The sequence below is a fragment of the Cupressus sempervirens genome, chromosome 2, assembly GCF_028749045.1.
Source record: "Cupressus sempervirens isolate cs-2001-9-10 chromosome 2, ASM2874904v1, whole genome shotgun sequence".
Classification (NCBI taxonomy): Eukaryota; Viridiplantae; Streptophyta; class Pinopsida; order Cupressales; family Cupressaceae; genus Cupressus; species Cupressus sempervirens.
Genome location: NC_143119.1, coordinates 256,863,012 through 256,935,100, shown reverse-complemented (window position 1 = coordinate 256,935,100; position 72,089 = coordinate 256,863,012). Strand labels below are relative to the sequence as shown.

The window sequence follows — 72,089 nt, the reverse complement described above, 5'->3', positions numbered from 1 at the left end:
TCAGATACATATACATCTCAGCTTCACACATGAAGGCTGAAGAACAATAACAATCAACAATTACAAGCATTTCATAGAGCATACGATCACATTACCATGGTTGGGTTTATAAAAATTGAGATCGAAAAAGATCAACATGCCAACATATCTCATAACCCCTGAGCCTCTGGTAACAACCTAAGATTGGTCAACACTAGTCAACCAAAAAACTCAAAAGAAAAAGCATATAGAATACACGATGCAAACACATGTTTTGGTTTACTAAATTCACATAGTTGAATAATGTGTAGAGGTATCACTTTTCTGTTTGCAAGTATACTTCAAGTGTTAAGTTTCATCATTTGACCTACAAGTCAACCCATTTTCCCCGATAGCATTATCCTTTCCAATATTTTAAAACAATTTTCTAAAATAATCAAAAGATATTTATTTACTTATTTGAATCATTGAACTAATTTCCATTGACTTTTAGATAAAATTATTCAAACGTTAGAATGATACCTATCAACTGTCAAATAAGTAGTTTTACAATTTCCTTAATACACTTTAATGACAATCATTTATTTAAAATAGTCTTCATTGATTAACACAAAATAGCCACTAGCCTTATTTAAAACAATCCTATTAAAAATTTAATAATTCCATTAGACACTTATATCCATGCCTCTTATCTTTTAATTCGCTCTCAATTAAAATCCATTTACCTAAGTTAACTAATAGTTAATTACTCTTCTTCTAATATTAGCTACCCTTAATTAAATTCATGATCCAATATTTACAATTATTAACATTAGCATCAATATATTCATAAAATGACCAATGTTAATATCAACTATTGAATATATATATATAACATATTCAATCGTATTTATTGTTAAATAGCATATAACATATATGTTATAACCTTTAGCAACCCAACCAACCACAGATCATACCTGTGAAAGGCAGAGCCGTGGTCTTGAACTAATGTACAAGCACAACATATAGTTGTTAAAACATACTAAAAAGTATATAAAATAAATATAATTTCAATTCATATTTAAAATTTACATCCCTTAACATGCTACGCTGTGATCTACTGCTATCACTAGACTTTAAAAGCCCTGTTATTCGATCACGTATAAAACAAGTGCTTATTTGCATTAGCTAATGCAGCTTACGATTACCTATATATCATCATTGATAAAATAACAAGAAAGCTCGGCATTGAATTAGATTGAATCTGCCAAATAAAATTAGTGTATAGTTTAGTCCGAGAAAAAGGTAAAATAAAAACCCATATGCATGGTAATTACCAAGCAGGAGTCCATCCATGTCAAAGAGGTCATGGGTAATGCGCTTGAATTATGGAGGTGCCACATCGCTCAGGGTTGATGCCATGATTGTGAATATGCTTTCCCTATTGCAACTGAATAAAGAGCTGCTCCCAAACTCTTACCAATCGGGATTCAGCATCTCATGTATTCTCTGAATTATAATCTTAGAGTTCAAATTTTAAAAGATGGCATCAGATGGATATCACAGTCACATGACATCTGATGGACTCACACTTCTTAGTAGGATCTAATTATCATATAATGCAACAAGCGTTGTCCTTTCATTATGATTTGATCTGATTTCTCATCGTTTTAAATTCGATAAGCTCTTATAAGTTAATATATTATTAGAATAGTTTATCTGTATTCTAGTTTTATGTTTCTTTCAAAAAAAATAGATCTGCAAGAGTTTCTATTTGTAAATGTATTTGAGTTTCTCCAGTCTATGGAGTCGTGCTCCAGATCCAATTTGTTAAATTCCAATGAAAGCAAGAAATAGACAGCTATAAGGGAGAGAGCGACAAATATCAGACAAAACTCAATCGTCTACAGGATAAATTACAACCGAATAACATGTAGCATCGTTCCATACATAGTCAGCTATGAAATACAATAGCTGGTAATCAGTATCGACGCATACAAATATAAGGTCTAAACACCTTTTAAAATCTAGAACATGGATTTCCTTCTCAACATGCATTAAGTCCTATCAATTTTGAACTTGATACTAGATCAAATGTCCAAATCATTTTACATAGGGCATGTGACGAATGTTTTAAAGTGACAAACAGTTCGATGTGTTATATATTACAGCCATTGGCTTAATAAGGTGAGCGGTCTTATAAAACGACATGTGGCAGTTGTAAATGGGGGAGCACTGGGCTCCAAGTCATGGCTATGCACAGATGTGTGTTCAAGCCTGAAACCTTCCCAGAAACACTATGAAAGCAAAGTAGTACCAATTTAAGACATTGGCCACAAACAGATAGCTAGTTTTCTACCTCTGTATTATGTTAATGATTGTGACGACATAACCTCAATCTTGCCATAACTAACAAAGTGACGATGTCTTAATCATTGTCTGAATAATTGGATGTGGGTTGGCTATGATGATGTGCAGAGTTGACATTATAACTTTGTAATTGTAAAAGACAATATTGCCCTAATGACATCAGTTACCTTGGGCTTCTTGGGTAGCTTTTGAATTACAATTAACAACAATGGGTTGGGGACTGCGTCTTCCCCTATAACTGTCAGGCATTTTTGAAAAACCATGAAATGGGGAGGACAGAATGCAGCAACCATGGAAACTAGACTGAAGTTCAAGCCATAATCTAGGGACATAAAACATATATCAAGAAACGATGAAGAACTGCGTTCAGCAATTGCTGACATTCACAAAGGGGTAGAATTGAATGTTTAAGCAATTTCATATCAACCATAAATCAGCCAATTAGTATACATTCAGGAGCTGCATGATGATAAGCCTATCAAATTTTAATCATTGATCATTTATTGCAATACTGTAAATGTAAGTAGCCACCCCTATTTTGAAACAGATTGTTCCAATCTCTGTGATAATGTGGCTAAAAGTATGATGCCATATTCAAATAGTCTTTTTAGAAGATGCGAATAGAACAGGAAGAAAGAGAGAATAATGGAATGGTTAAGAGTACTTAGCTAGACTCTGATGTTGATCCACTACACCTTTGGAGTCCATAGGTAAGTTCCCTCCTCCCTCAATCACAATTCCTCCAACAATCGAACCTCCTCCCAGTGACTAGAAGTGCTTGTAGAGGCAGATGAGGATGTAGAAGCATAAGAGCTTCTCAAATGCATATAAGCTTGTAGACGCCCATCAGGATGATCATACACACTAAGAGAGAGCCTCTATTTAAAGGCCTCTACGATGCATCTAGAGTGTCTCTAGAAACAACTAGAAGATAAGCATGACAACCAAGCATGACTTTTCTTCAACCTTCTAGATGAGTCTTAAGGTTGTAGACACCATGTGCTCAAATAAAATACTAACTTCTAAGTGTAGACAACTTGTACATTCTTAGAGTGCAAACTCCAATGTTGTCTACATGACAACTCCCGAGAATTTGCCAAGTCCTATGTGAGCAAATATTAATATAATGCACAATCACTAATATAATATTTACTTTACTCTTTCCAATTTAATTTATTTATTTATTAAATCTCATGCACTAACTTTAATAATTCCACTTTTCAATCTTAATTTATTTATATTTTTAATCACATGAGATTTAGAATCTTTTAATAATTTTAATATATTTTCCACTTTTAAATTTCATTTTCCAAAACTTAATTGCTAAAATATTTATTAGCTTTAATAATAATATTATTTAGTCATTTAAAAATGGACTCCAAATATATTATTATTAAAATAAATATTGTCACATTCCAAACTTAAACTTTTAACTTTTTATTTTTAAATTTAATTATTTTATTTAATTAATTTTTCCAATTAATTAAATAAAATAAATATTAAAATACCATATTAATTTTCTATTAAATTAAACCATTAATTAAATCTTTTAATTAGGCTTAATTAATAGAAAAGACATCAACGACTTACAAGGTAAAAATATGAAAATCCATCATAGCCAAAATACATACAAAATCAAACCAAGGGTTAATATCACGAATTACGTTATCCAACGTATTCGGAGGGTACTCAGCTCATATACTTGTCCTAATTTTCCTATTAGAACAAATGGCTTAAAGGGTTGGGATTTGGACTTGAGAATTTATCTTTCCTCTCTTATCATTGAGATGATGTGATAGGGTACGCTCATCCTAGCAATTTAGGGAAGTGGATACCCGGTACCTGCAACTTGCATAAAAACCATGTATGTACAAGCACAATATATACTAAACTAAACAGGCAATGGCAAGAAGTGGTGCATCGTGTAGATCCCGACTAGCAGGTGACTGCGACTCCCTTCCTTAACCACATCAGACACGCCATACAAAAGAAAACACGCAAAGAAAACACACACACCATACACATGCAAGTATGAGGTAAGTATCCATAATAAAACACATATGATAATAAATCATCTTACTAATCATCATTAATAATTTAAAGCAATGTAATAATCATCATCAATAATTGCGAACATTAAAAATAATTATCATACACACATGAAATGTAGAGTCTAAGTAATCTCATCACATAATAAACTGAATCCATAGCACAATATCTGATAATCTCAAAAGAATGCTGCTAACCAACAACATAAAACTAGCTCTAAAAGAGTTCAGCAACGATAACAAAATGCAAACTAGGGGCAGACACTACAACATGTCCATGGTACCATTATCTACATTTCCTTTGCCTCAAACCATTTTAACAATATTTCCTACAAGAATTGTAACCTATACAAGTTATAGCTAAGAAATCAGATATGCCACCCTACAACCAATCCAAATAGGGTTCTCCACAATTCCAATTCTCCACAAGAAAGGAGACCTTTGATCTGATACCACTTGATGTAAGGAAAGAAGGGTATAGTGAACTAAGGAAGCACTCACCAATCACCCTGCTACAGTGTACACACAAAAGCTAACACAAATATGGAAGAAACAATAATTTGTATTGATCCTAATGCAGATAATCTCCTCACAATGTGCTAGACATAAGGCCTACCTAGTTGCAACCATATACAACAGAATTACAATTAGCAATATTAGAAGCTCAGGCTTGCAGAGCCAAAATGCTTCTATCTCTCTTCTTATAAATATAATTCTCCCTATCCTCATCCTAGATCTCAAATTTATAGCCATCAAGACCACAATTTAGAATGACAAACATATTTATTACAAAATATGGGTCCTGTCCCAAAGGGGAAATCAAAGACTAATCAATTAAGAAAATTAACATCTATGTGCGCCAAGATATGTCCACACATGATCTAAGAAGATATCTTGAAGGCCATGGGAAGCCTTGAAATCACAAAAACCTTGCAAAAGCTAGTTACCACACACTACTTGAAATGCCACAAAATGAACACGCCTCGAGCAAGGAGAAAGATAACTCTTCGGCAAGATGGAGTCAAGTTCTACAAACATAGGAGATGGCTCAACGATAGGTCAACTATGCAAAAAGGAAGAATGTGAAGAAAAAGGATTGTTCCCATAACAAAAGACTAGTACACAAAAACATAAAATAGTTTTGGTTGATGCAATATTGCCAAAGAATTGCTCTAGTATCAATATGTGTAAAAATATACAACATTAATGACAAAAAAAAGTCATGCTTTACACATGTGAAATAGGGGAAGGGTTTGAAGAGCCATTTTTTTAAAGATAGTGTTTATAACTATTATGTTGGCTTCTAGATTTTTTTTACAAATATGACAAGATTCATTGCAAAAAAGTCTGAAGTTGGTGTTTGAGTAAAAGTATCCATTACATATTCTTTATTGCCTCTTTGAGCATCACAAAATTTACGCAGATGACCCAATATGCACGAATGTCTCAATAATCATATAATTTTGGTACCAATAAAGTTGTAGAACTAGACTAATTACTAATTCTTTTATCTCCAATGTTATTTTCTAATTGATATATCAATTATACAATTATATCTAAAACTAGCACTTGCACCTTTGAAGGGCGCAAGGGTTATGCTAATAGTGAAATTTATATGTCAATGATTATATGGAGGCATGTAAAGGGATCTATATCCTTCTCTATTTCTATATCCAAGTTTCTCTCTTTGACTCATAGTTTCTCTATATGCATCCCTATCCCTGCCTTTACATCTTTCTTACATACACACATAGACACCCATTTCTCGCTCCCTATTTCTATCTTTCCGATTTCTTTACCTTAGGCCTCTTTACATATATACTATATTTCTTTTTCATCTATCTATCTATCACCTTAAAATATTCACGATTATGTCTCTTCATCTCCCCATCCTCTTTCCTCTTCCTCACTTTGATATCTAATTCTGATCCATTTGTCTAAACTCTTTCTTTTTCCCTCCCCATTTTTATCTCTATCAATCTTTTCACATCTATATCTCCCTTACATATTTATCTTATTCATTTTACTCACTATCTCCCTCTCGCCCTACTTTTCCTTAATCCTCTAGCTATCATTATATGAAACCAACAACCTGGCATTTTTAAAATCAATAATTTAAAATTGGCTCCACTTCATCATCTCTAACATTTTTTCTCCATCTTACTATATCATTTTAACTATTTATCTCATCCTATCCATCTTTCCTTTTTGATCTCATTATAATCATATCTCTTCATCACCCCATCCTCTCTCCTCTTCCCCACTTTGATGTCTGATCCTAAGCCATTTATCTACAATCTCTCTTTTGCACTCTCCATTTTTATCAATATTTTACATATGTATCTTATCACTAACTATCTTCCTCTCTCCCTACTTATCCTTATTCCTCTAACTACCATTATATATATGAAGCTAACAACCTAGCATTTAAAAAATTAATAATTCAAAATTGGCTCTAATTTTCCATCTCTACCTTTTTCTCTCCATCTTACTATACCTTTTAAACTCTTTGCCTCCTCCTATCCATCTTTCATTTTTGATCTCCATATATCTTTATCTTTACCTCTATTTATCTAATATATTCCTCTATCTTCCTTGCCCCCTTCCCCCCTCTCTACTGCCTCTTTCTCTCCCCATGTTCATTTTCCTAGACATGTATGCCTCTCTCTCTCTCTCTCTCTCTCTCTCTCTCTCTCTCTCTCTCTCTCATTTTTTGTAATGATTTGAAGAGCATGAGAATAGGGGTTGAATATAAAATTAAATATAAAATTAAATAGTATGTCCATTTTATTACTTTCATGATAATATTTGGCATTAGACACTCACCCACAACATTTTGATTGCCACTAATGAAGCGCAAACTATTATAGTAGTTATCATTTTTGAGAGACCAAGTATGTGAGTATTTACAATATCAAAATTGTAGATCTAGGATACTTTTCCCTTCATGTGTTACACATGAATATTGGTGCAAGTCACCATGGATGGTTTATAATCTCATGATGGTCTAGTCATGTTCCATCTTCTCCCTTTCTTTTATGGTATTCTTCAAAATCTATTTCTTCAATTTAAAAAAATGAAAGGCTTAAATTCTAAATGATGCTTCATAATGTAGTCCACCACCATGCCACGATACTTTGAGTGTTGGTCTTGGATACCTTCAAGCTGATCTTCTAGGTCTCTAAAGATATAGTTTTTATTTGGTAGTATTTGCATTACTCTCATCTACAATCTATTCTTCTGAGCATCGAATTATGTGTGGTTGTGTTCCTCATTTTCTTCTTCATCCAACATCACACTTAATTGGGATTATTTAACTTCTTCCTTGATGAAAATTTTGAGTTAGGGAAGAGACACCATGATTTTTTTAATTTGTTATCATATCATCAAAAAGGTTAGTGAATTTTGATCTCACCTTCTACTGTCTCATGGAATACCTAAAGTTCTCATTTGTATATTTATTTCATAGTTCTAATGAAAGACTTCTCTAAAATATAATTCAAATATGTAATGGGTTATATAATTCATAGTGATATTAAGACAACAATGTACTTAAGCACAATGAAATTTGGATTTTCAAAGAGCTCTGCTTGAATCATTGTCTATTTATAGAGATTCCCTATGGTAGAAAGAATAGAACTATTTCCATGAGTATAATTAATTTTCATTAAGATTGGGTTTAGTTGAAGTTAAAAAAATATATTCTATGGTTTCACTTATTCAAACCTACATATAAATTATAAGCATTTCATTTCACAAGAGAATAATATTATGTTCAACTATTCTACAATGATCTCAACCTCTACATAAAGTATACATATGAATAAGATGAATTGCAAAATCATTTCAAAGGTAATCATACATAGTATGAATAAGATAAATTGAAGTCACTGAGCAGACTAGACAATAAAATTACCTCGAGTGATGGGAGAACTTGAGTTGAGTACTCTTAAATCAAATTTTATTGAAAACATATTATTAAATTAATGAAATATTACAAAATCTAAACGTTAAATATGAACTTTTGTTGTTTAAAATCCAATTCCCATAAGATGGTTCTTGAACATTATTCTATTGATTAGAACACTAGATAACCAATAACTTGCATATGTGATTTTAGATTTACCAATAACCTGCATATGCCATTTATATTTACAATTACCCATGATTACATCTCAATCTAATAGACTCTAAAAATTTAATGTCATCTACTATCCCAATATACCTCTAGTTAAATTAAAAAAAATCACTCAATTTAAATTATCTTTAATCATAGACTAATAAACATGAAAATATCCTTCAAATAAAAGCCTCTCTTATCATTTTGAAATCAACAATTAAAAAAAATCCATTAATTTTCTTAAAGTAAAATTTTAGTTGTAACCTTAGAAAATAATTCCTTGTAAAGTATTCTAGAAATAATAACTAAATTCTATAAATATCTATAAATAAGAATCTTGCCTTTGCAATTGGAGCCAACAAACATTAGAACCTAAAAAACAAGAACAAATGGAAATGTCACATAATATGTTATCCTAAAAGCTCCATCTTTATTGGTCACAAATCATTTGTAGAATTTCTATATAAAAATTTCAGTTGAAATGATTTTACATTATTTTAACCTACAGTTGACTCATCAAAGCTTGAACTAAACTTTATTATAAAATATCTTCATATTCTTGCCCAAATGACCAACTTTATTATATCTTACACAAGAGTGATACATCCAATTCCTATTTTAAGAGTGAGAGCAACATAAACAATGGAAACACGGTATAGGAAAAAATTTCAAACAAAATTGTAAGTTTGATAAGACATTAACAAAATTATCAGTTTAAACACATATATATACATCTACAGTTAGCTACGAGCCTGTATGAGATGTGCATGCAAAATATCAAAGTATAAACAAGGCATGTGTACTGTTTGATCTCGAGTAGATTTGAACCTAAAATTAGGCTTTTGTCTATTTGTTTTAAATTATTAATATACATTAAAAATAAGTAAATCAATTGAAAATATATCACATGTGTTATATTTGATATCATTATATGATTCCAGCATTAACCTATATTTGCATAGTTTGTTGACAAAATTAAAAAGTTTCTAGATTCAATCTCTTGAGAATATTAGTAACAATAATGTTAGAAACTAACATTACTTAACCTTAACTCAAATTTAAGCGGATTTTTATCCTCTCATTTTCTAAACACAGAAGAGAGAATTATGTTTTTGATCAATACAGAAGACTGAATTATTATCAATTGGCTTCAAGCCAATAAAAACAGCCACTAGTAAACTTTATAAGAAAAGATCAATAGCATAACTGTTTAACATAATTACTTTCTGAAAATTTATGAAGACAGAGGGGAGTTTTTTCCTTTGACTTCGGAAGATAATGGTTATCAGGAACGGTGGTTTAGGATAGTATTTTATCAAACACATGATACAAGTGCAGTTACATGTGACTGTGGAAAATTGCTAGGCTTGAAGTTGAACCTAGGATGTGCAGAGATCATTTCCATATTCATCTTCTAACAATCAGTAAATGGGAATAATAACGCAGTGACAAGATAGACACCCTCTAATCTTTTCATATTTCTATCAATAACTGTATTCTTTCTCAAGACCAGGCCTTATTTTGAGATCAGAAGCTTGAAAGGAATATCAGTGGGTGCCTTGCAATTGACATTTGTATTATAATTTCCCATGAAGAGTGTTGCTTTAGTTTCAATCGATGCAATTGTCCATTGTTAAATTGTGCTTCAATTGTGTTTCAATTGAGCTTCAACAGTGCTGACTACTGAGCTCCATTCTCCCATTTGCACTCGGACGAATTTCAGATCTGTGAGCAGAGGTGGGAGAAATTTAATTCCATTTTAAACTGCTTTTTCTTCACTAGTTGAGTTTAAAGCTATTGCAGGCCACCTACAGGAATTTAAATTAATTAACTTAGATGAACAAGATAAACTAAAATTATTACAATTTACCATTTGACATTAATGATACTGAATCAATCTACCACATATTTGAGCATGAATTGTAAAATACGGTTTTCAAAAAAAAATTAACCATCCATTTCATCAATTAAGTATTATATATCCTAATTCAATCGGCTAACTTGAGAACTATAAAGAAGAAATTTTATATATATATACATGCCATTTTCTTCCAATCCAAATGATTGTATATGTGGATCTGTATATCCAGGGCATCTTTCTACAAAGCCTCCATAGGTTTCATCCCTTTGTTTACTCTCCTCCCAACCGTTCACCATAGTGGACCCTCTTTCAGCACACATCTCCTCCCTCGATTAATAAAGAGCTCCTTACAGTGGTGAAATAGACATGTTTTTCAAACTACCATTCGACGTGTTAAGAACTCTACGAAATGAATTATTTACGCTATAATCATTGTTGAGTTGGTTCCATGTAAGAGCTGATTCACACAGTGTTTCCGGACTCCATTCCTTTCTTTCCCGGCGTCTGACTGTCGTAAAGTCTGAATAAACCCATCAAAGTTTCTCAAGGAGTGAAGCCTATCCTCTTAAAAATAAAATAAAGGAAAATAAAAATATTAAAATATCCATTTCTTAATTGACATTTTCTCATATCTCTTTGACATACTCATTGCCTAGTCCTCTAGAGAGGGGATCATATGAAAAAGAGGAGGATGATGACTTTGAGGCTCTCTTTAAATCTAAAATTGCAGAAGAATCATGATTGCTCCATTTTTGGTCTAGGGTCAGGGTGAGAAGTTGTCAAAGAAATTATAATGATGATCCATAGAGACTGATTCCATTGGTTCAATTGATGAGTTGCCACACTTTGTAGAAGAAGATGAAGTGCAACCAAGAGTAAAGGAGATTGAGCATGGTTAAGAACCCTGAAGATCTCATCCCGAATTCACGACAAGAGTATCCTGATTATGTAATTAGATGTGCAGTATGTGAAAAAAATCCATGCATATATAATGAGGAATGTAATTGAACTCGATATTACAGTGGGAATTACCATCGTAGATATATGTATGCCAAATGTGTAAGGATTGAGACCACACAAAATGTTATCATAGCAGGGTGAAAAAAGACGTTGTAACATACACTGCAATGATTTGTGGATAAACCCACAATGGACCTGCCAGCAATTTCATCGCTCTGTTTCACTAAAAGGTATGAAACCTAATTCAGTTACTGTGGTGAGCATGATCTCTACTTGTGGTATTTAGGAGCTTTGAAACAGGGGAAATCAATTCATGCTTAGGTGTTGAGAAATGAATTTGAATCGGAAGATTCTGCGACAGGATATATATATATATATATATATATAATCAACTAAAGGTTGCATGCTAAGTGTTTGATAAAATGTGTTACAGGAATGTGGTATTGAGAAATGGATTTGAATCGGAAGATTCTGTAACAGGGATATATATATGTGTCAAATAAAGGCTACATGCCAAGTGTTTGATAAAATGTGGTCTCATAGATTGAGATGATTGCTTTCAATAAATTTACGTACACAGTAGAAAATATTTGTATTGTGTTAAATTATAATTTTAAGACATACAGGCCTTCCAATTCCATGTATGCAAAATCAAAAAGAAGAATCACCGGAGATTTCAGGTTAATATCACAGGTATTGAGAAATTCCTTCTATGAAAAAATAAATTTCCATTTTAGACTGAAAAAAAATCCTTTTACCGATGAATCTTTTCTTCTCACTCACTACTGAAAGTTATTAGTTATAAATTATCAGGCCTAAACAGCCATTTCAGTGCAAGTATCATACCATTGAAGGTAAAATCTGTATAAAAAATAGAGGTAATCAATGACTAAAAGCAGTCAGCCCATTTTTAAAAAAGAGGTAATCAATGACTAACTTTAATTGTTTAATTGATTAATAATTTACATGAGTTTAACCAAAACTGAGAGACTTTAATTAGAAGCTTCTCATTTTTGTTTCAGTATAAATCCCTGGCAAAGCTTCTAACCAAAACAGTTTACACCCAACCTATCAAATACCATATTTGTTACTCTTAAAATCTTAGTTCAAGATATAAAACACCCCAGCTTACCTTGAGGGCAATGAAACCCAGGTAATTGCCTACAGAAGACAATTGCTTACAATAAAAACTATCCACAGTAACATCGAGCTTGACAAATGTTGAAACAAAGATAGATGCCAAGTCCCATCAGTTGCTGCTCTGATTTAACTCCCACAGCTCTGAAAACATTCTGCCACCATATGTGATCTGTAACGTGCCATACAAATACTCTGAAGTACACAGGATGATAGTGGAAAGAAGAAATAGTGAGAGACAGAGTGGTGTCAAGAGACAGAATGAGTGGAAGGGGATGTGAAGAGAGACTTGACGGAATGAGCAAGAGACGAAGCAATGGCTACTTTCACTTTCCCTCTCTTGGGAATATGCCTTCCATTACAAGGAGTGAAATTGGATTGTGGGGAAGGCATTTGATCTCCGTAAGAAGACAGAAATGGATTGTGAGGAAAGAGAGGAGGAAGGTGCACATATATAGCAGGATTCTGCAAGGAATTTTTTCCCCTCAGTGCTTTGAATGTAAGTCAAGATTGTTTGTGTAGTTTTCTTTCTGGTTTAGTGGGTTCATAATGGCCAAAACATAGTGTGAAAGGAGAAGTTGGAGGAGTCAAGGGCCACGACTGAAGTCCCGCATAGTACCGTGATGGTCCAGTTGGGAGGACTACAGATTAAACAGCTCACCTTGACTTTGTCAATACTGTGTTTTATAGGTACTTATTTAACTTCGAATCATTGGGAATCATTATTATTGAATTGACATGATAACAACTCTTTGGATTGGTCGGTGCTTGACAATGGTACGTCAAACATGTGACTGTAGTTCTGTGGGAAAGAATTTAAGTTCTTTGAATCCTGTTCACATTTTAGGAAAAAATGGGTAAAGGCAGAGGATATTGTTAGGCTTGGGCTATCTTCAAGATAGAATGTATCAATAGTCAAATTATTTTTTTATATTTTTGAAAATACAATGATCTTTTTCTCAAATTTGTTGTTGTTTTCAATTACAAAACATGTAGATCATGAAGATCAAATTTTCAAAATTTCACGAAAATTCTTTGCTTTTTTTGTTTTTTGGTTTGAATTTTGGTCAAAGGTACATTTTGTCTCAAGGATAGCCGAGTTCATATTATTATATATCATAATTTATGTAATATCTTTTCTAGCATATTGGAGTTTCTGTTCATGAATATCTTCACATTACAATTCCTCTTGCAAGTTTAGGGGCGCATTGTGAACCAAGATCAATCATATTCATTTTTAGGATTGTTGTATGGTTTATTAATCTATTTATATAAATACACATTATACATATATACATGTATAATCGAAAGATAATTTTCATTTTATGCATAGGATTATGAGCCAAGATAAATATGAATCTTATGATTTTTACATATAAGCCTTTTTCAAGCTTACCTTATTTTTATTTATTTATTTATTTTTTATTTTTTTAATTTATTTTTTTTGGTTGTGTTTATAAATAGTTATGTAAGTAATGAAGTATGTGGATTTAATGTGTTTCATATCATCAATAAAATAATTCTCTTTGGATTTGACATGTTTAAGAGTTAGTTATATTGATAGCCACCCAAGAACAAAAAATTAAAAGGCAATCACAACTAGATTAGAAGATCATTAGAATGCATTAAGCATAATTAATGTGTTCAAAATGAAAAGAATAAATATATACAAGATACACCTCAAAGTGATGTGTATGTACAACCAATGTGTGATAAAAGAGATCTAGTCATGTGAGCACATCTCCGCCAAATAAGGTTTGGTACAAGTATAAGTAGAGTGAAACCTACCCAAGTAGAAACCATTGTAGCAAGTGTATTTTAATCTAGGTCCTAAGCACACGTATGTAAAAATGTAAATAAACTATGTATAACAATGTTATTCACCAAGACCACCCTTATCCCCCCAAAACAAGGGTAGCTTGGGTGGGTATGGATACATGAAATGGATCCCAAGCAATGTGTCATTGTAAAAGGTACCCATGTAGAAAATGATCCCCTCAAAGAGCTAGTGAAATAGAAAACTTCATAGAAAAAATTCTCCTCTCTAGAGAGGATTTCCTAGACCCGTCCCACTACAAAAAAAAATGCATAGAGAGGAAAAAGTAGAGAGAACTAAGTAGCATCCTCAATATGGATTAGTTGGTGCCAAGATTAAACTCATAGGGGAAGAAACCTATTTATGTAAAATATTAGGAGAAAATGTTAATTATTTTCTCTAAATTTGAAGTAGTCTCAAAGATCAATAGGAAATATATAGATGAGATCTCAAATGTAATGCATGTTGATCCTAATATGTTTGATCCAGTGATGATGGGTTGGTTTTATCTGGATAGCACTCAAATTGTCCCAAAAATGAAAGATGGTCAGGTGAGAGCACAAAGTTGAGTCTCAAATCCATGGGAGTCTACCTCTAGAAACATGCAGCTATTTTTCAAAAATGGGGCACTCAATTAGGTTTGATAGCCTAGTCCATTTTCAAGAATTGGGTGCTCGTTTCGTCAGATTCCCGAAGCAAAATGGGCACCCAATTTATTTTCATTTTTTTTACCCATTTTTGCTCATTTTGTTCTGAGCAAAAATGACATCATGTAGTAGAGGACGAGGGTGTGATTTTGATAGCCCTACCAATCCCACAACTTGGTTTTTCACATACCAAGTGCATTTAATAATTTCTTATTATTTTATTTTAGGTGTTTTTTATTTTGGTTAAAATTTTAGATTTTTTTTTAAATTTTTTTTGTTGCTAATTACTTTGATTATAAGGGTAAGTGTACAAAGATGTAGTACCAAAAATATGCCATTTTCTTTTCTTTTCCCAATCTCAGGGATAACACAATCACGATATAGGGTGATCACACTATGGCTCAATAACACAATCACAATATAGGGTGATCACACTATGGTTGGATAGCTCGAGCCATAGGCTCACAATATTCAAAATATAGCACAATTCCCCTGTAGTGTGTTTGTGCTAATACATACATACTATACAAATTTCATAATAAATACATTTACATGTAAAAAGCTCTTGTAAATTTGCAAGTAAAATGCAATAGGCTCTACAAGCCAATTTCAGCACTAAGATCATACATACAATGTAATATTTAAGTATAAGTTGAATACTCTTCCTTTGTTATACTTAAGTTGTATTTTATGTATATACTTCCAAGATGTTTGAGAGTGGTTTCAAATTCATAGGAAGTAAGATAAAGAATTTAAATTTTGAGGATTTTAAAAAAAAATTAGACTTAGCGAAATTTCAGGAATCAATACATTATTGCAAAAAATGATCCCCAATGGACTATTGATTATAATCTTAAGCCCTTCACTTTTGAAATATTATTTAAGGATCATTACTCCTTGTATTTCTTGTATTCTATTGTTAGTTTGGTAACTGACATGTATGTTTGACCATGTTAATAGAGAGAGAGGGTTTGGATTGACACAACACATTAACCATTGTCATAATTATTTAGAATAACTGAGAGGGGGGGTGAATCAGTTATCCAATGTCCAATGATGTCCAATAAATTTTTTTCTACAAATCCTTAATGGCACATAACTAAAATTATCATGCATGCAATTAAACATTAAGCAATCATGAAAAGTAAACATGCATCACACCATAACACTAAGGATTTGATAACCCAGAAACCCTCCTGGAATAAGAAGGTAAAACTAGAGTGGGGATGATACCCACAAAATAACTACGCAATTGATTTCAACCACTTCTGATGGTCTACCCTGTTAAAGGCCTGAACTGTTAAAGGCTACAACACATTGTTAAATGTGACCTTGTTAGAGGATTTAAGAACATTCAACTTGGAATGTCATCCTATTAAAGGATTTACAATGTGCTATCAGGCTCACCCAAGTCCATGGGATTTTCAGTCACCTTCTCAAAAGAATCTTTCATCCCTCTCTATGGATCTACTATCCTCCTCCTAAGGATCTCTTATCCTTCTCCTAAGGATCTCTTTATCCTTCTCCTGAGGATCTCTTTATCCTTCTCCTAGGGATCTTCTATTCTTTTCCCGAGGCTTATCCACCTAGCTGTTAAGCTAACCTAGCAAGGTAAGGTTTTCAATATCTAATACAATGGTAAGAAAGTATTAGAAGGGTTTTGACCTAATACAAATTGCAACCCTAACTGTGCAGATTTCAGATCACTCTTCAATTCCTTTCTTTGCTTCGCTTCTCTTCCTTGCAGTGCTGACAACTTGTTCACCCTTCAAGATCTGTCTCCTTGAGTTCTTCCACTCGTTATGCCAATGCAATCTCTGGTCACTTGATCAACTCAGAGTCTTTATGCTCTGTTCTTACTCCTCTTGGCTTCTTCGCATGATCACACTTATGACCAATTCCCTCTCTTGCACACACACTTGATCTCTGACCTGTAACTCCTTATAAAGAAGTTTTGTTCTTGATTTCCCGCTCAAATCTTGATTTTCTCTTGAGAAAATGGTATTGTTTTTCCCTCCAAATTGTTTCTTCTAGAAACTTCATGATAAATCCATTAGCATTCGCCTTGGATTGGTTTGCATGGATTACATAGAATTCTATGACATCTACTCATCATTCATAACTTCCAACTACTTCACAAAATTTGATGTAAAAACCTTATCATTGTTGATCTGGCGAATCTTGTCTTAACAAATAATGTAGCAACTCGGCATTATTGGTTTACTGATGCTCGACACTTTCTATGTTACTCAGCTTCTTAATGTTATTTACTGGCGCTCAACACCTGAAGCATTTTGGCTTTGCTCGGCACTTGAAAACTTTCTCAACATCCATTATCTTTTTTTGCTACTCAGCACCTGAAAGATTCTATGTTACTCAACATTTGAGTAATCACTCAGCTTATACTAAAGTTGAACTTGCTCGGCTTCAACTAAGAATCTATTCAGCTCTAACTAGCTTGCTTGGCTCTTTCTAATGAACTTAGTTAATCCTTACATCTTTGAAATGTCTTAGTGCGTCCATCCTCTATGTCTTAGAGTATGTCATCAATACACTCTTTCATCAATGGCTTAGCTGATCCTTATACTTCATTACAACATCATAACTTCAACCTTTCTCTAGGTACTCTAGTTACATCTTATTGATTGCCACCTCCTTGTCAATCAACCAGTTGATAGTATTGGATCATTAAAGCAATTGTCATTCCTGCAAGTAGCAAGTTTGACATCAATGACAAAACAATGATTGAAACATTATTTACCAATTCCATTTCTCTTCATTCATGATTTTTTCAATCATTTCCAACAATCTCCCTCTTTGGCATTGATGGCAAACCAAACTAATCAAATGATTAAGTTGATCAACTTAGTTACCACCAAAATTTGAATCCTTTGTTCTGCTTCTCCTTCTGGACTGCTGCATCCTTACTTTGTATTCCTTATCCTTCATAGCTGCTTGTTGAATCTTATTTCTTCTGAATCTCCCTCTTTCTTATACATCTTTCATATATATCTCCCTCTTACTCTATATTGATCAGTTTCTCATATATCTCCCTCTTTGACATAAATGCCAAAGATGTAGCATCTTCAACATGCTAAATATAAGCTTTGCATTTTCATGTTTTCTCCTTCTGTCACCATGCTTGTGACTGATTTGGAATTTCTATTCTCGTTGTCATCCTCTACATCATTCTTCTGATATTTCAATGATCTACTCCTATTGATGCAGGGCATCTTCTATGTTGCTTTAGACTGCTTGAGTTAGGGGCATTACCCCCAACTTGCCTCTTAAGATATTCATATGCATCCTTGGGAAATGGTTTGGTGAAGATATATGCAGTTTGTTCTTTTGTGTGAATGTACTCCATCTTCACATGTTTGTCTTCCACCAATTCTCTAACATAGTGATACTTGATTGCAATATGCTTGGTTTTTGCATGCATTACTGGATTCTTGGATATGTTTTTAGCACTTGTATTATCACAATATAGTGTCATGGATTTAGTTACCTCTTCTTTCATTCCTTTCAATAGATGTTTGAGCCACACAATGTTTGTGCAATTGACTACTGCTGCCACATATTCTGCTTCTGTAGTGGACTGAGATGTGCATGTTTGTTTCTTGCTAGTCCAAGTAACTAGCGTTTTACCTAAGAATGATGCTCCTCCACTTGTGCTTTTCCTGTCATCGATGTTTGATCCCTAATCTGTGTCTGTGTATGCATTGAGCTCAAACTTCTCACTCTTCTGTAATATAAGCCAAAATCATCAGTTCCTTTGAGATACCTCATTATTCTCTTTACTGCCATGAGATGATTTTTCTCTAGGATTGGCAGAGAATCTAGCCACTATACCAACTGCTAGTGCTATGTCTAGTCTGCTATGTACAACATATTGAAGTTTTCCAATCATGGATCTGTACATTATTTGATTGACTTTAGCTGATTCATCATTTTTAGATAGCTTATGTCCTATTGCCATTGGTGTGTTGAATGGTTTGGAGTCTTCCAATCCAAACTTCTTGAGTATCTCTTTGATTTATTTTGATTGTGTCACAAATATACCATGTTTTAGTTGATGCACTTGCAATCCTACAAAGAACTTGATTTCTCCAAACATAGACATTTCAAACTCATGTTTCATTTTGTTAGCAAAAGTTTTGTACAATACTTCCTTTCCTCCAAAAACTCACTAGTACATCTGAGACCATTTTTCGACCATTATTGGTCAAAATTTTGACCCACTTTTCGACCAAAATTTGACCAAATTTGACCAACCCATTGGTCAAAATTTTTACTTGGTCAAAATTTTGACCAATACTTTGGTCGAAAAATGTCCATAGCCATTGTGCAAGTTTTGTTAGGAATTGGTCAAAATTTTGACCAAACAAGGTAGAAATTTCGACCAAAGAAGGTAGAAAATCTTGACCAAGAAAGGTAGAAATTTTGACCAATGAAGGTCGCAAATTTTGACCATTGAAGGTGAAAATTTTGACCAATGAAGGTCAAAAATTTTAACCATTGAAGGTGGAAATTTTGACCAATGAAGGTCAAAAATTTTGACCATTGAAGGTAGAAATTTCAACCAATGAAGGTCAAAAATTTTGACCATTGAAGGTAGAAATTTTGACCAATGAAGGTAAAAAATTTTGACCATTGAAGGTGGAAATTTCGACCAATGAAGGTCAAAAAATTTGACCATTGAAGGTAGAAATTTTGACCAATGAAGGTAGAAATTTCTACCAATGCGTGTGTGTAAATTTTTTTTTAGGCATTCTATAAAATAGTTCACATGCCTTGCATATGATATGAGATTTTGCATGCAACCAACACTCTCTCATCCGGCTGATGATGGATTACGGAGAGTGATCTGAAACGATGACGCTAAAACACACACAATCAAATCCAAAATGAACTTGCATTACAAATGGATTGTGGAAATCTGATATTGTTGATTTTGCATGCATGTCTACCAGGACAATCACAACTTAAACATATATATATATATATATATATATATATATATATATATATATATATATATATATATATATATATATATATATATATATATATATATATATATATATATATATATATATATATATATATATATATATATATATATATATATATATATATAATGCAAGTTCATTTTGGATTTGATTGTGTGTGTTTTAGCGTCATCGTTTTAGATCACTCTCCGTAATCCATCATCAGCCGAATGAGAGAGTGCTAGTTGCATGCAAAATCTCATATCATATGCAAGGCATGTGAACTATTTTATAGAATGCCTGAAAAAATATCGACAGTAACTAATATGCTTCTTCATTAATATGCCCGATACAATAAGAAAACTTGGCAACTATGCATAGCAAGTTATACGCTAAAAGGAAATCGTTTAGGAGATATAGAATTTGAACAACCATATGTTAAGATTCTACAATTTGTATCACTTGCCTGAGTCTAAGAGTTCAGAATAAGTTCATCATCCTCCCTACAGTATGTTCCAATGGCTTGCACATCCACAAAAGTTCCAGCATCTCAAATTTGTAGAATATGAATTGTTTGGTAGCGAATGGACATGATTGACAATAAATCATCATATAAAAAGACTCCCATGTGAAGCATGAATAGCAAAGGAAATGAATATGAGTGATAGGGAAGAGAATTCAATAATAGAGGCTCTTAACTTTAGTCACTCTCCAGGTCAGCTCGCCAAGTCACTCCCACCCAGTCACCTCAGTGAGTTGACTCTTTCAGTCAGCTCACCAAGTCTACTATTCAAGTACGCATGCCAGGTCAGCTTGCCAAGCTAGCCCACCAAGTCATGTCAACAAGTTGACTACTCGAGTGTGCTCACAAAGTTGACTCTTTAAGTTCGCTCATCAAGTCACCCCACCAAAGTGCCTCATCAAGGTCAGTCTTTAAGTCCACTCACCAAGTCGTCGCACGAAGTCAACTCACCATCTTGCCTCACCAAGTGGACTCGCTAAGTCAGCTCGCCAACTTGCCCCACCAAGTCAACTGTTCAAGTATACTCACCAAGTTGACTCTTTGAGTTCGATCATCAAGTCACCCCACCAAAGTGCCTCATCAAGGTCAATCTTTAGGTCCACTAATTGAGCTTTCTCACCAAGTTAGCTCACCATGTTGCGTCTCTAAGTGGCCTCACTAATTTGGCTCGCCAAATTTCCCCACCATGTTGCCACTTTAAGCCCACTCACCATGTTAGATAATCAGGCTAGCTCCCCAAGTCAGCTCGCCAAGCTGACAATTGAAGTACGCTTACCAAGTCGACTCTCTAAGTTCACTCACCAAGTCCGCCCCCTAGGCCAACTCTCCAAGTCAGCTCACCAAGTCACCCCCACTTGCCCCACCAACTCACCACTTTTAGTCGACTCACCATGTTAGCTTGCTAGGCCAACTCCCCTAGTTAGCTTGCCAAGCTGACAATTCAAGTACGCTCACCAAGTCGACTCTTTATGTTCGCTCACCAAGTCTGCCCCCTAGGTCAACTCACCAAGTCACAAACTTAGCTTATCTTGTGTAAACATGGTTGTTAAGTTTTGTTTTGCCAAGTCTTGTACTTGTGCTTATCTAGCATTGTAGGAGATGTTCATACTCTTGACTAACTTATTTGGGCCTAGAATGACCAAAAAAACCAATTCCAAACTCCTTTTTCCAATTGCTTTCCAAACTAGTTGTATATTTCTTTGCAGCCCTTTTTGTAATTAGCCCTCCTATGTAGGTTTTTGATCATTATCTTGCAAAATTTCTTAACAAACTACAAGACAAACAATAATTTAGGATACCCATTTGGACTTTGTAAAGGGTTTTGGTGGTTTGGACCTTTGATATATCCTGTACAACACATTTCCCAAAAATAAGGGTTTTGTGGCTTTACAAAGATCTTTGATGTATCCTGCAATGCTTTTGACCACTAATGTCAATAAGTCATAATATAAGTAACAATTATGAAGCTATCTGTTACTGATACTAACTCAAATAAAAACCAATGCACCAGAGAAGACCTATGAAGTATACTTAAGAGTGCCCTCAGCTATTTTTAATACATTTGAGGACACAAAGGAATAGAAAAGAAGCATAAAATAGATATAACAATAATCAATATAGTCTTAATCAAAAAAAATAATTAATGTTGCCTCAAAATAACCAATATTTAAGAGAATTATATGAGAGCTTCTAAAAGCAGAATGATTTTTCACCACCCACACCGCCCAATTAGCAAAAGGAAATTCAATGTAATAATGTGATCAAATGTATATAGAATGGAAATCTCTCTAGACTAAAGAAAAGCTTACGGGTTACAACAAAAAGAACCTAATGCCCACACTTATTCTCAATATAATAGAATGAGTTGCAATCAACTTTGTCACTCCGATAATAAAACTTCCTGGAACAGACTAAATTACTCAGAAGTTTCACAGACATCAGATTCGGTAGCTGTATAACTATTATTTAAAAGGAAAAGCTTATAATGCTCCAACAAAAAAATTTACAATATCTTCATATTGATTGGTATCCATGTACATTTAAATGAAGCACAAAAAATGAAATTGGTACATATAAGAACTTTTGAAGCTGAAATGTATACATTGAGCACCAATATAATTCTAACAAACAATTCCAATGGCACACCCCCAACATCACTTGAGGAAAGGCAACAAATAATTAAGTACGCACACATCATAGACTTAGGAATTAAATTGCAATACAATAGTCCCGTAGAAGAATAACCATGCACTGAGTCATTTTAGTGAACCTAGAAATTCCTTGTGGCAGTTGCAACACAGTAGATACAACATTCGATTGATTTGAGAATCCATTTGCTGAAGGGTTCACTGGCTGGCCTTGACTCTGATTTGTCTGATACTGTGGTACACGTTGTGACCTTTTCTGCTCCTGATTCTTGGGCTTGTCACTTGAAGGTGAACTTCCTAGCAGTCTTTGAGAAGCACTAGGTGAAGGCTGAGCCTTTTTTGCTTGATGATAATAATTGTTTTGCCTGTGATGAGGATATCTATTTGGGTAGGAACCATTTGTCATTGTCGCCCACTGCTGAAGTTTCTGGAAAACTTCTTCTACAGGAGGAGGTGGATGAGGCATCTTTTGGTGCCTATATTGACAATCAGCTCCATTCGGACAAATACCATGTTTATACCTATTAAATAGTAAAATTAAACATTCATTTAGTACTATTACCATTTAGGTTCCAAATATATGACATAAAAATCTTAATCACTAGCATGAATGTAAGAAATATTCTTGATCAATGATTGGAATCATAGCACAATCAAAGAACAAAATGGTAATTCAATATATTGTACAGAATTATTTCTTAATTAGTCCTTTCTTGTAATTATATCTGACAAAATAGGATAAGCCATATTCTTCAACAAGACACTAGCAAAAAACTGATATAAAATTTAACAAAATACTCAAAATAAATTATCAGCACATCTAATGATCTACTGGTAAAAGCTACGAGTGCTAATCAGAAAATGTGCTACCACACAGATAGTTTATTGAGTACAAAAAAAAAGTTTAGATTAGAAGCTAAGATTGTTTGAACAAAGCTATATCAATTTAGGTCCATAGTTTACAAACACATAAAGTTCTTGCTGGAGGTGTGATTTTTCCTGCCAGAGACTCATGGATCAAATTAGTGGAAGAAATTCACAATTTTCTCAATGGGAATCAACAAATTTTGCCAACTTATCTCATGGTAAATAGCACCACAAAATTGCAAAAAAAACAATTTTCTGGTTCTTTTCATATTTGCCAGATGTAAATGAATCAGGTCGAATTCACTGATGATTGCTTGGAGATGTAGTTTGAAAACTTAATCAATGGTTGGTGTGCATTTGTATTTAAGTTTCCTCTCATTTACATTGTTTAGTTACCAGACCCTAAAAATTGAAAATGCTGCTGTTAAACTGCTAAAAAATTCTTTTCTTTCCAACTATCTTATATTGTTGAGCATTTTTTTAGCTTTATTGTGCAAGCTTTTCTCAAATATTCAATATTCAAATGAATGAAAAATGTGCTTGTGTGCTTTTGGGGAAAAAGGTAATGTCGAGATTCTATAGCATAGCAATGCAAGATGGTGCGGAAAGGACTCTCTATGGAAACTTGCCATACCAAGTGCAATCTAGGGCACAGTAACCTATAGTTAAATCAAGATCCTTATGAGAGAAGGTATCATCGATTCAAATATAACCTTGACCAAATTATTGGTGAGATCTAATGTATCCAAGTGTATGGTTATAGATGCTAAAAAATTACCAAATTTATCTACAAAAATAATTGGATCCTTATTTAATATTAGAAAACACATCATGCAAATAGTGTGTGCAATGAAATGTGATGGAATCATAGATGAGAGGAAACTCCATCTTTTGTACCTACAATTTCTAATGATTTCATTTACAAATAAAATAGTTGTCTCCTTAATCATTTAATTACAAACCCTAATTTGGTTTACACTTCAATCCTCATATCAATACCAGTATCCTTATGTCTCCTAGTAATTATGGACAATATTTACCACAAAATTTCACTTTAGAAAACATCTTAGGTATAAAGGCATTATGTATGGGCCTCCATTTGTTGCTCTTTCATCTCCAAAAGAAACCATGTCACAATCTTCCTTCCTATGCATTTACTAGGCTTATTTTGTAATTCATTTCTAGCCGGATTCACTGTCAACTCGCCTAGGGCTTGTTGGTAAAATTCACAAACTGAATTTTTTTAGCTCCAACCTTTTGCATTGTAAAGTACAATGAGTCTACTTCTTTTCCCCAAGGTTTCATCAATTTTCAGCCATCGAAAACAAAGATAGATTTTATTTTGTAAAAACTTCCAAGTTATGAAGGAAAACTGGTAGCATTCAATGACCTTGAAGAAAATACATATGAGGCTCAATAAAATACAATCAAAACCTATGTAAAAAAAAGCTAACACATATTACTAACCCCTATTTCCAAAGAAATTTTAGAATTAATGACTGTTCACATGATTGAAGGTTACAAACAGCATGAAATCTGTCAAAAACTCAGCTTTGGCATTCAATCTTGTGCAATAACTTGCTTCCAAGCCGTACAACTACCTTTTGAAAAGGCTTATATATGTTTTAGTGTTCATTCCAACTTTTAGAAGGGCAAAGATAACTTTTATATGAAAGCCCACCAAGTTGCACAAAGTTGCAACATTGCAATTTTTCAATTTTTGCAAAGTTGACATCTTCGTGACAATTTTTGGCTTCCTTGCCACAAATGGATGTAAAATGCATGTTTAAGACTTCTCCAATCATATTCTACCTATCTCTATGTTGTTTGCCATGTTTTTTTTGTTTCACCACCTTTGACCGCCTAGGAAGATCTTTGAGGTTTTGACAAGGAAAATGGTTCCAAGATGCAACATAAACCAAAATAGGAAATCAATACAAAATCATACTCTTATTTGTTCCATCTTTATTGTAGAATCTATACCATGACTACATCTACTACTTCTAGTACTAAAACATATACATCATATCTTTCCATGTTTCTCCAACTGTAGTCTCAAACTTTTAATCATATTTTTGAAATACTTCATAGCATCACTGGCCATTGAAACTTGAAGATTTAATAATAGAAAATCTCTTTGGTCTCATATATCCACATCTCTGACATATTTGAGTATTATTTGTATATTCCATTATTCCTTTGAGTTTCTCTGCTAACTGAAGATATTATATCATATTATTCCTACCATGGAAACAAGGGAGATGAATGAAATTTTCTATTGTTATTGGTCATCCTTATGTGTTTTCCTCTATTTCTACTATTACTTTATAAACACTTCCAATATATTCTTCTTATCTTTTAATACTTAAGGAAGCACACATATACCTATGGAGCATTGACTCCTGTAATATCAGTTTTGTCAACTTTTCAAGGAATCTAGTCAAAGGTAGGCAATCTAAGAAAGAATATTTTTGTTAGAATATCTATTGCAATTCTTCTACTAGTACAAGTAAAGTGAGTTTTATGCTCTCACCTGTAATCAAGAGCATAAAATATCATATCATAAATGAAGAACATAAGGAAGGTGCAAATGATCATCTCAAAAATCCAATTGCAACAGATAATGTTGAATATGAGGAGATGCAACAACTTGATTTGGTAAACAATGTAGAGGTTGTACATGTCTTGGGAAAGACCATACTAAGACTGCCAATACGAAGATATTTTTTTCAGGAATACTTATTTATGAATATCATTTTCTTCATGACAACTATCAATCCACTATTTCTACCTAGAAGGTACCACCGGATCATCTACTTCAAGTTAGAATTGTATATGAAATCAAGAGTTTAGTGCAGAATATTATGTAATACTAAAATAAATGGTTTGAAGATGGACACGATAGATATTTCAAATTGTATCTTTGAGTCTTCAAGTAATAATTTTCTACTAAGAAAGTTTATTTCTTAGAAAATAAACTACAACATGCAAAAATAGAAGGATGATCTTACCTCTTTAATACTCTAAAGCCTACTCCCTTTGTATCTTGGAATCCCTTGTGTGTATGAATTAGTAAATCTCCATACCACTTATGTCCTTTAGTTGGATACAATGAAGCCAAGAAGTAGGGGGATGACCTTTCTTCTTGCCCCCTTTGGCCTGAATAAAATACCTAAACAATTAAGTCCGTTCATTGTAGCAGTTTTTGGAGGGCAATCAAAATGATGAAATGTAGACATGGCTGGCAAAGAGAATTTTACTAGTGACTTGGATGCAGCCAGTCATGGAAAGAAATCAAAGTCTAGCTCACAAGTTTACCTCTAAATTTGGTCATGAATCATTTCCAAAAATATTCAAGAGAGACTCTAATAACAAAGGGTATACCAAGCTATCCGATAATCAGGCCATGCTTACGCAGCATTTTAAGGTATCCAATGGGGATATGAGTTAGGGAAAATCATAATAAATTCAGTTTAATGAATTGCAAGCTTGGATCCTAAGATAGTGCAAAAACGTTGTCAAATATCTAAGGTATGTATTACTTCATCAGCTAAATTTTAAATAAACATGTTGTAATCAGAACATTGGGAATTAGGGACTGTAGCATTACCAGGAAATGAGATACAATGGACAAGTTTGGAAGAGAGAGCATGTTCAAAAAGATAGCGGAAGAGAGAGCATGTTCAAAAAGATAGCCAAGGGCATCAGCTGCTAAAAAAAAAGGGAATGACCTGGGAAGCAATATTGGCAGACAGAGTTTTTGTGAGTGGCATTGGAGGGGCAAGGTTCTATTGACAAAAAATTTGGCATTATCATCAATGAGCGTGATCTAAAATTCTAATAGTAAAATTGGAAGTGTGTTGTCATTCTCAAGAGCTTCTTTCAATGCAAATCTTGTGGTTCATAAAAAGTTCATTTTCAACTATTGATGATTGACAGTAACAGTAATGTTCCTTGACAAAAAAATTGGGCATTAGCTTCAATGGAGGGATAAGGTCCCATTGACAAAAATACTTGGCATTAGCATCAATGAACAGGCAAAATGATAAAGGGGGCAGAAAAACCAAAGCAAATAAATGATATCCGATTAAAAGAGAACAAGAGATTATAAAAAGAAAAATCAAAGAATAGGAAAAGTGGTAAAATACTAAAACATGATATGGTGGGGAAATAATAAGGAGATTGCTATGTTGCAAATAATACACTAGAACAAAATGTAAAAATAAATAATGGAAACATAAACTAACAAGATTGAGATTACAAAATGGATATAAAGATTGAGATTACATGATGGAGATATAGATGATTTCTCCTTTTAGTTCAGTATACATGCACAATAAATGATTTCTTCTCTTCATATCCTCTTCATAACATTTTTTACAACATTTACCATTCTTTTAACATATTTTATATTCCCACTCTTTCTCAATTGGTTATCAACTGTTTCCTTAGGTTTCTGTGGTTCCACCACTCATTTAGCATCTTGTGTATACATATGGCTTTTTTTGGCAACCTTTTTATCACAGTCTTTTCATAATGATAGATTACAAAGTGTGATTCAAAATTTGATAGTAAATTTTCAAGTGCATGGTTACTTTCCATCTATTACCATTTTTGGTTTTCTTAATAGAGGGCTTTCCATACCCAAGTCATTTTTGCAACCTCATTCAGAAGCACAAGTCTAAGATAATCTCTTCAGTTGAGAGTAAGAGATTGAACAAAAGCAATTCTGCCAACGTTGTCCTTTTAAACTTTAGAGCCTAAGAGTTAAGGATTCAAATGTACCCATTTCACAAAATTTTACCTTTTAGACTAAGGGCCTAAGCGTAAAGGATTGAAAAGTACCCATTCTGCCAAAGTTGCCTAAGGCATGATCCCAACCTCATCCCTTATTGCATTGAGGGCCTCATATGTGATATTTGACCTCTATTGAGCTCATTCCCAACCATTCAACTTCAGTAACAAGAAAAGGCCTTTTGACATCTATTACCAAGAATAATAAACCTTGTTGAATAGTTCACCTATGTACTTACCATATACCCACTTCCATCTCAAATTCATAGGCTATGCTGAGAAGATAATGGGTACAAAACTACTGAATAGTTATCTAATTCATACTATTAAGATCTTGTCAGAATAACAACGAAATCGAACTCAAAATATCAAATTGTGAACCGGAAACAAATTTCAAGAACCATATTTTAAAAAGACCAAAAGAAAAGTTACCTCAAGATATGAAGATTCAAAAAGTTCTATCAAGATGTTTATGGAAGAAAAATTAACAAGGAATCTAAACAACAATCAACTCATTTTTTAACAGAGACCCTCAATCAAAAAAAGAACAAAAGAAAAAACAAAGTAAACTTTTGACACAACTAACTCCTCTTTGAAAAACAACATCTTTTTCAAGAAAATAAGACCATGAAGTACTCTTTAGCCATAATGGACATGTCAGCAGAGCCCAATGGCTTCCTGTATTTTCCTAATCAGGCTCTACAAAGCTTGAGCCATCAAAATAATTGGGCATGAGCATCTTTATGTAAAACCCCATTGCCATTCTGGGATCCAAATTTGTACTCCACAATCTACTTTGGAAGTGGAAGCCTAACCCTGACAGACTTACTAGGGGATTTCTATAGAGTTGAAAGCTGGAGATCACTACTTAATATATAGGCATGATGTATTTGAAAAGAAAAAATCCTTAGAAAATAAAATTATTTTTAGCTCTTGAATGAAAGATGACCATAAACTACACCTCAGGCATTATTGGTAACAACAGGCTTTTAAAATATTAGATGCTCAATGCACTACCATGAACCTACAAGTAAATGCTGTTTTCCTGAGAAATTAGAGCCTTTTGTGTACATATTCCAAAAGAAAATGAATTTTTCTCAAGCTAAGCATCTGTATATAGAACATAGTTACCATTCTAGCCAGGAAGTTTGGCAGGGCCACATTTTTCCCAGTATGGTGTTTCAGGAATCTCCACTATCATCTCTCAAAACCTTAACAGTATTCTGTGTACTAGATTCCTTCATTGATGGCATAGGCTTTCATGATGAGAGTATTGCCTCTCTTCACCAGAGATCAGCTAAACTAAAATGGCAGAGGATGATACATGGATATGCAATAGGAAAGATACATGGATGTGCATATGCTGATGTTAAGTAAATTCAAGCTACAAGTGTTCTTGTGTCCATAATTTCTATCAAATTTGGATCACTAATTTCCACATTTTCAACATATAGCACATTCAAAATAAGGATTGAATATTAGACCATAAATAGTCATTGTTAGAAATAGGGAATACTTGGGGGTGAATCAGTACTCCGCTAACTTTTTTCCAACTATAGATATCGTTAACAATCTCTATACATGCATATCACACAAACCCTTGATCCATCAATTGAATCCTACTAGAGCACATTGTTTGTGTATTATAAACTTGCATATATTAAACATGTGTAAAATAAAAACCATATGTAAAACCTCCTAAAAAGAAAGTGTTAAGTTATTGTGGGACTTTTTAGATGTGTTTACACATGCAAATTGTTTTGAAATGCACATCATTATTAACTTTAGTTATAAAAGACTCCAAAGTGTCAATTTTGAATGCATATACATGTGTGTTTCTCATTTAAAACCCCGTCTTAGTAACTAAGAAGACTAAGTGTCAATTTTAGATACAAAAACAAATGTAAAGTGCTTCAAAAGAATGCCTTTATGACTTTATACCATGCATTTTGAACTCTAAAGGTAAAGTGGTGATTTTTGGAGCAAATTTGTGTGTATTGCTTCAACAAAAATGCATCATTATTCCTTGCATAACACTGTTTGGATGCAAACAGCTTGGGCGATGATATTGATTGCATTTGCATGGTTTCAATACTAGCATTTTGGTGAATAAAAACTGTCTAAGGCATTTTAGGGCCAAAAATACAAGCAATTTCACACAAATTGTGATGCAACCATTGCATGAGTTTTAAACAAGCTCATAGGCATTGTACTATTTACACATACAAGATATCCAAACCAAAGCATCAAATTATACAATAAACACAACATACAATTGTATATAATTTTTGAGAACTTTAGAAGAAAACTTCACCCTACTTTAAATTTTTAGAACAATAACTTTAAGCTATAGAAAGGAAACTGGAAAGTACCATTTGGATGTCGCAAGCAGCTGGACAAGATGCATATAGAACAAAACAGAAAATGTATGAGAAAGAAAAGTCCTACCAACCTCTTTATTTAAAGTAATTTGAGATAGTAGGAGAAATTAATGATGATTATAGTATTTTGAATAGAATGTTATGCAGCTACCTTAAAAGTGATATTTCATTGCAGAAATCTTCCATGTTCTCCTCTGTCAAGTCTTGCTCTAGTAAAATCCTGATTGCAACTTTTGTTCCTTTCCATATGCCTCAAAAAACTTCCCCAAATGAGCCTGCATGCAGAAGGAATTCCACATCAAAATTCTAACACTGTAGTTTACAAGTAGAAACACTTATCAAATCAAGGTTGATTAGTTTGAGAAAGCAACCAGGGGACTCCAAATAACAAACTCACCTTTATGTAGAACATGTTACCATTTAATTAACAGTGTACTATGGCTCCACTAATGTCAAAAACCTTATGACTTCGGTTGTAACCAATCCTTAAAAAATTATATTAACACAAGTCATTTAAAAGTTTTCTTATGCGACCCAGATTGGTGGATGACACACCTTGAGAGTAGATGCAGAAAGAGAGAATGGATGGAATTGAATCCATCAATAGGAATAACTCTATGGAGCAGAAATGATTGCTTCTACTGAGAGGGGGATGCAATGTTGTCTAAGAGGTAAGCTAGATATGCAAGATGTTAAAAAAACATTGCAAGATCCTATTTATTATAGATGCAATCATGTCCGCCATCACCATGTTGGATCTAAATACAAGATATATCCAACATATGATTTTGCATGCCCATATGTGGATAGCATTGAAGGTGTGACACATGCTCTCGGGTCAAGTGAGTACCATGATCATAATGAACAATATTATAGGGTCTTAGAAGACATGGATTTGCGGAAAGTGCATGTGTGGGATTTTAGCCATTTGAATTTTGTTTATACTCTCTAGAGCAAGAAAAAACTACAGTGGTTTGTAGATAATGAAAAAGTGGAGGGTTGGGATGATCCTCGCTTCCCAATAGTGCAAGGAACATTGTGAAGGGGATTGACAGTAGAGGCCTTAAAGCAATTTATTCTATCACAAGTTTAAATGTTGGACTTTTTCTTTGGAACACCTTATTTTTCACTTAATTTTCTATAGTTTCCATACAGATTCTTATAACCTATACCAATTAAAATTATAAATCTAAGTTTTCTTTGGCACTTTTATTTCAAGGAGCATCAAAAAATCAAAAAATCTAAATCTAATGGAGTGGGACAAACTTTGGACAATGAATAAAAAAATCATTGACCCTGTCTGTCCTAGACACACTACTCTTTTTGAAAATTGTGTTCTTCTATGATTAACAAATGGGCCTGAAGAACCTTTTGTCAAATTTTTGGCTAGGAATAAAAAGTATGAAGGTGCTAGCAAGAAAGCAACTACTTACACAAAACACATTTGGTTGGAGAGTGGTGATGCTGCTCTTGTCTCAGAAGGCACTAGTGCATTTTACCCTAAATTGCAACCAAGTTTTTAAAATGGGTTGGTTGGTCGCATTATAAAGAAAATTTTTGTTTTTCTTTAATAACATGCCCATGTTGGTCGCAATTGTGACAAATTAGTTTTGTCAGAATTGCGACACACACCGCAACATAAAACAAAAAAAAAGGGCAAAAATGTAACATTTCATTTGGCGCGAGGGAAGTTGCGAGTCCAGTCTCCATTGAAACATTGCAACATTGGCACAAGGGGCTGCGAGTCCGATTTCCATCCCACCACTTCCTTCACTTCCAGCAACATTGGCGCGAGGGGCTACGAGTCCGGTCTCCATCGAATTTTCAAGGGTTAACCACTTGCCAAGGTAAAATCGTTACAGTTAAAAATCTAAATTGGAGAAGATTTTCTCTTGATAACATGTGCATTTAATGTGAAAATCCTAAAGAATCCATTAATCATGTGTTTGTTTAATCCCCATTTGCTTGAAACGTCAAACAAGATTTACTCAAAAGCTTTGAAACTTATTGGGCTTGGCCCCAAAATGAATTTTCTTTGGCCATGACATCTTACTATCAAAGATATTGGAAGCAACCTTTTTTCTATGATCTAGAAGAGTCTCCCTTTTGACCTCGTGTTTCAGCAGACCGACCATAAGCTGTGACCAGTTCAAATGCTTCTGGTGGTGCCTTTACCTCTACTGGTTCCAGGTCGACCATTGCGGGTGAAACAATAGACCCCTATTATTCTAAGGGGTTTCACAACCCTTGGTACTAAATTAGGATGTTGTTATTGGATACCTACCCATCAATTGTGTTAGCAAGTTTTTTTTAAATTGGAACCACAAAATCAGAATGCAACAAATGGAATTCAAAAACACAAAATCATGATAAATGCTCAAGACTTAATACAAGGGCATGTCTGCTACAGATTGACGGGTGTGTTTGATTCATCAATTTACTAAAATCCTCATTTTCAGCAAGCAATAATTGCATTCCACGCTACCACATCTCTTTGAGGCATTTCTTCAAACACTTCGCGCGCAGTATGCATGCTTCCACATTTCACATACATGTCCATTAGGGTAATCATCACAACAACATTAGATTGAAATCCACATCTAAGTAATTTGTTGTGGATCTACAAACCATGTTTTAGAGAACCCATATAGGAACGTATAGGGAGAGTTGTGAGAAGGTGAAGTGATCATGCTGGACAATTGTTCTCTGCATTTGGTAAAACAGGGTGAATGCCTCTTTAGGAAACCCATGTTTTCTATAAGTTGAAATTATAACATTCTAAGAGAAGACGTCAAGTTCACCCGTGAATTTAAAAATGTTTCAAGCATTCACTAAACTTCCACACTTTTCATACATTTTGATAATCACATTTTGTAAAAATGTGTTTATGGAAAATAAAGGTCCCTTGTCATTGATATGATAATGGATTTTCTTACCCTCTACAAGGGCTTTCTTGTCAATGCAAGCCTATAATAGATGAATATATGTAGAAGAGTCTACACAAGTGTTATTTAGAGTAAACAAAATGTGTAACAAATCTTTCAAGTGACCCTCTTTGCACAATCTTCTGAGATGGGATGTAGATGACATTGTGAGTTAATCAAAATCATGTGGGCAAAGCAACACTCACGGATTGTGATTTTTGTGGTTTTACTCAAGATGCTAAGAAAGTACTTTTTTTCAACCCCTATTATGAAATTGATGGGGTCTAGTTCATTCCTCGACATAGAGGATGTGATTTCTCTATTCCACTTCAGAGATATTTGTACTTATCTTTAAAATGCTTGATTATTGTACGAGTCTCTACAACACCTTTAATTATCCATCTATTTTTTTAGATGGGTCCTAATTCTGTAGCACCAAATGAGGATTATGGAATCTTCAGTAACTTTGAACTCATCTTTATGCTTGCCTCTTACTGGTCAATTTATCTATTTCATCTAAGGGGAAAGACCCTTATAATATTTGGTTCATCAAAGCCAATTCAAGGATTTTGTAGTCTTTCCATGTAGTAAACATCCTACTATTTTTTCTAGAAATTTCTCCAACAATGGGAATATTATATACCTTGCTGACAGAGATTATAATTCTATCATCAAAGTCTTATATAGATTTGACAAAGATAAAATTGTTGTCATTTAAAATTGATTTAGGTTTAACAGGAATATTCAAGTGTTCATGTAATGGCATTTAAAATATCCCTATCATTATTCATAGATAGAACTATTTGATGTAATACTCATGCATAATCATGCATGTTCTTTAGTATTGGATATAATAACCATCAGTTCAGAGTTTGCCTTGCACAAATATTATGTTTCTAAGATTTTTATTAAGGTGACCATATTAGATCCGATGATTTACCATATTGCAACATAACTAATATTTGACCATGATAGTGAGTACATTACCCCATATATATACACCCCATTTTCCCTATTCGTCTTTTGTCTTATTCATACTACCAAATGCTGACTCTTTAATAAGATAAAATTACAGATATTTGTTAATTAATTCAGTGCCTTTGTAATATTAATTGCTCTTCCCTTCTAATCAGATGATTCACTATCATTTTAACTCAAATGATATAATTCTTGAGTTATCTTCGAACATTATGTTCCTTTCATGTTTTCTATGACATCCTTGAGTAATTGCACGCAATGCATCCCATATGAAGCCACATAAAGTATACTTTCCAAAATTGGATTTCTTTCATATGTCATGGACATTCTTGTTCCACTATGAATATGACTTAGTGTAGACCAAACCGTCCAAAGTTCTCAGTTGCTGTAGAGACTGTACATTCCACCCTCATAGAGTTCTCATATAATTTGAAGTAATTTTTTATTATTGCTCAAGGATAATGGGAAAAATAATAGTTATTATTTGTAGCTATTTGTATGTCATTTTGATTCAATAGTGGAAGTATTATGTCATTTTTATTTAATATTGGAAATATGATTTCCTAATAAGGATATTTATATATTTTATTAAGAAGAAATTGGTACAGTCAACTACCCAATAGATCACATGCAAAATATGAAATTCTAGGAGAGCCACCCACATCATTTTACATAATAGGATGAGGTGCATTTTGATATTGATTATTTTATTATTATTGAAATTTATAATATTGATGATTTTATTCTTTTACAATCTTGCCACTATTCTGCTTCATAATGTGATCGAGCTAAATATAATAAAATTTGGGTGTCAGTGCCAAAATAGAATTTCCTCAAACAATTTTGATACATTTTCACTGCAAGCCCAAACTGTCCTTGTGAAAAGTAAACATGTGCTAGATTTACCCACACATCAGGCATCTGAACAAAGATGTTTCTTGCTATAGCTTCTTGAACCTGTGTGAAAATTTCCTTTGCAATATCAAAATGACCCCTTTCGACTAGCACAATGCATGCCCCATTTGTAGCATAGACATTTCCAAGTCTCTGAGCCAACACTTTAAATACAGTTCCCTAGCCTTATCAAGATGTATTCCCTCCGCATATGGATCCTTCTTCTCATTGCGTGAAGCTACAAAATAATTCTAGTTTCCAAGATAAATGTCAGCATAAGCATCCTTACCATTTGATACAATTTGTGCAGTTTTAATTGTTTGTTTTGCTTTAAGCCAATCATCTATTTTCAGTTCTAGGTTGCCAAGCATGGTAATCACATTTACTGAGGTTTTACCCACCTTAAGTGCCCCCCCAATCAATTCTAGGCTTAGTTGGATCTCATTTCGAGCCTGGGCCATGGCTGCAAGTCGTAGATATGCATCCACATAATCAAGAAACTTGAACAATATTAGCCTATACAAAAGATTTGCTTTTTTAGTGTCATGTAGCTGTTCAAACAGCCTGGCAAGATTAAATAGTATGGTATATGAAATATTTTACATATTCAACAATGGATGATCTATATTCCAAGAGATCTTTTGTAATCAAAATAGAAGTTTGAAAATTGTTGAAAATCTAGTATAAGTTTATGTTGAAAATGGTTCTAATCTTTTAAATTGAATTCACCAAATAAAGTTATTTGAGAAGATGTTTTGTAGTCAATATAGAAGTTTGAAACATAGAAAATGTTATTTATTTTTTATTTGTTTCATACAAAGATTTTAAAGTCAACAAAAGGAAAATCAAGTGATGAAATTTTGTTCCTCTTATGTTCAATGATATAGTTCTATTATCTTTTATTTTTTTATTTTTTTATTGAATATATATCTTAAAATTATTTTAAATAAATCTTAGGTTCAAATTTATTCAATATTTGATTTATTTTTCAAAAATAAGAAATTTTAACCCACTTGAAGATTTTTGTGACATATGACTTCTAAATGATCCATGAGAATTTAACTTATATCTTGAAAATATTCCAGATTGATTTGATTTACATTATTACATATATACGTATATGTTTCTTAAGATATTTAGTTTATTTAAATATGTTGTTGCTTCTGATCTATCTACTGTATAGGTAAAATACTAAAGGTTCACCACACAAAGAATCTTTTTGATGAAATGATGTATTCACCAAATAAGAAGTATTACCAATGTAGGATGGAATGAATTATTTATTATATCATCCCCAAAATACCTCAATAGGAGACAAGAGGTAGTTGAATCATGAGCTTTCCATTGAGTTCGAAGATATTTTTAGAAAAAAAAATGTACTTTTGGAGAATGGTTAACACTATAAAAGACAAGTTATCTAAATAGATTATTGAATTTTTTGTTAGAAAATATCAACTAGGATAAGATTATAAATCATGGATAACAACATGATTTGGTATCCTATTTCCAAGATAAAATAGGCTACAAAGAAAGAAAAGTGGTTCACTCATAATATTCTAAAATGCTAATTTGGGTATAAATTGTGTCTTGTTGTCTTTATGGGCTTCATTTGGCTGGTCATTAGCTGAAAAAATAGGAATATATAAAGATCAATTAAATAGGGATAATCATTTATAGTTTTTGTATGAACACATTTAGACTATTTTAAATTAAATATATTGATTTTCCTTTGCATTGAGTTGCTATAATAATTTTGTTTGCTTCAAATCCATATAGTAGATTAAATAAAATGTCTCATTATTTCTATATTCACCACTACTTATAGGTGAAAAAAGAACATTCAAGCATTCAAGGACTATTGTGATATTTTTTATGCAAGCTCACAATGTCCAATAGACTTTCAAACAACCAAAATGCTTCATCCCATGTATGAAAGTTTTCATTTATAAAATAGTTATTCTGTGGTATATGAAATATTTTATATATTCAACAATGAACGATCTATCATTCTCTTGTAACATTTAGCAAATAGTTTGAATACTTGACTTTCTATAATATTTTGTTACTTGTATGCACATTTTTGGCGAGCCAAATGACAAAGATGAGATTGAAATATTTGAATACATTCCTTTTCATACAAGTGATTATGAACATATGTCAAGATAGATTGAAATAAACATATATATTTTTATCGCACACTTATGTAGTGCACACATTTAGATATGTGTAGTTACTTTTAAGCATGTTAATCTAGTGTAACTTATAAAATGTCTAATATAAGTCTAGGTTGAAAAAGGTTATAATTTTTTAATGGAATTTGTCAAATAAAGTTATTTCAGTAGATGTTTTTTAGTCAACATAGAAGTTTGAAACATAGAAAATGTTAGTTATTATTTTATTTGCTTCATAGAAAGATCATGAAGTCAACAAAAGGAAAATTAGGTGATAAAATTTTGTTCCTGGGTAGGGCCACAATAATGGTTCCTACTTTCCATAATGAAGAAATTAGATGGAAAGTGGGGAAGCTAAATTTTAGGGGCTTCAAATGAAGCCAAATCTTTGAATGAAGGTCCTAAGGGGCTTCACTCAAAGCCTCCATGCCAATATTGGTGTGGGGGCTTTGAATGAATCTTAGGGCTTCATTCAAATCTGACATGCAGACCTCGTTCATACTCCTAATAAATGATCAAAAAAGCTTTTAAATCCAATATTTTTTCTTTTTTGTCACATGGTTTCATGTATGAGTTGGTGGACTAGGGCGCTAAGAGGGAAGTCAGTAACATCATACCTTACATCAACATCTCTGTCTATGATGCAAGAGCACCTATTCATTGGATTTCTCATGGATAAATTCATATTTTAAATTATATTTAAATAGTATTTAAAAAGCAACTCAATTTAAATAGTGTTGTCACTTTATCCCACGGCAACTCAAGTGAAACACCTTCTTCTTCTAGTCGATGGAAGAATTCCATATCCTTTAAACACACAGGAAAAACTTCAGAATTGCTACTGGGGCTTTTATTGATGAATTCAACCCAAATGCCACATCCTAATGCCTCCATGAAAGTTTGCTAAGCCAACTCTAGTTCATCATGCTCAAAATGAAGAACCCCAATGTTGTTTAACAATTCAATGGGTACATCTTCCCTGCTCTTCTTCAGAAGAGACTTTGCAGTGTTAAGAGAATCTAAGGTTGCACTGGGGTCTGATGATATCAATAACTCACCCATCTTAATAAAGGAATGAGCATCATGTGGATCTATGTGAGTTGCCTTTCTTAGAATTTCCAAAGCCTTCTCTTGCTGCCCTTGTTGAGCATATATATGGCCTACAGCTTTCAAGCTCTCACAGTTCTCAGGGTGAACCTCCAGAACCTTTTCAAAATTTGAGAGAGAACTCTTAAGATCTCCCAATTTCATTTAACCCCATCTTCAAGCTCTCACATACTTTCTCCACTTGGTACAACACCCCATAAAAGGTCATCTATTCACTTTCAACTTGGATAGCCTACAATATGGTCTTTGTATACAATTCATTTTTTGTCGTTTCATTATATGGTTTGAACAAGTGTGGAAAAAAATCAGATTTTTTATTATGAATTTTCTCTTCACCAATCTATGTTAAACTAATTAGCAAGGTCACTTTCCTAATACTTTATGAACTGGATGCTATTCATGAGGTCAGTTTCCTAATACTCACTATAGTACTTGCTATTCAATTGAGATAGACACGGCTCATTAGTTTGTTTGTATTCTCTTTGGATTTTGTTAAAGAAGACAGCTGAATGTTATATGATGAACTAAAAGTTCTGTGGTGTCAACAGGCTTGTGCATCTCTTGAGCCAAATTACCTGTCCCAGTGACATTTGTTGTTGTTCAAAAGCGGCACCATACTAGACTATTTGCAAACAACCATGTAGATAGGCGTTCTATAGATAGACTTGGGAACATCTTGCCAAGTCTTCAGTACATAATAAAGCAACTAAATTTCATAAATTGTTTTTTTGATAGTTGATTTGTTTAAATATTTCCCATCAAAAATTACTTAGTACATCTCATCTTTTTTCTGCACAGGAGCTTGCAGTTCTGAAGAATCTAATAGCGAAGAATTTGAAGAAGATATTGTAGCAAAGGTATATTTGGTGTTCTTTTTTAAGTGAAAATGTGATTGGAAATTTTGTATATTGTCATATTTTACTTGTAGAAAGGCCAAATTGTAAATAGAGGTGAAGTTGTATGGATTTAAGTTTCTCCTTCATTATTTATAATGCTCTCGATTCCTCCTTTGTAGCTATAAAAATACTTGTTTATTTTCACCTTTCTAGATACCCTTTAACAGGTTCTTCAAGATTCCAAAATATCTTGGGCTGACCCCACTCCATCATGTCCTAACTCCTACTTGGTTTAGAGACCTAACTCCTTTTTATATGTGTCTTCCTCTTACTACTCCATTTGTAGGTTGCAAACAAATCATCCTTCTTCCACCAATGAGTAATTCCATTCAAGAAAGACCATGTCTGACGATATCAATGCACAAAAAATAGGGAGACAATTGCTAGAATATGGTCTAACTTAAAAAGAAAAGGTGATGGAAAATGTTATTGTCCTTGCAAAATGTGTAAGGGCTTAAAGACTCGAAGATATCTGATCACAACAACTGAGCAACATTGTACGCAACATGGTCACATTGAAGGGGGAAATGAGTATCACCCATTGGTATGTATTTTAATAGTTTATAAATTACATAAGACATGATTTGATGATGACATCATGGTCATGGTTAATATAAGGTCATCATTTTCATATAGGTCAACATCCTTGAGTTTCATGTTATGGACCATGACAATTCAGAGAATGTGGATTTCCAAACGAGGGAACATGAAGGTGTGAATATTGAAGTAGAAGGTAATGATACCATGGAAGAAGATCGGGATGATGAAGATCATGATGATCAAAATGATCACGATGATCAAGATGATAATGATGATGATGATGATGGTGATGATGACACAGAGTTTGCTGTACCTTTACTTGAGAAGGCACACCAGTCCCTATATGAAGGCTCCAAAACAACTCTTCTTGCCACTGTATTTCTATTGGTGAACTTGAAGGTTATGAATGGTTTATCCAATGTAGCAATGACATGTATGTTAGGGTATGCCATCTTCTTTCATTATTTTACTCATAGTTACCTTACAATTAACATTGGGTTCGTGTAGAAATTAATATTCTTTGAATTAAGAAATTATATTTTTGGTCGTAGGTTGATAGGTGAGTGTTTGTTACCACCATCAAACATTCTACCTCACTCGTACCAAGAATTATCTGCCATCATGAAAGATATTGGAATGGAGTATCAAACAATATATGCATGTCCGAATGATCATATTATATATCATAAACAGTATGAATTTGCAACACAATGCCCTACTTGTCATATCAGTAGATATCAATTAGATCAATTAACAAAAAAGGTGCCTCGCAAGGTTCTTTGGCATATTCCCATTATTCCACGTCCGCAACAATTATTCAAGTGCAATAGCTTGGCACAATTTATGGATTACCATGCAAGCAATAGAAGTCAAGATGGCATTATGCGAATGCCTGCAGATGGTTTGACATTTAAGGAAATAGAGGAAAAATGGCCACACTTTAAAGAAGAACCTCGTAATCTCAAGCTTTCATTGGTAGCAGATGGTGTCAATCCTTATGGAGAGATGAGATCTACTTACTCAGTGTGGCTTGTTTTTGTTATCAACAATAACATACCTCCTTGGTTGTCCATAACGAGAGAGCACATAATGTTGACACTGATTGTTCCAGGTATTTTTTGATTTAGTGGTCATCTAAATTAATTTATTATTACTAATCCATGAAATGGTCAAAATAATTATGTAATGTTTTTGCTCATTCAACTAGGTAAGTACCAAGTCAAAGATATCAACGTATATATTGAACCCCTTATCGACGAGTTGGTGGTGTTATGGAATGGGGTTACTATGTATGACATTTGTAGACCAATAGGACAAAGACAATTTCAATTTCATGCAATGCTTGTATGGACAATACACGATGCCCCTGGGCTAACACATTTTTGTGGTATGTTCTCTTCTTGACACCTCTTTTTTGGTATGTCAAAGTTAACACATTTAATCCAATTATACACGATCTTGTAGGTCTTCAGACAAAGGGTAAATTTGCATGTCTAGTTTGTGGTCCAAAGATGAAATCTTGTCATTCAAAAAGTTTAAGAAAGAAGGTGTTTGATGAGAATAGATACTTTCTGCACAGAAATCATAGGTACCGAATTATCAAAAAATATCTTTTCAATGGTCTAGAAGAGACTACGTCAAAGCCACAGAGAATGACACCTCATCTATGGAAGTTGGCATACAATAAAATAAATCCTCAAGGTAATGCCATTCCATTTGATGCTTTTTGTTTCAAATTTATATTTTGATATTGTGTTTTGTTTACTGATGATGTGATTGATGGTTGTGAAGGTCGTCAAGACATCAATGTCCAACTTCCAAAAGAACTAAAAATTTATCCTATGCAATTTACTAGGTTTTCGTACTATGAGCAACTCCCAATTGTGCATTTGTTTGATCCTATGCATATTGGAAAGAATGTAGTAGAGACATTATGAAAAATATTGGATGGAAGGCATGACAAAGATCAAATTGTCAAAACTTGTAGTGACATTGAAGAATCCAACCATGCAATGAAAAATGGTATTCGACCAAATAACAATGGAGACCGGATTGATACAAGTGCCCTTAGTTGGTTATTGTCAGAGTAGTAGAGCAATGCTATAAAAGAAGTCATAAAAAAAATACGATTTCCCATAGGATTTGCTGCGAACATAAACAATGTCATATCAAATAAAAGTGAATTTGGGCTAGGGTTGAAAACACACGATTGGCATACATTTATTAAGGCAATTCATGTTATTTTATATTCACTATATATTTATATACTGCATGTAGTTTCAATTGCATTCTTTTATAAAATATTGACAAAATCATTTTACAAATATTGCAATACGTTCTACCTCTATCTCTCCCACACCACTTTGCCAACAATGTCAAACAGGTTATATATGATCTTGGAAAATACATGAGGTGGTTGTCATCTAAAGAAATCAATAAAGAAGATATAAAATATTGGAAGAGAAAAATTCCTCTTCTAATGTGTGAAATGCAAAAGTGTCTACCTCCAAGTTATTTCAATGCACAAGAACACTACCTCATACATCAAGTTGAGGAGATTGAATTGTATGGACCTATACCAACTAGGTCAATGTGGATGGTTGAGAGGCACTTGAAAATTTTGAAAGGCTTGGTTTGACAGAGAGCACATCCCAAGGGTTCTATGGTGGAGGGATATATGGTATACCAGACTATGGTGTACATTACTAAATATCTTCCTAAGTTTGCAACAAACATCCATGTAGATCGTATTTGGGATCCCAACTCAATTAACAAATTCGAAGGGGAGTACTTGATGGGAAAAGGTAGATCAAGGAAAGTGAGAGGTAAATCTAAGATGTTATTGTAGTTAATTAATTCATATAAATCTTCAATATAAGTTATTTTTAATTGGTGTATTTTTTTGAAACAGGTGGTCAAGAGTGGGATGCAATACATTTGTATATTGCAAATAATCTTGATTGGATGACGGAATGGATTGAACGATGTCAACAAAATGGTTGCTCATTAACATGGGAGGGTGTTGCTTCATTGGTTACAGAAGCTCATCGTAATGGAGATTCCAATGTTATGCCGATGGTAGTTGATCTAGTAAAGGGTTTAAGAGGTGGAGAGATACGTAGAAATTTATTAATGATCATAACTCGACGTATGTTTTGTATCAACTCATGATGCAAATAATTTACACACACTTCAAAAATTGCAGGTCAAGCACCACAAAGCTATGTACTATCATGGCCACAAATTCCGCATAAAAAGGTTGGATGACACAAAGAAAACTTGTGATTCTGGGATAACTGCAATTTTTGAGGTCACCAATATATCATCAAGAAACGACATACATCCTCAACAATCTCAAAATCAATACTATGGAATCTTGGATGATATAATTGAGTGTGAATTTAACACCTTCAAATTAGTTCTATTCGTCGTCAAATGGTACAGGTTACGACTAAATCAAAATGATCCAGATAGAACGGTTATTCAACATGATAATGGATTTACAATGATCAATACAAGGTCATTTGAGCCAGTTGGAGATGAGCCCTATGTTCTTCCAAGCCAATGTGAGCAAGTGTTTTACTCAGAGGTTCCAAATAAATAGGGTTGGTCATTCATTGTTAGACATGATCCAAGAGGAAGGCCGATAAAGTATAATGTTATGGAAGAAGAAGATATTGAAGATGATGAAGAAGCAGATGATGAAGATCAAGATGATGGTGATGACGATGATGGTGATGGTGATGATGATGATGATGATGGTGATGATGATGATGATGGCGATGGTGATGATGGTGATGATGATGGTGATGATGATGGCGATGATGGTGATGATGATGGCGATGATGATGGTGATGATGGCAATGATGATGATGATGATGATGATGAAGAAGAAGATAATTAATGACTGCAAACGTCATAACCCCTTCTATTGATGATCTTGCATTCCATATATTAAGGTAAATTTGTTCATGTTTACGATGTTGCATATTGTTCATGTTGTCTTCTAAGTTATTTGTAGCATACATGTATCATGTAATTTTTAGCTAACTTAAGTTAAATGATTAACATATGCAGGAAATTTGATTACATATTTATTATGTTCATTTCTAATGATTACAACATATGTTATTTATAGTTACCAATGTTTATGTTGTGTCTGATTATGACCCTTTTTGCAAACAGTCAATTGACTACAGGTACATCGTCACCCCTTCTGTTGACAATCTTGCATTCCATATATAAGGAAAATTTGTTCATGTTTGCGATGTTGCCTATTATTCATGTTGTCTTCTAAGTTATTTATAGCAAATGTGTATCATGTAATTTTTAGCTAACTTAAAGTAAATGATTAACATATTTAGGAAATTTGATTACATATTTATTGTATTCATTTCTAATGATTACAACATATGTTATTTATAATTACCAATGTTTATATTGTGTCTGATTGTCACCCTTTTTGCAAACAGTCAATTGACTACAGGAAATTTGACCCATTTGGCATGGATTGTGCACAGTGACATGGATCAACAGGTATAAGTCAATAAATGGACATAATTTTCTTATATTCTTCTTGTTTATCATTGAGCATGTATTTTATAAATAGACATATTATATAATCATATAATGCATATATAGACAAAGAAGGTTCGTATAGAAATATAATTGTATAATCACTTTCAACTTACTACATTTTATATTTGTCACTTTCACTTTCCATTTGATGGATTGCAGGACCCACCAAATAGGTACTTCTCGGATCTATCTACATCGAATGAGGGAAATGAGGAACTGGTAGATGAAAGCTCTACATGTAGTATGGCTAAAATAGGGAGATCAACTAGAGGTCAAAAGAATAGAAAAAAATTTGATAAATGCATGCAATTTTTCCTTGCTAATGGGGGGTCATGTTCTTATGATGATGAGACCAAAGGCAACATCAAGGTGCCCTTTCGGTACTCACATTGAGAAAGAATGGGTACCCAATGAGCTACCTCCAATTAACACAGATTTTTGTGTTAATGAGAGGATATATCGCATTGCTCCATCCTCATTACATGGTTTGGGCCTATTTTCCATGGATGGGATAAAGGTAGGTTACAACAAAGTTGTCGAGTTGTTCAAGTATGTTAGTCCATGTTACAATTACAATGATTGGATGCAGATTGTTCGGTATAAAAAAAGTATGCATAGGTATGAGGTATCAGCTAATTATATACAATGAAAAAAAAAATGATCAAAGTAAAAGATTTGCTATGTACATTGATGGGAGACCAAAAGCAATAGGTAATATTGTAGGTTTTATAAATAGTACGTGACCTTCTTCAACTAGTAAGCAACCCAATTGCATATTTGAGGTGCGTGAGGGGAATGAAGTTTTTGTTTGTGCAATAAAATCAATAAGTGCAGGGGAAGAACTGCTAATTGATTACCATTTAAATCACATAGATACAAACAAAGTTACTATCATGAGGGCTATAAGTACTCTTTACCATTTTGTTAATAAGTTTTTTTTTGCTGTCTATTGCTTTCAGTTAGCTAAATTTTTTATGTTTAATCTTTGTGTCAGGACGATATGGATCCGATAGATGATAAAGGTCACTAGGATGCTACTCCCACCCCTTCTTCAGCGAGGGTAAACCTTTTTGAAATTGTAAGAATTAGATAGTTGAAAAATGTTATATTATTATGTTATTTTATTTACGGTGTAAGTACTATTTACCATTTTGTTAATAAGTTCTTTTTTGCTGTCTATTGCTTTCAGTTAGCTGAATTTTTTATGTTTAATCTTTGTGACAAGACGATATGGATCCGACAGATGATAAAGGTCACCAGGATGCTACTCCCACCCCTTCTTTAGCGAGGGTAAACCTTTTTGAAATTGTACAAATTAGATAGTTGAAAAATGTTATATTATTACGTTATTTTATTTACGGTTTTTTAGTTTTTATGATAGTTTTACTGATATTTCTCTCACAATTTGATGTTCAGGATAAGGGTAAATCAGTATCAGTAAGTGTCGAGCCACTAGCTACGCCTTCTGATGAGGATATTGTTGAAACTCTCGATTTCATAAAAATGTTGAAGAAAAAATTTAAAAAAATTAATTTAGAAGCAATTAAAATTTTGGATGAGGCAAATATGGAATCCAAGGAGATGATGAAGAGGCTATCAGATTTTAAAGTGAAAGCTCGTCATTATGAAGTAAGCTCCAATGAATATTTAGTTATAAGAAAAGTTTAATAAAGATTTGTATTTTATAATCTTTTATGTTGTGAAGTAAAATATGTAATATTGGCAAAAATACTTTATTGATGCAATTTTTTTAAAGAGTTGTAAGAAAATTTAACTACTAAATTCTTGTTATACAGGAATTTTTGGCAACTGATCCACAACTTGGTCAAGGACAACGCGGTGAGGCTGGTAGTAGCAGAGCTCCGACTGCCACTGGTAAAATAATCTTTTAGTTGACAAGTTAGAAGGAATTTTTTATTTCAAACATTCAAAAATTCTTAACTCTTACTTTTATTATTTCAGAATGTCTTTGCTAACAATGTATTGTTCAAGTCATCTAGTGCAGGAGACTCCTAAGAGGTTGATGGATGCCCGTACAAGATTTTCGACTGTAATGTCAGCAACAAGGGGACGTCTAGCTAGTAAATCCTTGTTTTTCTATATTTGGTTTTGTGTTAATTATGAGTTGATAATATGTACTTTAATCTTGGGTGCATCACATAGTGTATTGTTTTTTTTTTGTGGTAGGAGATGCACCATCTGGTACTCCACCAAATGTGGATCATAGTGCATGTATTGGTGATAATTCACCATCATTTCCTAGAGCTACCCGTATTTCTAGCACGGGAGCTATGCAGACATCGTTGTTGATTGACGATGATGAATCAATGCCTTTGAAATGTCCTAAGATTCTAGGTACTTTAAATAATATTGTTTTATATTGTAATAAGGATTTTCTTGCAAGACATAAACATGATAGGAAGTGGTTTGGTAGGATCATCTGAATTATCAATGACCTTTTGTCTATACTGGTAATTCTCTAGTTTAGTAATTCAGTACATTGCAATTTCATGCTTTTAGTAGAAGATACTAACCAATTTTTGTATAGAGAACCAAAAGTGGGAGTCTTCTTTCATATTCAACGTTCAGTTTTCAATGATTTCCCACATCATTTCTATTGCTTGTTAGAGTTTTAGAGTGCTCACTTTCAGCTTCACTATCTATTTTAGCAATATTTGTTTTCCATAATATCCCAGGTATGATCAATGACAACATCAATTAAGAATGACAAAAAATGAAGGTCATGGAAAGTTATATGTATTATGCACTATATATTTTTTTCAAGGTATACTGATTAATATAGTCACAGTACATTTTTTAGTTTCAGAACATCGGCAATAGAACCCTGGTAGAGTTTGACTGGTTTTAGACATTTAAATTTTTTTTCCAAACTTCGTTTTTGGTCAATTTTGGTCAAGTTGATCCTCCAACCCTGAAATAGATCACTAAAAAGATGAAATGTATCTCATTTTATGTATTTGTTATTCACTATAAAAATTATTCTTCGCATGATTCATTTTAATGGTTCTTACTATTAATTATCCCATGACATTTTTTGCAGGAAACGATACATTTTATAGGAGGCTTTATGACCTCACGCTGCGAAGATTTGGGCCCACCATATGTAAAAGGTGGAACATCATAACTGAACTAATTTTATCCCACTATTTTTTTTCATATCATTAATTGGTGCAACATTTTTCCTTTCGTTCGGGTCTTTTCTTATACTAGCTATATCTAACAATTTTGTGTTTTTTCTTAAAAGGTGGAACTACCAAGATCAAAAATTTAAAGATGAGCTCATCAAAGATATAGAGCATGAGTTTGGTAGTAATATTTTTGATCATAAGGAATTGTTACAAAAAGCTTCCAGACATCTTAAGGTTGTGAGGGACACATATAGAAAGAGCCTCATCCTAAACTTGAAGTACGAGCGTCCTCCCTTTGTTTCAATGAGTGACTGGAATGAGTTCATTTTGGATGCAAAGGAGAAAAGGGAACATCCAAAAGAAAGTATACCAAAAAATCCAGAAGAAAGTACACCAAAAAATCTGAAAAGGTATGCAATAGTATTAACTACTAGTACATTAATGAGAAAATTTAGGGTTCAACTTCAGTATCAACAATTTCAACTAGCTCAATTTAATCTATCTATTGATGAAAGGTATGTAATTCATATGCTGACACAATTGCTTATAAATCTCAATCTCAATATGGGCACAAATCTTACATAAGATATAACTGACACAACTGCTTATAAATTCTAAATTCATATGTTGACACAATTGCTTATAAATCTCAATCTCAATGCTGACACAACTATATATATCTCAATCTGGGCATGAATCCTACATAAGATATAAATAGTGCGCTTATAACTTCACATATAGCTATATTATGTCTTGAAAATATAGTAATGCTCAACTACATGTACCATAGTTTTATGTGTTAGTAGTATAGGTGATAAATGATATTCAGTAATTGTAATGACAAGTACAATTTTTTTGAAAAACTTTGCAAGAATTTTACTAATGGTTAGTCTCCTAGAAGTAATAAGCATCATGTTCAATGCCAGAAACACAAGTTAATGATAACAATCACGTTCCTATCTTTGAGGACTGACAACAATACTTGTAGATTTATATTTATTGGTATTGTGGAGAGATGATCCAACCTACACTAGGTAAGACAAACTATTTGAGACTTCATTTGGATGACATTATGTATGTTACCTATAGACCATGGCTAGGCATAGAGCCATATATGACACTGGATGTGAATTGTGAATGATATATAACTTCACATATAGCTATATTATGTCTTGAAAATCTAGTAATGCTCAACTACATGTACCATAGTTCTATGTGTTAGCAGTATAGGTGATAAATGATATTCAGTAATTGTAATATATAGTGATATATAATAATTGTAATATAATATAGTAATCATACCTAAGACCTGTAGTTAGAGGAGATGAGACTTGTCGTCATACCTCTCGGGCTGCTCATTACTATGTAGTATATGAAAATGCAGTACCTCTAGCTCAACATGTCTCAAGGTTCTTTGATTATACTCAAGCTTCTAATGGTGTAGTGCCTCCTGCACATACAGATGTTACTCCTCCTCCTCCTCCTGATGATGAGGGGGAAGGCTGTAGTTAGGTCCATGCTATCTTTTTTTCCTTTTTGTATCTTTATATTGATCATGAGATTCATTGTATATTTGATGTATCATTTTGAGACTTGAGATATTGATAGTGCTCTGATTAGCACTTAGTTTTGATATTTTGATTGTATCACCCCTCCGACATGTCAATGATATATATATGACATTGGATGTGAATTGTCCACTCTTAGAAAGCATTAGAATTATTGATTACAGTTTTCTTAGTAAGATAATGGTGAGCTTCTGTTTACCTAAATGTCTCTATTTGGAAACTGACACTCAACTTCTGGAACATTTTGCATAAGTGAAATTGATCAGGAAAATCACCTGTTTTGATGATGAAGATTTTGCTAATGTCAAAGTTCTACAATGCTTTCCTTATTTGGAGGAGTTGTGCATGCATTCTCCATTATTGGACATGTCCCCTACAAGTGTAAGCATTTATGTTATTTTAATCTACATGAAAGCATTTGTTTGCAAGCATTTAAAGTAAGGAATTTTTTTTTTGGAAAACTCTAACCCAAATTTCATTCTTATAAATAATGCTGATAATTTCTGCTATTTCTTTCCACTCTATGAAATTTACTATTTCTTAAACTCTTATACCTTATTTATAGGATCAAAATTATATGGCATTATTAAAGCGAATGGTTTAAACATGATCACATACTAATTTTCTTAATTTCTACAGTAAAAGTGTTAAAGTTGACTTTTTTATTTTTTTCTATTTTTAATTCTTCTTTTACTATGTGACTTTTAAGAATAGTTGAAGCTTATCTAAACAGTTTTCTATCCAAGTGTCAGCTTTTAAATCGTTTGTTGTGGATGTAGATTATACGAAACATCCTCCAAACTATGATGTAACGTTTCTAATCTCAAACATTCTGAATGGTGCTCCACTGCTAGAAGCAATCAAAATTAACATAGATTAAGACAAGTCTTAAGTCGCAAGTCTTCTGCTAGAAAAATGCTAGGTAGTTCCTGTTAGTTGCTAGTTATCTTAGAAAATTAGTGAGGATTTTGTTTCAGTTACAACCACCATTTATAAAATTAGTTCCATGCAGTGTGGAGGCTAAAGAAGCACTTGATGCACAAAGGTGATGTCTTTTAAATTGAAAACAAAAAAATACTTACTTTTCAGGTACGGGTAAAAAGGAATGCTACTAAAACAATCTGAAATCTGACATTCGTGATCAAGTTTATACCTGTTGTAGCCTTGGGGATAAAAACACTTTGAGTGTGGAATGTAGGGATAAAAATTTAATCTATAAAATCTACTAGATGTTTCAACTTTTAGCTTATTGTTTACTTTGTGTGACAATGGATAATATAGACTGTCGAAATTGATGTGTAATTTTATGGAGAGGCATGTCAGAATATGGATAGGTACTTAGCATGAACTCCATGGATAAATAGCATGATTACACATGTCAATTAAAGGTATGATGCTATAATTTCTTCCCTTTTTTCATATTTTTGGTGGAACATGCTACTTTATGCTAAAACCTTCATACCATATAATAATCCACTATTTAGTACTGATCTTTATATCTATATCATCTAACATATTTAAAACTTTTCATAGGTTGCAGGACACATCAAAGGCAACAAAGGTGAGGCTGGAAAAGGTTGGGCAACATAGACTTGGCTCTGGGGGATATTCGAAAATAAAAGCACGCATTGTAAGTAGCAATAAATGAATTGCAAAGAAAAATGATTTATAAAATGCAAATAATTTTGTTAATTAATAAAAAATGTAGGGTGCTGATTTTAATCTGGAGGCCACAGAAGAACACAAAAAAATTGCCTTCAAGCAAGGCTATGCAGCGGTGGCTGAATGCCTATGATAAACTTCCATTCCCCCAACCGAACAGTCTCCTGCATCATGTGCACAGGTAAATATGCCAACATATATATTAGAAATTGAATACTTGAGCAACAATTTATTTGATAATAATGTGCATGAAATTGCAATGTAGCCTGTTAATCGTGACACAGATCATACGCAACATCATGAAGCCCCTGATGTGCATTGTACTATCGATGGAGGTGCTCATTTGTTATTTAAAACTAATTATATAATTATTAATACAATTTAACATCTTTAATTGAACTTGGTGTAACCTTTTTGTGTTGAGGATATAGAATCATGTCGTGCTAAACGAGTGTCAGAGGATGTTCAAACTTATCAGCAAGTAGATCATGTCGCACATTCAGGTAAATAAAATCTATGTTTTGTTCTTCACATTCAGGTAAATAAAATCTATGTTTTGTTCTTTTAAATTAATTTATTGATTTATAGTTCTTTTACTTAAATAAAAACTCATAATTCACTAATATAAAATGGTGTGAATTTAACTCATGGAGTACTTGTTATTGCAGCGGACCCCCCTTTGGTGCAACGGCTTCATGATGTTCCTGAACGGATGAGGAGGAGACATGTGTTAGAACCATTGTAGGAGGGTGATGATGAGGACATTGATATTCCTCTTAGAAATTTTATGAAAAAAAGAAACAGAAAGAGAGCAAAAAAGAAATGATTATTCATGAATGACTTACTCTTGAATATTGTTAATGAATATTGTGTTAATGAATATTATTCATTAATGTTGGGTGTTAATGAATTATTTAGGAATGACTTACTCTTGAATGTTGCGTGTTAATGAATGTTATCATGTGATTATAATGATTGAATGCTATATTTCATAAATGGATGAATTGAATGTTATTAAATGTTAATGGGGATGATGAGGACATTGATATTCCTCTTAGAAATTTTATGAAAAAAAGATATGATTATTCATGAATGACTTACTCTTGAATATTGTTAATGAATATTGTGTTAATGAATATTATTCATTAATTTTGGGTGTTAATGAATATTGGGTTAATGAATTATTCATGAATAACTTACTTTTGAATTATTCATGAATGTTGTGTGTTTATGAATTTTATGTGTTAATGAATGTTATCATGTGATTATAATGATTGAATGTTATATTTCAAAAATGGATGAATTGAATGTTATTAAATGTTAATAGGGAATGTATAGTGATGTTGGGGGGGGGGGGGGGGGGGGGGGGGGAGGGGCCAAATGAGCTTCCACCTTCACGTGGTTGGCCCTGTTAAGTAGAGAATATTTAACTATACTCGAAACCAAGTGAAGCTCAAACTTTAAAGATAAGCTTATAGTTAATAGTGACAACCAATTAGCAAGTCGAAATGAAGTTCTTCGTTATAGGCACCTTTTTAGTTTTTAAAGCACAATATCATGTTTTAATATTGTATAGTTTTTTTTCTTAAGTTAAAGTATTCTTTTACTATAACAACACAATTTATGACCATTTTAGTAACTATTCTAACATCACTTTATGACAAATCTTGTTTTGGAAAAGATGGCGATATGTGGTGTTGTCTATTCCTTGGGAGATTGGATTGCACAGGTTTGTATCTCAACATCAACATGGCAAATGGTGTGAAATTGCACTTTCCTTAGTCGTGGTTGCATACCTATTGCACTCTGTCATTTGAAAAATGAATAGAAATACCATATCTAGTAGCTTCTCTATGTTGTATTCATTTATTGGTAATGATTCAATGTCATGCCATTTGATGGTAGCTTCTAGAGTTTCATTTAGTTGTAAGGTGTGTCTTATCTTTTCAAGTTTGTATACTCCATTTGGTAGTTTGGTATTAATTGATGATGTCTGGAATCTTCTACCTTCACTGTAGTCTTCATCATCATCCAACTTGTTGTTTGGTATTTTCCATGTTATCCTCTATTTCCATGGTCTTCAGCATGGTTGTGTATTTTATCTATCTAGTTTAAAGACTCTATGTGCCTAAGATGGAAGCCATTTAGAACTAACACTTGGAGAGATCGTGTTTCCCCTTGTAAAACTAGAAAATGTCACGAGTTTAAGGTCAAGAAGGAAGAAGTCGTAACATTTTGAGTAGCAAAATATGCTTAAAATTACATATTTAGTTGATTCTTTGGTGAAGTTTCTTATTTCAATTCAATTGATTTTGGTTGTCAACCAAATTCCTAACTCCAATGTATATTGTATTTTAGTGCTACATTTTCATACGGATCTAAGTAAAATGATAGTTGACTATTATTTATATTTGAGAATTTGTGTTGTGCCTTACTATGATCCTCTGATAATAGAGGACAAATCAATCTGAATTTGTTTCTCATGTCCCATGTTTGATGCTTCTTCTTATGTAACTAACCATTTTTGATGTGGGTTATGAACTCTGATGTTAGTATGCTATTACACTGCCATTTATTATAGAGTAGATATAATAATTATCTCTGAATATACTATAAGGGTCTCTAAACATGAGTAAAGCAATATTACATAATGTAGATCTGAACTCAAAATTCATGATGATTTCCACTCTAGAGAAAGAGGGGAACTTAATATACTCGTAACACACCCCATCAGAAGAGATCCATTGGATGGTTTTTATTGGGGTTTGAATCTCCTAGTGTAGCGCTAAGCTAGGCTTCTAGGTGCTAGGATATTTTCTCTTGTTGGTGGTTCTAGACCCGCTGAATGCTCTAGATAATTGTCTGTCAAATTTTGGTTGAAGGAGCTATGCTTGGGCTGTCAAGTCTTATGCAAAGTTTGTCCTATTTTGTGGTGATAACATGAAATTTTATCAGTGTAGAGGTATGGTCTATAAATTCTTAAATTCTCTAGTGCCTCTAAGATTTACACTGTTGGGTGACTAATTCTTTGAAGTCCCTAATGTTTGGTGACATTGAGCTATACCTATGTGAGTTATGTTTGGGTTTTCCTTCCTCATCTTCATTTCACTTTTGTGAGTTGTTTTGCCCGAGGCCATTGGAAATTCCCTTTGCTAGTTCCTAAAATTGGATGGATCTAGTACAATTTTGGGCTATTCTATGTTTGTATTCTAGTTGAAATAGAGATCTCTCCACTTCAATCATGGTTGATGAGAGGCCATGGGTGAAGCATTGAATATGAGGGTTTTCCATTTTGTTGTAGAGATTGCATCTCTATAGGATACATGCCTAATGATTGCCATTTTGTGTTGGATAGGTGCTATCACTTGATGGAGGGCTGTAGAAAATGACCATTTGTAATTAGAGCTTCTAATTTTGTTTTAGATTTTCCTTTTGAGGACTTGTTTTCTAATGAAGAAGAAACTTTTTTTGATTATATTGATGCTTCTCATGCTGTTGGTCTGAGCTAGACTTCTATTGCTTCCATTCTTGTCACAATTTTGGATGTTAGACCGTATTTTAGGTGTGATGCCCGCTAGCCTTGTGGCCTATGTTGTTGAAGTTACTGCTCCCACTTCTGTTTTGAACAAAATTCTACTGATAATGCTGACTCTTAAATAATCACTCTTGGGCCTTGTTGACAGGTTGTAGTGGGGTTTCCTTTGTTGCAATCCTAACAATAGCGTTGCTTAGACTTTTGTCCAAGTGCATAGGAAAAGTTTTATTTTGTTGTGTTTTTGATGCCCTATGTTTATGCTTTCATCCCTTGTTTGTGTAAAGGTTAACAACCCCTTGTTTTGGCTATTATAGAAAAACAACATATCAATATCATCCTTTCAGATTGAACAATACTAGATGAGTAATGATACTATCTTGAAAAATACAAGAAGCCAAGAATACAATATACACTCATTTGATGAAGAAAATAAAATCCTTCCAACAATAATTAGTTAGAACTATCAAAGTGAATTTTTAGGATTGTATAAACACAATTGGAAAATGGATCAAGAAGATTTCATGTCTTTCTCATGGGTGGCAACTTTGGTTATTATATGTAAAATTGGCCTCATTCTTTTAACAATTATTTACATGTTATCCGTAGAATTATTTTTTATCATTTAAGTTTCTTGTTCTTGCAAGATGAACTACGAGATGTAGTGTTACTGGTGTTTGCAAATAAGTAGGATATTCCCAATGCAATGAATGTTGTAGAGATCATGATAAACTTGGGTTGCATTCTCTTAGGCAGCGACACTTGTGAGTATTACATTCTTTATAATTTTTAGTATTAAAAATTCTAGATACTGATCATCTATTATGCTGCACTATTTCTACTTTGCATATAGTTTATCATCACTCTAGTAAACAAGAAAAAAATTGGAATGTTTAGTGTTGCTTGTGAAACAACTGGTATCATGTCCTAAGGTATATACAAAGCATATATGATTGTTTGTTAGAAATAAATCCTTTTATTTTAGTTCTTATGGCTTTTGTTTTATTTTGCAGGTTTGAAAGATTACAGTCAAATAGGGTTCAAGAATTTTGTATCACAAAAATGTCTTATTTCTTTATTGATACAGATAGATTGAGGAGGTAAAAATTCAGTTTTGACGCATACTCATATGTAGGATGTAAACTTATTTTGATGTGACATTATGTGTGATCTCTTTCACATTTTACTATCAATTTTCTATCCAATTTAATGACTCAAAACAACTGAGAAAAATTGTGAAGGTACTGATCATGCCATTTCTATAGTGCTTATTGAGAGTAAGCTAGTTTATATCAGCATTAGCTATAATCTCCTTGGCATTCCACACCATACGTTTTGTGATGAGCCTATTCCATTATGGCTCACTCCCAAGTGGGCTTTTTTCTTCCTTTTAGGTAAATTAGTTTCTTCTACATGGACTTTTTGTTTTGATTCTACTTTTTTAGCATCATTATTTAGAATCTCTCTTTGGTCCATCATTAGAATGTAAGAACATAAAAATATGTAAAATGTATTTTTGTAGTTGCAGATTGCAAGTTTTTTCTCATATTACATATTTTGTATGCTCAAACAATGGATCATACTATGATCTAAACCATTGATATTAAAAAATACAAAATACATACACAATCAAAATCAAAAAGCCATACATAATATTCAAATAGACCATGGAAATTTGATTAGTTTGGAATTAGTTTTAATTTTTGTACTTGTACAATGTCCTACATCTCTAAGTATTAAATGTGTGAGTTGTTCATGTTGTGGATCTCGGCCTCTTGTTTCCGACTAAAAATTTTCTTTTGAGGGGTGATCAAGATTTTTTAGTCTTTGGCCTCCTTTCTTTTTTGTATTTTCAAGATCTTAATTTTTGTAGGTTTACTTTGGTTTGGTTGATCAGCATTTTCATTTGTAGAATCAATGAAACACATTTGAGGGTTTTTTCATTCATATTATTTTTAATGTTTTCAGATTAGTTTTCTCATTATACTATATTCAACTCTTCCTTAGTTGATCTAGTGTATATCTTTTAGCATGCAAGGTTCACCACACACACTATTTCCAATACTTTGTTTGACAATAGTAAGGTTTAAATTATCATTCAAGACATTGGGTCGATGTGTAAACTTTATTCCCTTTTCATTGTTTCTTAATGTGTGTGTACCCTTTGCAAAATGAATTTAGAAGTGTGCTTTTTTTTTTGTTTCACCATGACATGTTCTTATAGTTTTCCAATGTTTGAAAGGTCTTGGTGTGTCACAAAATCCATTAATTAAATTAAAATCAAGGTTTGTATGTCATGAAACTCTTGCATTGCTCATTGCATTTGAAGCCACTTGTAACTTGTTTTTTTAATAGTTTTTTTGGCTAGCATGAACTATAGGCTAAGCAATCCAAGAAGTTTGGAAGTAGCTATGGAAACAACTATAGAGTTCCTAAATGCAATAGTTAAGCAAGTGTTGGTTAGGGGTCCAAAGCTGAGGGTTGTCAAGGCAAACGATGCATCTACAGAATTGAAAAATGCTCCAGGTTATGTTGTGGCCGCAATGCCATTGACTAAGGGTAAAGTTTTAGAGAATCTTCCACATTTCATAAGAACTTACTGGGGTGTAGTCGATACTAAATTCTATGCTAAAATAGTTGAGTCTATAGATTCTTACTTATTTGTAGGGCCCATTTTTAATGAATATAGCTCAATGGGATATTCATTACTCTTGAAGAAGGAGAAAGCTATAATTATGCAGCCTAATCTGGTAACTATCACAAATGGACCTACTTTTGGGTGTATATTAATGCAAGACTTCTTAGAATCCATCGCAAAGAAGTTGAAGCATAATAAAATGGCCTTCGATAACTATTAGCATATATTTGTGCCTCACGGTGTTCCCTTGAAAGGTGCTCCAAACAAGGCTCTTAGAGTCAAATTGTTATTCAAACACATCCAGGTAAAATTATTGAGAATCACTACATATCATAAAATGACTTATGGTTCATTCAGTACTTCAATCCTTGGTTTTGTTGTTATTCCTATAGATTAATGAGTAAACACTTCTTATTTGTAGGCCATGCTATCATATGAGACAGTTGTCATTGCAGAAACTAGTGACTCTTGGTTCAACTTCCAGAAGCTTAAACTCCCAAAGAAATGTAGGTAATGCAAAATCTCTTGCAAAAGTTTATATAATTAAATTTCTGACTCATTTATGTTGATGATGGATCATAGTGTATGATTTAAAATTTTGATCTAACCAAGAAACTCTTGAACAAAAAAATTTTGAATAACAAAGTTCATAAAATTATAGTACATGATTTGTCTAACTGACTAGCTTGTTACCTGTAAGTCACAAATTTGCGCTGAAATAGTTCCTACAATTTATTGCAATTATTTATGCCCCTATTTGGAATTGGTTATCAGCTTTAGTTTGAAGAATCAGTAATTTGTAACATTATTTTTCTTAAGGCTTGTGTCAATGTTGAATGATTCATTCTAATGTTGATTTTGTAGGTATGAGTTTCAGATGCAGTATGGATCAATTGGTTGGTCTGTTGGAGCTACACTGGGATATGCTTAAGCATTGTATAGGATGAGTTTAAGGCCCAATCCCATCACCTTGAGAGGATCGTAAGGCTTTTATTCCATCTTCATTGATATTCCCCAAAACCATTTGTATCTCTACTAGCATACTTCCTTCATTGCAGTAGTCTTTGAATATCCATTCTTGCTATTACAATCAATGCTAGCAAAGCTTTAACATACAAATCCACTCAAAGTTTCAAAAGAGAACTAAGGTTAGCTTGAAGGATGTGGAATTTCTTTCTCTCTCTAGACCATGTGGCAAAAATTTTAGCAATTTTGCAGTACCACCTAGAATACTTAAATGATGCCCTAATTCTTTGTCATTGCTTATTCCACAAAGTGCCTGTAACGTAGAACTTTGTATAACATAGTGCCCCTCATAACTAGTCTATATTCCACTACTATTAACTACGTACATAATTCCTCCCTACTACCCTCAACCCTTAAGCATACTTGGATTTCTCAATGGTTGCATAGTACTTGCACTTAAATCAGTTTCATTAAGTTATTGATTGCACATATTTTCTTGTGTTTTTCTACAAACACAATATTTTAGAATAATTTCTAAATCCACTTGCAATCCATGAATGATACATGATGTCCAAGTTTCAGCTATTTAATTTCAATTATTGAGTTTCTAAAGGATCCATGTAATTCATCATTTTATGAAAGGTTCAGTTAGTTTACTAAATCTTTCTTTCTAGTTGCAAAAAAATGCAATAACTATATGCAAGAATAATGAACTAAAAAGTGATCCAAACTAAACTGAATCAAATATCAACACACCTAACCAGACAAATGACACACATTAGCACTAAATTTTTCATCCAGTAAAACAATAAAATAAACACAATTGCTATTAAAATCTTGTACTACCTTTTTGTGTTTATCGCTTACCTATCTGCAACTCCACAATCGATATTGACAGTCTCTTGTCCTCACCATGCAATTGAATTACTTTAGTTTTATTGATGCAGCTGAACTATGAGTCCCTTTTGTGTTGTTGACAAATCGTAAGCTTTCAACTTTTGTGAAGCCATTACAGATGCAAATGAACAACTGGTGAGGTGTCCATTTCAAGGAAATTTTTTGTTTCTATAATGTACAGTTCAATTGCTAGAAATATTTCATCTAGATTGTTAGTTGATAGATTGTTAACTTTTCATGTCATTTTCTACTTTGGTTGGGTAGTTCTCCTTGCATTTGTAAATCGTAAATCTTGCTGTAGTCTTTAGCCTAATGACAGTTTGGTATTACATCCAAGGCGATAACATAGTTGACTTAAAACTTTGCATTAAAGAAAACATCAAAGGATAATATTTGAATTGTGGATATTTGTAAATTATGTTGGTTTTAGACATAGTTATAGTTATATATGTGCTCTTATGATGATGTGATTGGGACTGTAAGTTTTTTTGTCACGTTTATCTGTTTGAAAAATTTGTGAAATTATTGGCTTTCATTCCTGATAAATAATTCTTTCCTAATTTTATTCTTCCCTGCAAGAACCAAAATTTAGAGGTGCTATGCCAATTATTGCAAAGGCTTTGCTCTCATAGGAGCCTTTTAAACTGCACAAAATTTGAGTTGTAAAGCATAATTGCTCAGTGGAGACTCAAGATATCGTGCACATTTCTTCCTCCTTCCCATTGTTTTTTATGAAATACATCATGTGACAAATGAAAAAATGATGTGGAGGTAGAAATGTGCACGATACCCTGACTCTCATGCACCGAGCAATTATGCTTTAGAATCAAGTTTTGTGCAATTTAGAAGGCTCCTATGAGAGCAAAGCTTTTATAATAAATGGGATAGCTCGTCAAAATTTCTACATATCTTCGTCTTAATTTCGACACAAATGCAATATTTTGGTTGAAATTTTGACACAAAACTGGTTCGCTTTGGCGTCGCGAGTATGGCACCGACAGAATAATATAAAGCGCTTTCGTCACAATTTTGATGAAAAATGCAATATTTTGGTTGAAATTTCAATGCAAAACTGGTCCACTTTAGCATCGCCTGTATGCCACTAGAGGAGAAATGTGAATTGGATTCATCGCAATTTTGATGCACCACTATGAACGTTTACGTCAAAATTTTGACGAGCACCGCTAGCAAATGAGGTAATATCACTTCAGCTTGGACCAGGGAAAGCAACAAAATTTGTGTCGGTAAGTCGACCTTTATGTAGTCAAAATTTCAATGCGAAATGTATGTGGCAAAAAATTGACCAAAAAAGATCAATGGTAAGCTTGGTCGCCTTATCGACCTACTCTTGTCAAAATTTTGACCTTTTTGCGTTGAAATTCAAGCCTAAATTTACTAGTGAGGTGAAGAGGTAACACTGATGGATTCCAGAAATGCCATAATAAAAAATATTGAGAAGGACTCAAAGGGTATTATTGTATGGCTTCATGGCATATTCCATCTTGAAGGATCAGTCAAAACAACAAAGCTAAAGCTGACTTGGCTATTAGAGATTTCAGAGCTTGTCAACTTGTCACTTGTTGAAGTTGAGCATTTGATTAATAAAAAGAAGGTATATTTTTCATTGACTCAAAACCTTTATGGTTAATAATGGATGAATTTACATATGTTTCTGTACATTGTGTTGGTATTTTACATTGATGTCCAAATATGACTCTCATTGCAAGCTGTTGATATAGCTTTTAGTAGTCTATTCGAACAAAGATGTCCAATTTGGTTCTGTGTCACATACACACTGGTAGGGGAGCTCTCATAACTATCAATGTTCTAAATTATTTTGTATGGGAAGGTATCCGTAGAACATATATAGGTGAACGTTTGAGAATTTATACTTCAAGCAATTGTACAAGAGTGTATTCTAATAATATATGAAAGTCCTAAAATTCAAAATTAAAATGTCTGTTTTGTGTGACTTCAGGACATATTCCCACCCTTTCATTCTCTATGAAATAGTTTGTAGATTGTTGTTCAGTGGAGAATGAAGAAGTAACTTGGTTCAATTTAATAGCATATTTAATGTGGTTAGAGTTATGTTACCTTGTAAATAGAGCTGAATCCCCCTTCTCCAAGCTTATTATCATCATGAAAATTTCTAGTTGCAGCCTTTATATTTTCCAAGTTGAGAAAAATTCCATGCTCCTTCCCAATAGTAGAGTACACCTCTGTATTAGGATTCTCTACTGATTGATGCATGGGAAAAATATTACACATTTTTTATAGAGAAGATTTTATTTTACAAGAAAAAATAAAAAAAAAATTTTCTCCCTTATTTCCTTTTTGAGCGAGTAGCTCTTATATAATCAACTAGCCAGAATTTTCATTGACATTTGAAACAACAATTTACCGAAAAAAAATCACCTCGAAAGTACCTTTCCTTAATGCCGCAGACTTGAATCTTCTTCTAAATCCAAATAGGCATAGCAATAACATCAACAAGAAGCCCCCAAGAATACCCAAAACTATACCCACTTTGTTTGAAGGCTTGCCTGCACAGGAGATCAATTCAAGTGTTTAGTCATAAAAAAAACCCTAAACAAAACCCTATTCTGGTCAATTAAAAACATCAAGACATAATTAAAACATCGATGGTTGGAATCAATGCTTCATGATAAGTTCTCATTCTCATTAAATTTGAAGATGAATCATGAGTATGATTTGAAACTTCTATTGAATCTTAAACTATGATGCAAAACTTCAATGCTAAAAATGCACATACAAAATGATTCAGAAATATATATACGTTACATTTCATAGATTGTAAGATGGGAAGGTATCTGCAAAACATATTTTTGATCACTGTTCTGCCATAGCTCTTTTATTAAGTCATGACCAAACTCTGAATAAGTCTCTCTATTTGAAGTGGCATCTTGATGTCCAAATGGGTTCCGCTCAGGTTGCCAAAGACATTCAAACATGGTTATGATCAAAGAAAAAATATTAAAAGAAAAGGCCTAGCTAGATACTCATAGTAGCATTATCAATATTGTTCAAGTCGGATCAATCCTCTGATCTCTGATGTGCCAAACTTTCCAACTATTGCCTTGAGATTAAGCATTCAACATACTAGATATAAAGCTCGTGTTTGACATAATGATGTAGTGTGCATAACAATGAAATAGGGTGCAGTTTTTTACATGTTCAAAACAATATGAAGCCCGTGTTGGTCAAAATTTCAACCAACTCTTAGTGTTGGTCAAAATCTCAACCAACACGGGCATGGATTTAAAAAAAATACATTTTTTCTTGAATATTCTGACCAATTTGACCCCATTTTAATAGATGGTCAAAAATTTTGGTCTAAAAATGGGGTCAAATGTACTAGTGGTTATAACCAAAGAAAGCCCTGCATGAAAGAAGTTTATCAAGAAATCCAAGAGAGCTAGGAATTGTTCAAGGTATTAAATGTTGGTGGAAAAGGTGGAAGTTTTCTACATCAGCTTCAGAATTCCAATTGGTCATTTAAGATGGCAACAGTGGCCTTAATCGATATCATGGTGAGGCTACTCACAAAATTTGAGTGGGATTTGAAGATGGATGTTGGTGCGGAGGATATGATGAAAGCTTATAAAGAAATAAAAGATTTGTTAGAATTTGTGGACTTCCTTGAGAACATAGCCAGAGAATTCCAGGAAGACAAGATAAGCAAGGCTTTGGAGATAACAGAAAAGCTCATAGCACTGATGGAGATGACAGTTATAGGGGATATCAATGTCAACCAAGCAAATAAAAAAAGAGAAAATGAAAGAGTAGAGAATGAAATTCAAATCGACTTGACGGATTAAAAGTAAAAGTTCATGCCATCTGCCTCATTTTCAACTTATCTATCACATACTCTAAATTCAACATCAGATCTTGTAATCATTACGTATAAGTCATTTGCTAAATGAATATTTTCTATTTTAGGTTTTTCCTTGTTTTGTTTGGATTGATAAATCGACAAAGTTAAGAAGTTTTGTATTGATTTTAAAAGTAAAATTAAAGATATGCATGAGTTTTGCAAACTATCTTCAATAGAGAATGATCAGTCAACCAATAAATAATCAACATGTCCTAAACACTGACTACCCACCCACACAAAATAAGAAATATATACAGAATAGCCCTAAGAATCACTTGCCTTTTGGTTTTATAATAGCCTTGTTTTTGCTATTCAAATTGTAGAGTTTATCATCAAGGCCTAAAAATAATAAAACGGAAAAATAATTTTGGGCTGTCTACTATCGAATCCTAGATTTTGCAGTAGAATGTAATGTTTTCATATCCTTTTTTAACTACACGTAACAAAAATCCCATAGGCTATCAATTAATATATGATCTTGAGTTCAAAATATCATTTTTGATCTGAGTTCTACCCATTCTTCTTTTTTATGATGGATGGAACTCAAGATGGGATGCTTGAATATGGAATGTTGAAAATGAAATCTACTAATTTTATTCTTTTCATATTTTGACTGAGCTAAGATTAGTAAACTTGAATATGTGGGTGTAGCATTTAAGTAGAGTTGTTCCCAAGCTTTTACTTGTTTTGATGCATGGTATGTGGACTTGGTCCCGAGGATCAACAATGGATTCCACCCCTTCCAATCAGCATTTTTAGCTTCTCTTATTTCTCATTGGGAAGTCACCAAATAAAATGAATAATAGTGCTTAACATATGTTTTAACCATCTTGCCTTAGCTTTCAAGATGTAGAACTGTGAAAAGTTTATTAAAACATGAAATTTCAATCACTATGGTACATAATCTACATCCAAATGTAAATTATGTGTTACTATTGGATTTGGACATCACTGATCTATAAAAGATTATATATTAAATCTTTCCTCTAACTTGTTTAGGTAAAGCACTTTTCATATAATTGTACATCTCTTTTCTCAGCCACATTCTCATCAATTTCCTAACTTTTAACAAAACCATATACAAACAATAAGTTACAAAAGACATATTATTGTGCCATTTTAATTGTATGGACCTTCATTGTCCTTGTTTTATTGTTACTTTACCTTGGGAAAGTAACAACAATAATAATTCATAATTTAATAGAAAGAAAGAAATTGTATTAATGTTTATGAATGACCAATAGACAAATAGAAGTCTAGTCAAAAGTACAGCCAACAATGACAACTGAAAGATGAGTGCCTAAAGTTTCTCTGACTATGTTGGGAACTATAAGAAATAGATATATCAATTTCAAAAACTATCATTATAGAGAACCAATATGGATATCTGTTGTCATTAAATCCATACTTTATAGTAGATCTTATTTTCATTAAATAAAATGCAAAAGAACATTTGTCTTTTTAAAACAATATATTACTAGAGATTACCTGTAATCCATTATTCTAACAACTGGAGGGTCCTTGTCGCGGGATAAAATTACCTACACAGTATATAGACACCAAGTTATCATACAAGTGAATGTATGAAGTATTATTTACTATACAAAACATTTAACACTGCCACTGTATTGAATTTTGAGATATATAACAGGAAGCCTGTGAAGCAGCTTCATTCACAACATATAGTTGATCTCCCATGGAAAGCAATAACCAGACAAGCCAAGTTAAACTTACTATTACATAATTGAACAAATCTATCTAATCTCTAAAGATTGTTTAAAAACTTAAAGCTGAGAAAAAAATTAGAATGAGTACGGCTATTGAAAACTTGAACAAGATATAGGTATCAAGTATTTTTTCAGGTCCAAGAGAAACATTTAGCCACTCATTATGCCTTCCTATTAGTTACAATAAATTTCAGAACCCTCAATAAATCCTTGACATCCTAGATATATATCATGGATAGTGAATATTTGGGGCTTATTTATTGTAACTTTCAATGTCATGGGTTTACAATTTGTGATAATAAAGTGATAGAGCCACTGATAGGGTGAAAACAAAACCCACATATCAATAGAGCATTGCAGAAGAACTCCAAGATAATTAGTCCAAGAATAATTAGTAATAGCAATAGATGATTTTATTTACTAATTATAATGAGAAAAAGAAAGAGATTAGGGTTACTGTGGTCCATGATGAGCTGAGGGAGGACCGGATTCCTCACACCCCAGTGGCTAGCAAAATCCCATCTTCGTTATTGGCAGTGTTCTTGCATCCTTTGTCTCCAACTTTAAGCACAATAATTTCAGTCAAAAATCCATTCTCCATGAAACTCATAAGCCTCTCGATGAACCTCAAACTTCTTTGGATGATAGATTTCTTGATATCCATAACCTCGTGATTCCATACTATCAAGATGGGAAATCGATCATAAATGCTCTGCACAAAAATCACCACTTTGAAATCTAAAATCCATATATCCATCTGCAAGTGTGAGAAAAAGAACTCATTTCCATTCATTGTCATTTGAACATTAATGGCCTTCATTCACATGCTAAGAGCCCCAAAATACAGTCGATCACATTCACCAATTCTTGTGCTTGTGCAGCTCCCGTGTGCTCCATGTTAAAATTATTTGATGGTCCACTGCTAAGTGGAAGAGGGAAGCTTATTGTCTCTGAGAGGATTTGGCTCATATCATACACTCAAATAAGCTCTTGATAAGCCGACCCCCCAATAGCGTAATCAGAAGAGAGATTTTGGCGTGGGTAAATTAGAGCTGAATAACATCCAATCCGAAACCCTTTTTTTTTCATGTTAAGCTCATGTTGGTTGAAATTTCAACCAACACGGGCATGGATTTTTAAAAAAAAGATATTTTTCTTTCATATTCCGACCAATTTAAAACATTTTAATAGATGGTCAAAAATTTAGGTCCAAAAATAGGGTCAAATGTACTAGTTGAATGGATATGCCTATACAACCTGGACATTAAATTTGGATTTAATGAGCACTTCTTTGTTACCTCTGCTCTTGTAGGAGACGTCCCCTAAATTGGAAAATTTAATGATAGGTCATGGAATGAATCATTAACCAATACTAAACAGATAATAGAAATAGTCTTTTAGGAACAAGTTTATCTCTTTTTGTTCAAGTTTTTGGAGCCAAGGATAGCAGTCCCCTCACACAAAGATATGTACAAATTGAATTGACAAATTTAAAAGTCAAATTTCAGAGCCCAAATATAAATGTCAATCACTTATTTCTCAATCTAAAGACCACTTAGAAATATAATGGCTATACCCTCATCTTAGTTAGCCAACTTGCGCAGTTGGTGATAACAGTACATCAAAGTGGCAGCAACATGTGGTGTGAATAATTTCAATTCTAATTGCTTAGGACCAGCTACTTTATTGAATCAATTAATGCACTCGTTCTATCTAATGTATTGATACTGATCAATAGACAAAATTTTCAAATGACTAAGCAATAAAATGAGTGTTCAAAAGACAAAATGTTACAAATGATGATGCTGATAAAGATAGTTGGATGTAGTTATTGTTGTTCTAAATGCAAGATAACTGCATATAGGCTTATTTATACATGATCATGTGTAAAGCTGAGTGATTGATTACTATCATAGGTAATGTATTTCTCCCGAAGAGTTCCTATCGCACCTGAGTGTGTATAATCTTTCTTCAGATATAATAAAATAAAAAGATTTGATTTTTTTTAAGAAAATGCGATAGCCTTTGTGTGTAAAATGTTGCGAATATATAACCATTGCTTATAGTTATTCTTAATGGATTCACTAACACTTGATAAGCTAACCATAAAGGTTAAAACGCATCTTCTGAGAATTGAAGTTGTTTTCATTTTTTTAAGAAATTGAACTTGACTTTGAGTGTGGGATGTTGTCAATATATGAGTATTGCTTATGATTATTCTTAATGGATTTGTCAACACTTTCTAAGCTAACCATTGAGGTTAAGTGCCATCTTCTAAGAAATAAGGTTGTTTTGAATTCCATCAAAATGGTTAATATTTTCTTCAACAGAGTCTTAGAAGAGAATGTTTGCAAACACACAATTCACAAAGAGAATGTGAAGGATGCAAATTGACCACACAATATGGCTGGTATTAATTATATGTGTTATGGTATCATTTTAAATTTAAGAATATAAATGAACTACATGAATGATATTTTTGGTCCTTACCTTGGTTCATATTTTAATGATGTTATGGTTTTCAATAAGAATAGAGAGGTGCAACTCCAACAGTTTTAGAAAGGGTGGGGTGTCTAAATAGACATGTCTCATCATAGTGCACTTCACAGGATATATTACTTCTACAATTATTCATCTTTTGCATCCAGTCTTTTCCTTCTTTTGTTGAGTTTCTTAGTTGTCATTTTGCAAGTAAACACACAGTATCCATTACTAATAGAAAAATAAATGTGCTCTGTTATCATTTGCAATGCAGTGTATTTAATTTACCCAAATTTTATTTACTATATATTTTGTATTTCTTTGATAAGTATAAATATATACAGGTAATTTTGGAAGTATATACCCGGTGGGACTTGGAGACTCTCCTGTCCACGGTCTCTTACATTCAGTGGGATCTAAATATCCAAGGGCATGCAGTAAGGTGTCTAAGACTTGACTCCTACTCATGGCCATGATGGATTTGATTCGAGGTAAGTCTTTCGAACCCAAACTGTGGTCTTCGAGCACCAATATTCAAACATGAGTTAACAAAAAGAAAAAAAAGCTTTGAAAAATATAATGTTACATTATTCCTCCCCAAAATTTAAAGGCATCTATCAGTTCATTGGAAGAAACAAAAGTTTGAAGCTTAAAAAATGACAAACTAGGGCATGCCCATGGCTTCCACTATTACAGCAAGTCATTCTTCCTCAATACTCCACCAATCGATCTTAGATAAAAATGAAAATGGATAAATGAAGACAAGAGAAACTTACAAAGAGAATCTACCAGTGTTTCACAGTGAGGACAGATCTTTCTGAGGCGTTCAGAAGAGCAAAAACCATTTTTGCATGCAGCTCCTGCGCGCAGGCAAATGCATAACAATGAAATAGCAAAATCCCTTTTTCAGTTTAACATTATGAAGCCCGTGTTGGTCAAAATTTTGACCAACACAGGAATGGATTAAAAAGAAAGATGTTTTTCCTTCCATATTTCAACCAATCTAAAACATTTTAATAGATGGTCAAAAATTTTGGTCGAAAAATAGGGTCAAATGTACTAGTGACTATATCATCTACAAATATTTCAAATACAAGAATATCCTTACCTTCTTCTGATTTGATGTACATGTTACTATTATCATCAGTTCTTTCAAATCCTATTTGCACTAGATACTTATGAAGTCTTTCATACCAAGCTCTAGGGGCTTGCTTTAATCTATATAGAGCCTTATGCAGTTTGCATACCTTGTTTTTGTTCTTTTCATCAACAAAACCTTTTGGTTGCTCTATGTAGACTTCCTCTTCAAGTATACCATTCAAAAATGCGGACTTAACATCCATTTGATAGAATTTAAATCCTTTGAAGGCTACATATGCCAGTAAGGTCCTTGCTCCTTCCATTCTGGCAACTAGAGCAAAAGTTTCTCCATAATCTAGTCCTTCTTCTTGTGCATACCCTTTACAAACTAGTCTTGACTTGTTCCTTGTGATTTCACCATTCTCATCTAACTTGTTTATGAACACCCACTTGGTTCCAATCACATTCTTATCAGCTAGTCTTGAGACTAAGGTCCATGTCTTGTTCTTCTCAATTTGTTCTATTTCTTCTTTCATAGCATTATACCAGTCATCATCTGTTATGGATTCACTTACTCTTTTTGGTTCCATTTTGCTAAGTAGACATATTTCATTTCTGATTCTATTCCTTGTCATTGGTCCTACCTCTTTGTTTCCAATAATTTGATCTGCAGGATGATGTCTTTTCACATACTTTGCCAATACCGATTCTTTCCTTGTTTGCATGTTGTCTCTTTTAGAATCTGTATCCTCATGCATATTTTCATCAAGTATTTCTTCATTTTCTTCTTGTTGGTTGTTCTAAGAATTTGAATGAATATTTTTTGTATTCTGCAGCTCGGCTCTGAATGTGTCTATTGTTCGGCATTCACTGTCTATGACTCGGTAGATACTGGATTCTGTTACTGATTGTCATTCTGAGTTGCAAATTCACCATCATTAGGTATACCTTCATAAAAATATACAAAGGTCTTGTATTCCTCTTCTTTCTTGGTGTTTTCAATACTTTGAATTTCTACAAGCTCATCAAATTTCACATTTGTGCTTTCTACTACTTTGTTAGTGTTAACATTAAAGAACTTATAAGCTTTGCTTCTAGTAGAATAACCAAGAAATGTGCCTTCCTCACTCTTTGCATCAAACTATCCATTTATAGAATCTTTATATATATAGCATTTGCATCCAAATATTTTGAAATGTTTTACATTAGGAGAATGCCCATACCATAATTCAAAAGGTGTTGCATTTGTACCTTTCTTGACTTGAACTCTGTTGAGTGTGTAGACTGCAATACTTACAGCTTCTCTCCAGTACTTGAGTACAACACTTTTCTCCATCATTAAGGTCTAGGCATAGTCAATAACTGATATATTCCTTCTCTTTGCTATACCATTCTGAGGTGGAGTCCTAGGTGCTGATGTCTGCCTTTTGATTCCTATTTCATTATAGAGCTCTTCAAATTCTCTTGATGTGAATTCACGTCCTCTATCAGATTTGAGACATTTTAGGCTCTTTACAATTTCTTTATCAACTCTGGCCAAGTACCATTTGAACATTTGGAATGCATCTAATTTTTGTTTCAGGAACATGACTGTCATCATCCTTGAATAGTCATCTACAAATAGCATTATGTATCTGTCACCTTTGTAGCTCTGTACGTCAATAGGACCACACAAGTCAGTATGAACTAGCTCTAATACTTCATTAGAAGTATAAATCTTTCTTTTGAAAGTTGACTTGGTCATCTTTCCTAGTTCGCATTGTTTGCACATGATGTTATCAGGTTTCTTCAAATTTGGTAGTCCTCTAACTTTGTTCATCTTACTAATGCTTATTAGATTGTCAAAATTTACATGACATAGCCTCTTGTGCCATAACCATACATCATCAGTTTGAACAATAAGACAAGAAGCATCTTCCATGTCTAGATAAAACAAGTTACTCCTAGTCTGATCACCTTTCCTATCAGACTTACTTGAGAATCATGAATCTTAGCAATTCCTTTTTCAAATTCAGCCTTACATCCTATGTTGCCTAACTATGAGACACTTAACAAGTTATAAGTCAGACCTTCAACATAGTATGCATTATCACATGATATCTTTTCAGTAAGCTTGATACTACCCTTCCCTTTGATCTGACATGGTGCATTGTTACCAAATCTAACCCTATTTCCTTCATATTGAATAAAGGTAATGAACTTACTTTTGTCTCTAGTCATGTGATGAGAGCATCCATTGTCTATGATCCATCTATCATTCTTGTTCATGCAGGTTACCAGGGCAGTTGCTTCTTCTTCATCTGATTCATCCTTCATAGCCACATAGACTACTTCATCATCATTTTCCTCAGAGTCTTCTTCAACAATGTAGCATCTTTTTCCTTTACCTTTGTAGTCCTTGTTTTCCTCTTTCTTGTTCTTGAAGTTGCCTCCATCCTTGTAATTTTTCTTTTGTGTGCATCTAGCGGCAATGTGACCAACTTCATTACAATTGAAACAAATGATTGGTATCTTACCTTTGAATTTTCCTCTTCCTCTGTGAAATCTTCTTGCTAGTAATACCTCCAATTGGTCTACATCATCTTCATCAGTGCTGCTGTCACTAGATGCATACTTTTCTTTTCCATTCTTTTTTGTTTGTTTGCACCTCATCATTGTCTTTTATTGTCATCTTAGCTTTGAATGCAAATTCAAAGTTTTCTAGCTTTTAGTTGTCAAAGTTGGATAGCTCAAAGGTAGTGAGTCTTCCAATTATTCTTTCAAATGTCACTATGTTGCCTAGTACACACCTTAGCTCTTGGATGGCTGATACTCTTATAGCATAGATGGGAAGCAAAGTTCTCAAGTATTTGCTGCATACTTTTTCTTCTGCTAACTATCCTCCTAGGATTCTTATGGCACTGATTACTTCCTTCATCCTTGCACCATATTGAGTAGCATTCTCTCCTTCCATTTTCATATCATCAAATTTTCCTCTTAGGCTTTCTCTCTTGGCTCTCTTGACATTGTCATCTCCTCCATAGATTCTTGATAATGTATTCCACATCTGATGTGAAGTATCACATCCTTTGATATCATCATACTCAACATAGCTTAGTGCTGAAGCAATATCTAACATTGCTTGATTATGCTCCTTCTTCTTGCTCATATCATCTGCAGTGAGGGGTCCTGTAGGGTCTACATGATCAACTGTGATTGAGGTCTATGCATAGTCGCCTATTGATATGAGGTGTAGCTTCATCAGACTTTGCCATGCAACAAAGTTGTCTTTGTTTAGCTTGGGAACTTCTCTCTTGGACATCTTTATCTTCTTGTTGCTAGTACCTTGAAACAAATCAGTAGTGTGCTCTGATAACAATTGCTAGAATTATTTATAATAACTGAGAGGGGGCGTGAATTAGTTATCCAAGGTCCAATGATGTCCAATAAAACTTTTTCTACAAATCCTTAATGGTACATAATTGAAATTATCATGCATGCAATTAAACATTAAGAAACCATGAAAAGTAAACATGCATTGTACCATAACACTAAGGATTTGATAACCTAGAAACCCTCTAGGAATAAGAAGGTAAAACTAGAGTGGGGATGATACCCACAAAATAATTGCGCAATTGATTTCAACCACTTTTGATGGTCTACCCTGTTAAAGGCCTGCCCTGTTAAAGGCTACAACACATTGTTAAATGTGACCTTGTTAAAGGATTTAAGAACATTCAACTTGGAATGTCACCCTGTTAAAGGATTTAAATAGAGTTGTTAGGGTCACCCAAGTCCATGGGA

At 33.2% G+C, this 72,089-nt stretch overlaps 1 pseudogene; it reads left to right on the top strand.

Annotated features, from left to right (window-relative positions):
* Positions 1 to 45,708: 45,708 nt before the first annotated feature.
* On the top strand, positions 45,709 to 58,188 carry LOC149572020 (pyruvate decarboxylase 1-like; annotated as a pseudogene).
* The last annotated feature ends 13,901 nt before the right edge of the window (positions 58,189 to 72,089 follow it).